We start from the raw sequence: 72,089 nt of genomic DNA on the forward strand, positions 1-72,089 counted from the left end.
GGAGAAGCGAGCCTTCGCCGCATCTCCCTGGAAGTGTGTGTTCATCGAAGCTGCCTGCAGTCGCATCACCGGAGATGCGTGACGCCATCGTGAGAGTCACCATCGCATCACCAGAGAAGCGCGTCACAGAGCCTGTCGCGGCTCCAAAGTATGGAGTCATCGCAAGGCTGCCAGGGTGTCATCACATTGTCAATGCATCGCCGCATCAAGGGCCCCATATTCTCGCATCGCAACCTGATCATCAAATCGCATTATGGCACCATCATGCTCACCGCAATTGGCCCGCAGGCCGAGAATCTACGCATCACCTCCGCACCGGTAAGAAGCACGACGCATCCCCTACTCTGCGCAAGCATTGAGGCCCGACACATCATCTCCCCCGGATCATGGAACCAACGCATCTCCCATTTTGCAAGCCTTTTGTTTACTTTATGTTACGCATCCATGTAGTTTGTTGAGAACTTTGTCGCATTTGCCAGCAACTTGAACTAAGCAACTTTAATCATCTTTTAACACCATCGCCGCGGGGCTAATTCCCCGCGACTCGGCGGGGAGGTGGGCCGCGCGCGTCGCCACTGTGCTGATGACAAGCTCGGCTCGTCATGCAGCATGGTGGCACTGTGCTGATGACAAGATGAGCTCGTCATGGCCACGCCCGCTCAATGGAACGCCCAGCACAGTGGGGTAATTATCACCGCGTGGGCGTTCCGCGGAGATCATGACGAGCTCGGCTCGTCATCAGCACAGCGCCACCGTGCTGCATGACGAGCTGAGATTGTCATCAGCATGCAAGAGGCTAGGTAATCTTAAGTGTAGCTGATGGAGCAAGGATTCGCACGTAAAGCGACTTGCTCCCATTCAAGAACCTCGCCTAATCTATAATGTTATTAATTAACCTGTTTTGTCATTAATATTGCACTTTCACACTACACGCGGGTGTTCCAGAGATGCTTGCCTATGTGTCTATTAATCCTAATGAGGCTTGCATACTACAGAATCGCTGCTTTGCAGAAATCTAGTCTGCGCATGCGTTGGTCATACCCATGTGATGTGACGCACTCGTAGTTCTGGAGGGATTTTTCGCTCATGCGCAGTATTGCTAATATGGCCGCTTTGTCTTTAACATGCTCTCCGCTTGCTACTGCCGCTTTTGCTCAACTGTCTATTTCTGCCTAAAACCCTAATGCTATAGATATTATAAAGTAAGGGGTGTAGTGTAGCTAATCATGGTGTACAGTGTATTCATTTTTTCTGTGTTTCTAATTTGTTTTCAATTACTTTTCATGTACCGCGTATCTGTGGGCCTGCGAGTGGGGAGCCTCTCCATCTTAGAAGTCTGACAGGGACTCACCACGTGACATGAGAAACGAAGTCTTGCAACAGTGGAACTCAGCCAGCTGGCTGCCGAAGCTGAGATGCTCCTGGGAACCTGCTCTTTGGCCTTGGAGAAGACTTCGACTTGTACCTGAAATGTATCTATTTGTGCGATAATGTTTGTGTGCTCCATTGACTTTTCTACACGTATGCCATGGAAGCTGGAATGTAAGGGGTGGGTAACAAAAATGAATATTAATTATGGGAACACAGAATTTTAGGTGGTGCCAATGACCTAACCATCTCTCCTGACCAATCCTAAGTTGGGGATCCTGTCACTTGCAACATTTGTGGGTGGTCTAGGGACCCGAAAATAGTATAACTAGCCTAGTTTTAGCTAGAGAAATTGTCCGACTTGTCCGAGTAGCTGACCTGTCACCTACCCTACGAACTCTATAGGTGATTGATACAGAGAGCTGCGGGGGCACTCTGTCCGTAATTTCCACAAACTCCAAGGGGTGGAATAGTCTTAAGTGCTGGTGAAGCACTTTGCTGGGAGATTCGAAAACCCAATCGGGGTTACTGGCGGATTCCGTGCAGAGAGGGAGTAGCGCAGGCGTTGCATCCGAAGCTGCAGGTGTTGGTCGTGCCCTTTGGTGAGCCCAGTCCTGATCCAAATCCTGATGGGTATCCTGTCCTGACTGTCCATGAGCTGTACCTGCTCGCCTACTGGCATCCTAAGTCCTTGAGGGTCCTTGTCCTCGCCTTTTCCCAAACTGACCCGTGGCCAGGGTTAGTCCTCATTCCTGTCCTAGGTAAATATAAATTTGTGGGTGTCTGTCTATCTATTCTCTTATCTTTTCATTTCTAATAAAGCATCCTTGCCCATGGTATTTTCTCTGTCATCTCCATTAGACTTACATGCAAAACTGTTTATTAGCTATGTTCCATTTCCCCCCCCCCTACCTATAGGACATTATTGAAACTGTTTACTTAATTAGAGTGATCTAATTTTACTTGTGTTTAGAATCTATGCTTAAATTAGCAGTTAGACTAAGATCAGTTTGAATCACTTGTAGGACTTTAGCAATTCACTGACTAATATGTTTTAAACTCACCTACCTTAGTATAAGTCTGAAAACTGAATAGCATGTTCCCTGTTACCCTTACCCTGTAGTTTTTCAATTGCACTCAATGGTGCTTGCTCTCATTCATAGCTATATTATAGTCATAATCTTGATTATCGATATTCTAATCTGTATCAATCATATTCTCATGGCATTCGGAATTTGAAACTTACTATATAAAAATCTTTAAAACCCTTCAGGTGTCTGTGGTCATTATAAAAGGTATATGGTACGATTAAATGTATAAAGTATACTTGCTAGTCTTATCTTCTATCCACTGCTAGCTCTTGATCTGTCGGAAACATAGGTACCTGTGACAAGGTGGTAAGTCAGGTACTCTGGTAAAAGTGGTAAGAAAAACATATAGAATTACTGATGGTGGTGTGTAAACTCGCCCGATTCACAAAAATTCTGTCATAAACACGTCATGGGCCCAAGTGCGTGAAATCTGGTAAAATAAAGAGTCGGCGACCTGCGCTCTCTATCAGTAATTTTCTGGTAGCAGAGGATGGTTAGGACTAGTTAAGATAGGTAGATAAGATAGTTTTTAGGAACTGTGAAAAATAAAATGTGCTGCTAAAAAAGTTTTTGCTGCTAAAATAAGTTTCTTTGCATTTAAATGTTATAAAGGTTTTTGAAATAAGATTTTATGAATTGCTGCTATATTATTGCATGTAATTAACACAATTGTCCGTGATTGTTTTATGTTGTTGGAATCCCCGGGGAAATAGATTAGCAAGTGGTGAGTAGAATCCACTTGGCTGTGAGGTCACTGGCTGGGAGGGAGAGTAGTGCATGGTTAGGCAGACTGGAAACACTAATTAGGATTTTCATGAATGAATTATTGAATAAATGATAGCTACGAGTCCACTGTTGAAACTCCCGTTGTGATATCACCTAGTAAGGGTCACATGCGGAAGGAGTAATAGGTTCTTCGGAGCTTGAGTGACAGCAGAGGAGTCCGCTGGTGAAAGTTTGACTTAGTATATATCCCGGAAAGAAGTGGATGAGTCAAAGGAGTAGCGGGTTCTCTTATGCTTGTGTGATAGGATAGGCAGAAGAGATCTATCCGTAGTGAATGAAAAGTAGACAGAAGTGGTTTACTTGCAGTAAGAGAAAAACCCTTTTCCTGTTTAAAACCCTCGAGCACAGTGGCAAAAGTTATACGTTAATAACTAAACTGAGCACTTTCACTTTAAGAAAAATTCAAAATTTCCGTTACCTTGTGAAGGAGGGAGTCGGTCGCAAGGCTGCACTGACATCACTCCGTGCCGCGGTGGTATTGGTTGAAAAAGGGGTGTGTAGCGAAGCTAGAATTGTAAGGGAGGGGTGAGTGCCGAAGCGTGAGACCGTGTCTCGCGAAGGGGCTGCGCACCCATTGGTCAAGAGTATTTGCAACCTCTGTGCTGATTGGTTGCTGTGAATTGAAAGACGCGCTAGCATTGGAAGCACCTTAGTAAACAAAATTAATCAATCCGAGCTTGAAGACAGTTTGCAGAGGTGTATGTGGTATCCCGAATTCTTACCTGATCCAAAAAATCTAGGTTTTCATAAGGAGCAGATGCTAAGAGGTAGACCTTACAACATGTACGGAAGCAAGAGAAAAATGTCATTTGCCGAAAAGATTAAGAACTATTTTAAGAAAGACAAGCCCATCAGAACTAGGGAGGGTGTGATCATTCCCCCACCTAATACTCCTGCATCATTTATGATGTTTGACAAAGGGTATCATACCTGTGTGTGGTTGGAAAATTGGGTAAAGTATACTGAAGATGACGGAGTCCTAGCATTTCCCCTCGCTGGTACCTTTAATGGTAGAATCCTGTTTAACTTGAGGACCCGAATGAATGAACTACACCCCCGACCCAGATTAACGCAATATGAAGCTTTAGAGGAATGAGGGATTGAGGCTCTAGAGCGAGACAGACCCCGAATGGATAAGGGAGTAAGTAAGTGGTATCCAAAATTGCAGTGGGAAACAAAAGAGAAAAAGATGAAACAGCGGAGACAGAATATGATGGTTGAGGGACTATTTCCAATGTTTGGGGTAACTGAACAAGAGGGAGGAAAGAGGACAGAGAAATCCCGACATTTAATGGCTATGGGGGACTCAGAGGATGAATACCTGGAAGATTTACTAATGAAAATTCACCTCCCTATGCTGAAGAATCTGGGCCCCTAAGCTCGAAAAATCCATTTTTTCGACATCCGAGAAGTAGAAGGGCCAGTGAGACAGATGTAGCTGGTACTGGTAGCAAACCCAGTGATAATGATGGATTTTGCAGACCTGGCACAGTGGTCCCAAATTACCGACCCTTTGGTGATGACAGACCAAGTTTGGCAATCCAAACTGCCCCGAGTATATACCCTCCATTAGTACCTCAGGTAATGCATGACAACTCTATGGAAAGGGTTTTGCACGAACGAGAAAAAGAAGCATTGATTAAACAGCGAAATGAACATATTCAGACTATAGCGCAGATATATCCCAGTCCTGAAGCTTTGACAATTCCTGTTACTATTGGTCCGGTTGTTCCCCTTTATGGGGATAGGCAGGCTAGTCCAAGAACTCCCGTTATTACGCCTATTGTAGCACCTTCTAGAAAAGAGCCGCTCATAGTTGATGATCAAGCAAGCGAATGTGAGTCTGTGATCTCCCTGATGGATCTGCCCATAAGGGAGCCTGGAACCAGTGAACCACGATTGGGAAACCAGACTAAGGCAAAGGAAGTCCTGATAGAAACAGCTTCAGGTACCCGGAGCGCCACAGTAGTGACTCCGGAAGAAATAGAACGATGGTCCCGAGAGATGGAAAAGGAGACCCCTCAGCCGAAACCATTAGATATATACAAGCTAAGAGTAGAGCTGGAGGAACTGATGGCTGGGAATGTGGGATTAGACAGGTTAAATACCTTCAACGAGGAAGAATTGCTGTTCCTATGCAAAAGCCTTACCCGGAACACTAGAGTGTTCCATGAAAAATTAATGGACACAGCCACGAATATGGGAATAGATGTTAGTCGATCCAAAGTATTACAGAAACCCTACAGAGCAGAATTTTCCGACAAAGATTTTAAAACATGAATGTGTCAGGGAAGAAGATACAGATAAAAGAATTGCTGAACATATTGCAGAAATGGGGAGATCTAGACAAATGGAAAGCCAGGTGGGCAAAGAAAAAGGAAGACAGTAAGGCCAAACCAAAGACTTCTGAATATGTTCTAAAAGAAGTGGGCAAGGCAGAAAATCTGTATCCCATGAGAGAAGTACTGGGTGGGAAATATGTACATGTCCCATGGTCCCGACAGGATATTGTGTCCTTTACCAATGACTTCCCAAAATTAAGAGAGAAACCGGTAGAGTGGTATAGGCAGGTTGAGTTATTCGTGAAGGTTCAAAAATGTCTCCTGAAGGACCTGGATGGGTTCTTTGACATTGTAGTTCCTGTAGACTTATGGACAAAATGCAAAATTGCAGTAGATTGGCCCAGTGAAGAGTATGAGAGAGACTCCAGAACCTGAGCTCCCTCACAAGACGTAATGAGGAAGTATGATAAAGTCATACAATACCTAAAAAAGAAAGTGCCAGCAAAGGAAACTGATTGGACCCGAATAGATAGAACTACCCAAAATCGTGATGAAACAGTGCATTCCTACTATGAACGACTACTACAGGTATTCAAGACCTACAGTGGAATCGATAATATTGAAATGAAGGATATGACCCATTTTATTTATCGATTCGTGTTGGGTTTGAGGCCTGAAATATCCCAGTGGATCAGAGACAATAAAATATGTTGGCAGGGCAAACCCATAGATGAGGTCCTCAAGTACGCTAAGTACTGTGATGATGAGTTGGAGAACAAGAGAAAAGCCCTGAAGGAGAAGGTGATGTGGGCACAGGTAAAATTGGCTGAACAATAAGAGAAACAGTTAAGTAAAATGAATAATAGTGCTCAAAACACCACCTCTGGGGGAGGAGGGAAGCCTCGGGTAAAGATGAGTGAAGAAGAGGCTAAGAAAAAATTTCCCTGCCACGGGTGCGGTCAGATCGGGCACTGGAGAGACGAGTGTCCACATTTGCAGGCTGGTAATGCCCCCATAAATGGTTTAAATCCACAGGTGCAGAAAGAGGGGCAACGATAGAACCAGCAACAGGTAAAACAGCATCCATTGCCCCGAGCTCCTAGACCTAACTATAAGAATCAGGCTCAGCAAAATGAGGGGGTCGAGGTATGGGAAGGAGGGGATGAGAGAAATGCAGCAACTTCGCAATTCCTGTTAAATGATACATTCCTCTGTGATGAACCATACTGACGGGCCTGAGGGGGGAGGACGAGGAGTGTGTGCTTGGCGCCTCCTTATCGGTATACCAGACAGGGCCATACATTGAAGGAAAGGTTGAAGGAAATGACGTCACCTTTCTGTTGGACACTGGTGCTACCCGTTCTACTGTGAGAACAGTGGACGTTCCAAACCTACCCCTCTCGGGATAAGCCATCCAAGTAGTGGGCGTGCCAAATCAGATAATAAGTACTACAGTAACCGAACCAATGGAGATTTCTATAGGGAACTTCAAAGAAATGCACAGATTTGTTGTCTGTGACTCTAGTCCAGTGAATTTACTAGGACGTGATTTGTTGTGCAAAATGAACTGTACCATCTTTTGTACACCAAAGGGCATCGAAATTCAGACCCCAGATAAGGATGGCCTGTACAAATTGATGTTACTGAGGCCCGACACAGAAATTATGACACTAACAATACAGGACTTAGCGGAAGAGCTCCAACAAAAAGTGATACCAGATGTGTGGGATTTCACTGGGAGAGATGTGGGATTAATGGCAAATGTGGACCCAGTTAAAATAGCCATTAAAACAAATGCTATTTACCCGAAAACCAGACAGTATAAAATGAGTGCAGAAGTGAAAGCTGGAGTTGCAATTGAAGTAAATACGTTGCTAGAGGCAAACATAATACAGGAAGTAATGAGCAGTTCTTGTAATTCACCCATAATTGGAATTAAAAAGCCTAGCGGAAAGTACAGGGTAGTACAGGACCTGCGAAAGGTAAACCAGATTGTTGTACCATGCTGTCCTATTGTGCCGAACCCTGCAGTGATTTTGTACAAGATCCCATGGAATGCGGAATGGTTTACTGTTATTGACTTATGTCATGCATTCTTTTCCATCCCATTGCATCCAGACAGCAAATTTCTTTTCTCATTTGAATTCAACAGTCATGTCTATGTCTGGAATCGTGTCCCTCAAGGGTACACAGAAAGCCCTTCAATTTTCAATCAGATTTTAAAAAGATGTCTTGAATCACTAATCCTGCCTAAAGAATCTGTTTTGGTCCAGTACATAGACGACCTTCTGGTGGCGTCTAAAAGTCTGAACGACTGTGTTACTGATACCATTGCCTTATTGAATCATCTAGGCAAAGGAGGACATAAAGTATCACCTGACAAATTGCAGTTCTGTAAAAACTCAGTGAAATATCTGGGGCACTAGATAGAAAAAGGCATCCGAAGGGTCACTTCAGAAAGAATTAGAATAATTCGAGATATGGAGTTACCTAGAACCCAGAAAGAAGTCAGAATGTTCCCAGGAGTGGCAGGATACTGTAGACAGTGGATTGTGGGATTTGCTGTTTTAGCAAAACCATTAATAAAAATTACCAAGAAAGGAGTACAAGATCCAGTTACATGGGATGACGAAAGCATGAGAGCCTGGATAAAATTAAGAAATTGTCTGTGTTCGGCTCCTGGATTGGGAATGCCTGACTATTCCAAAAACTTTGAATTGTTTTGTGATACACAAGACAATTGTGCACTCTCAGTCCTGACACAAGAACATGGTCTGACTAGACGTCCAGTGGACTACTTTTCGGCTACTCTAGATCCGGTGGCTGCTGGGTTACCTGGATGCCTAAAAGCAGTAGCTGTAACTTGTACTAGTTTAGAACAAAGTGAAAACATTGTTATAGGGCATCCTGTAACAGTATATGTTCCACACTCAGTTGTGATTCTGCTGACTCGAACTAAGACTCAGTATCTCACACCCAGTCGGCTGACTAAGTATGAGAGAATTCTTATAGGTGCAGAGAATGTGATAATTTCCCGATGTAATATTCTGAACCCAGCAACCTTGTTACCAAACACCCAAGGTGCAGAAATTGGGGGTGATATGGAACATAACTGCATTGATTTAACTGAATTTAGCACCAAACCACGTCCTGATATAAAAGAAACAGCCTTACCTGTAGAAGACCTTGTGATGTTTGTGGATGGCTCCTGTTTAAGACATGAGGATGGAGGTCTGAGTGCTGCCTATGCAGTAGTCACTCTAGAAACGACCCTAGAAGCATCTTACTTAAGTGAAATAAAATCTGCCCAAGTAGCTGAATTAATTGCATTGGCAAGAGCTTGTAAACAAGGGAAAAATAAGAGAGTAACCATATACACTGACAGTCAATATGGTTATGGGGTTGTGCATGACTTCGGCCAGTTGTGGTTGCAAAGAGAATTCATGACTTCCTCAGGTACCCCTATCAGAAATGGAAAAGTGGTACAGAACCTACTGGAAGCCATCCAGTTGGCCAAAGAATTGGCGGTGGTCAAGTGTGCTGCTCACAAATCTGGCAATGACGATGTGACAGCCGGAAATCGATATGCTGACCAAATTGCCCAATATTGTGCCCGATACAAAATGTCCCTAAAAGTCAAATTATGGGGAGGCGGAAACAGCTGCCAACTTATGGTGTTTGAGAATGTATCTACTTGGAGGGAACTGAAAGAGTTGCAGCAAGCTGCAGAAGAAGAAGAAAAGGAAAGATGGGAGACAGATGGATGCCAACCTAGGGCTAGGGATGGCGTTATTGTCTGTGGGAAGGGTATGCCTGTATTGCCAGACAGTATGGTTGCTCCAATGGCCCGATTAATACACGGAGACACTCACATAGGGAGGGATGCAATGTGTCGTGTTTTCCAAGAAGTGTGGTACAATTCGAAGTTCAGAAACATTGCGGAGACACTTTGCCAGAGGTGCTTGGTTTGTCAGCAATTTAACCCAGGAAAAAGAACAGTAGTGGACCAGAGTACGATTGAAAAGGCAGAAGGTCCCTTTATCAGACTGCAGGCTGACTTTATTCAGTTGCCCATGTGCAAAGGATATAGGTATGTCCTAGTTATAGTCTGCCTGTTCTCAAGATGGGTGGAGGCCTACCCAGCAAAGAAAAATGATGCCATTACTGTAGCCAAATTGTTACTAAGGGAACTAATACCTAGGTACGGTTTTCCAGAAACAATTGAAACAGACAGAGGTGGGCATTTTTCCAATGAAATCTTAGCAGAACTCTATAAAGCATTCAAGATTACCCTAAAAGTGCACTGTGCATATCATCCAGAGGCTTCTGGAGTAGTCGAACAGGTGAATGGCACTATAAAATCAAGATTGGCAAAAATGTGTAACTCTACAAGATTGAACTGGATAGAAGCTTTGCCCCTTGTCCTGATGGGATTGAGAAGCATTCCAGACCGAAAGACAGGCCTGAGTCCCCATGAGATACTAATGGGAAGAGTGATGCAGCAGGCATGGGTACCTGGACACAAACTGCTAAGTATTTCTGATGATTTGATACTAGAATACTGCAAGCAGCTGGGTGACCAAGTGCGTTCTATCTCTCACCAGATTGGGGAGGACGCCGTCGCCTGGCCAACAACTCCAGCTCATAAACTGAAACCTGGTGATTGGGTTGTGTTGAAGAAACACACCCGGAAGAGTTGCCTCGGACCAAAGTGGGGAAAACCGAGACAGGTGATCCTTGTCACTACAACTGCAGTGAAGTGTGCAGGCGTGCCAAAGTGGATCCATGCCAGCCATACTAAGCGGGTAACCGGAGAAGAAGCGACTGAAGCTGAAGGTGGTGCAGCTGAGGAGTCTCCAGATGAGGGTCCGGATCTAGCTGATGTCATACTACCGAGCACCAGTCAAGACGAATGGTTCCCAGCAGACGATCTGCTTCTTGATCCAATAAGAACAAGAAAGTATTCCTACTTAGATAGAGAGTGGGATAGTGAGGATGAGACAGGAATAGAAGGAGAAGATCAGGTTAACGAGAATCACATCAGACCTGATCAGGAAGTAGGTCAAGTAGGGATAGACCAAGTTATCGACACTCCTCCAAAGACTCCAGAAACTGAAAAGGACCAGATAGTGATTAGGGCTGAAGTTCATGCGGAAGAAAATCAAGGGTTCGAAGTGCATGAACAGGAACATATAGAAATAGACGAACGTGTTCAGGAGGTAGAGCCTGAAATAGCTGAAAATCAAAGACAAATCCAAAATATACCTGAACAAGGCCAGCTTAGAAACCAGGCAGAAGAAACTGAAGAAAGACCTGGGACTAGTCAGACAGGAAGGGAAAAAGATACCGTCAAAGTAACAGTGCCACAACTGAACGAAAATAAAAGGGCTCGTGAGGAGGGCCAAACTACAGTGACAGCTAAAAGGCTCAAGAAGAAAAGTGAACCCAGATACATAAAAAGACTGAAAGTAAGATTAAAAACAGTAGAAGAGAAATTAGAAGACCGAAAAAGGGCTGCCAGTGAAAGACAGAAAACAGGAACCCAGCCAAACAGACGAAGTACCAGAATAAAAAGACAAAACAAAAATTATCGGAGTCCTGAATGGACCTACTTGGTGTTGGAAGAAATTGATTATGTCGAAATAAGCGACAAAAGCGACAAAGAATCAATTACTGATCAGGGTTTCCGAAGAAGAAGACCCAACCTGAAAGTGAAACTGCGTAAGCCTCTTGTGTAAAGTTACAAAGAGGGGTTGGAAAACTTCTTGTGAGCAAAAAAATGTCTGATTCAAATGTGAATGGAAGACCTAGAGGAAACTGTTGTAAAACATGCTGTAAAATATGCTTATTTAGCGTAGCAATAGTACTGATAGTATGGATAGGACTAACAGTCTTTATACCTTTTATGACAAGTAAAGATACTAACCTGTACCCTACTAAACAAGTGACGCCAGACACAGAAGTTGTACAAACCAAAGAAACACCACGAACTATAGAAAGACGTGAGAATACAGTTAGCCTGAAACAAACTAGACCTGACTTAGATGCATCAGATGAGGAAGGACTACATTATCACCGAATCAAAAACAGAACACATTTAAATGTCTTTGCAAATCTTTTAGTGCACTATGTAGAAGCCATGGAAATAGAAGATTGCTATGTCTGCATGAAGTTACCTACTTCTGTAGCTGAAGGTGTGACTTATCACCATTTACCCCTGACCTATGGAATTTCCTGTAGTATATTAGCAAGCTTATTTTATAGAAGCACCTTACAGTACTACTATTCAAACTCTGACGTAATCTTTTCTGAACTTCCTATTCGGGGAAACCTGAACATTGTACATATTAGGAGTGATGTGACTCGTTATATGGGAGAATATTTTCTGACTATAGGTGACATAGATTTAAATGAAGCAAGCAGAAGCAATTTGACTTGTTCATTACATGAGCAGGAGAAAATGTTTTTAAAGATGGCAGAAAAGAGAAGGGAGAATTTCCAGAGAAAGGCAAATGAAAAGAGGCAGAAAACCCCTAAATGGGCTGAAAACATGGAAAGCACCTCAACTGGTGAAGCTAATCCTGCACTGTTGCTGGACTTCGAACGAAAAGGGAAACTCTGTCTTCATAGAGAAAAGACTAGTTATTATAACAATGTATTCATCGGTTCCAGTGAATGCGAACACAATTACAAGGTAATTGGAGGTTGGGGTTTCAAAAATGGGTCAGAACCTGTGTTTCCCGGAATTTATTATATATGTGGAAACAAGGCTTATTTCAAATTGCCAGATCACTGGTATGGAAGCTGCTATTTTGGCATTGTCTTCCCGAAAATATACCATGTGAACAACGCCGCTGGAAGCAATGAAAATACTAATGGTTTAGTACGTAATAGACGAGAAAGTGTAGGAGAAATAATAGGTGATATATTTAGTGCACTGATACCTGGAGTGGGAGTGGTTCTGAATACTCACCGAATTTGCAAATTATCTACAGTAGTGGATCGGTTATCTACTGACACTGCTGCTGGATTCCTGCTGGTCAATACTGAAATGGTTGCGATCAGATCAATGGTTTTACAGAATCGACTTGCTCTTGATACCTTATTGGCAAAAGAGGGCAGAGTCTGCAGGATGCTGAAGGCGCAACATTGTTGCACTTACATTCCTGATAAGAGCGTAGAAATTAAGAAATATGTGCGAAACATAACTAATTTGGAAAAAGAACTCAAACCACTGGAGGTTGATAGTGCCTGGAAGAGACTAACTGATGGTCTCTCTTCTGTAGGTAGTTGGTTTTCTAACATAGGTAGGAGTCTCGTTGGGAAAATACTGATGCCAATAGCTGGAATAAGTTTGGTTGTGCTGATCATTATAAATTGCTGCAAATGTCAAAAATGCAGAAAGAAATATACGGTAAATAAGACAGGAGTGAAACGGAATATAGATGAACTGGAATTAGAAGAGCTGAGAAACCAAATATACAAAAAGGCCAAGAATTTTCATCCTAATAAGGATGCAGGGAAAAGAATTAACAACAAATTTGTGGAGATTGAGATGTATGAGATTTGAAAGTTGGCATCTGTTTCCATTAATAGTGATGATAGAAAATATCATCAAAGAGGGGATTGATGGAGCAAGGATTCGCACGTAAAGCGACTTGCTCCCATTCAAGAACCTCGCCTAATCTATAATGTTATTAATCAACCTGTTTTGTCATTAATATTGCACTTTCACACTACACGCGGGTGTCCCAGAGATGCTTGCCTATGTGTCTATTATTCCTAATGAGGCTTGCATACTACAGAATCGCTGCTTTGCAGAAATCTAGTCTGCGCATGCGTCGGTCATACCCATGTGATGTGACGCACTCGTAGTTCTGGAGGGATTTTTCGCTCATGCGTAGTATTGCTAATATGGCCGCTTTGTCTTTAACATGCTCTCCACTTGCTACTGCCGCTTTTGCTCAACTGTCTATTTCTGCCTAAAACCCTAATGCTATAGATATTATAAAGTAAGGGGTGTAGTGTAGCTAATCATGGTGTACAGTGTATTCATTTTTTCTGTGTTTCTAATTTGTTTTCGCTTACTTTTCATGTACCGCGTATCTGTGGGCCTGGGAGTGGGGAGCCTCTCCATCTTAGAAGTCTGACAGGGACTCACCACGTGAAATGAGAAACGAAGTCTTGCAACAGTGGAACTCAGCCAGCTGGCTGCCGAAGCTGAGATGCTCCTGGGAACCTGCTCTTTGGCCTGGGAGAAGACTTCGACTTGTACCTGAAATGTATCTATTTGTGCGATAATGTTTATGTACTCCATTGTCTTTTCTACACGTATGCCATGGGAGCTGGAATGTAAGGGGTGGGTACGAAAAATGAATATTAATTATGGGAACACAGAATTTTAGGTGGGGACAATGACCTAACCACCTCTACTGAACAATCCTAAGTTGGGGATCCTGTCACTTGCAACATTTGTGGGTGGTCTAGGGACCCGAAAATAGTATAACTAGCCTAGTTTTAGCTAGAGAAATTGTCCGACTTGTCCGAGTAGCTGACCTGTCACCGACCCTACGAACTCTATAGGTGATTGATACAGAGAGGTGGGGAGCACTCTGTCCGTAATTTCCACAAACTCCAAGGGGTGGAATAGTCTTAAGTGCTGGCGAAGCACTTTGCTGGGAGATTCGAGAACCCAATTGGGGTTACTGGCGTATTCCGTGCAGAGAGGGAGTAGCGCAGGCGTTGCATCCGAAGCTGCAGGTGTTGGTCGTGCCCTTTGGTGAGCCCAGTCCTGATCCAAATCCTGAGGGGTATCCGGTCCTGACAGTCCATGAGCTGTACCTGCTCGCCTACTGGCTTCCTAAGTCCTTGAGGGTCCTTGTCCTGGCCTTTTCCCAAACTGACCCATGGCCAGGGTTAGTCCTCATTCCTGTCCTAGGTAAATATAAATTTGTGGGTGTCTGTCTATCTATTCTCTTATCTTTTCCTTTTTAATAAAGCATCCTTGCCCATGGTATTTTCTCTGTCATCTCCATTAGACTTACATGCAAAACTGTTTATTAGCTATGTTCCATTTTCCCCCCTACCTGTAAGACAAAATTGAAACTGTTTACTTAATTAGAGTGATCTAATTTTACTTGTGTTTAGAATCTATGCTTAAATTAGCAGTTAGACTAAGATCAGTTTGAATCACTTGTAAGACTTTAGCAATTCACTGACTAAATGTTTTAAACTCACCTACCTTAGTATAAGTCTGAAAACCGAATAGCATGTTCCCTGTTACCCTTACCCTGTAGTTTTTCACTTGCACTCAATGGTGCTTGCTCTCATTCATAGCTATATTATAGTCTTAATCTTGATTATCGATATTCTAATCTGTATCAATCATGCTCTCATGGCATTCGGAATTTGAAACTTACTATATAAAAATCTTTAAAACCCTTCAGGTGTCTGTGGTCATTATAAAAGGTATATAGTACGATTAAATGTATAAAGTATACTTGCTAGTCTTATCTTCTATCCACTGCTAGCTCTTGATCTGTCGGAAACATAGGTACCTGTGACAAGGTGGTAAGTCAGGTACTCTGGTAAAAGTGGTAAGAAAAACATATAGAATTACTGATGGTGGTGGGTAAACTCGCCCGATTCACAAAAATTCTGTCATAAACACGTCATGGGCCCAAGTGCGTGAAATCTGGTAAAATAAAGAGTCGGGCGACCTGCACGCTCTATCATAGCAATGTGGATTTTTGTTGTTTGTGGTCTTGTGTTTAAGTCTATATAAAGCATACTTATTTTTATAAAACCTGTGTTGTGTCCATTTGCAGTGTTTCCACTGTATTACTGTGTATATTCACAAATGCTTAACACACTGCCTCTGAGATAAGCCTGTCTGCTCATGTCAAGCTACCAAGGGGGTGAGCAGGGGTTATTAAGGAGTGTAATCCCCTTATCCTTACTTAGAAGTAAGGGTCCCCATTTGGACAAAGGTGAATACCATTGCCAACTAGAGACCCTCAGATCTAACACCCTATGTATAAGAGAGGTGCAAGGGTTAAATACTTGGCTGTAACTTGGTCACCGTTGGTTATTCACTGGAGTCTGGCACAAGTGTCTTCACACAACTACGACTCCAATAGAGAGACCTGTTGGGGGCTGGCCAATAAATCAAGCTATGTTCGTCATTGGTAGCAGTGCTTTCACATGCTACTAGATTGACTGCCCTGCAAGGGACTGAGGCAAGGCCAGGCAGGCAGTTCAGCAGATACATACACATGTTTCTAGAAGTGTAGGACTGTGCACTGGCCGGCCCGGGTTCACCATAACAACGGTAGAGAGGATAAGTTCTGCACAGACTTGGGCCGGTGGGCCCAGCCAATTTGCAGGCAACCTGCGATCATGATGCAGTCACTCAGAGGTTTCTTCAGCAGTGTAATCAAGCGCTGCTCACACTAGTTGAGTGATTTCCAGCCAGGGGTCTCAAGTAAAGTTTCTGGGGTTGCAACAGATGGCTTAGGGGTCGCAGTTGCAACCCCTGGCGACCCCAAATTGACGTCCATGATTACACAACACTTATCACTGTGCGTTAATCTCAGTTTGTTTGTGATAGCTATGTCCTACCTTTAGGGGAGGCCATTTTTAGATCTCGCCTACGCAGGTCACATGCATTGCATAGGAGGGGACCTTTTGGAATCGATCAGCTTTTTGGGCGAAAACGTGTACGTTTTGCATTGCTTTGTATTGCAACGCGTGTACGTTTGGCGTTTCCCTTGCGGGAACGAGCTTTGACGACATCTGTTTGTAATTATCTTGCAAACAGATGGTGCCCCTGCTCTCTCCAGCAAGGGAAACACTGTGTGTGTGTGTTTTTCCCTGCTTTTGCTTTCTCCACAACCCTTCTTTTAACCTATCGGTAGACGCTCGTTGTTTCCCTTCTCTAACTCTTGCTTTATTATTAACGGTCTGCTCTCGTCTAGCCCTCTTTCCTACATCTGAGTCTCGTCGCGTGGTCTTTCTCTTGACTTATCTTTGCTGTGTTTCTTGTTGGCTACCAGTTGTTGGCTTCATTAACACATCTGCTGGGATCTGGGTGCAAAAAGCAGGCGCCATGTAAAAATCCCTGCGTCATCCACTCGGCTTGCGGCCGTTCACTAAAACCCAATATATGGCAACGGCTGCTATTTACCCAGCAGCTGCAAAGCTGGCAACGAGCATGGTATGAAACAAGCGCTGTATTCTTGTGACTCTATCTGTTCTGCTAACTTGCATTTGTCTTCTTCCAAGTGACCCCTCCCTTTTTAGGGCCTTCAACATGTATGATCATCTTCAGAATTCATTTCATGCGAAAGTACGGCCCTCGCAATACTATTTATTCGCTAGCATAAAACATCGAAAACACAAATATGTTTTCCTGTTTTTCCCCGACATATATGAAATCGAGTCCATGGCATCCTTAAGGCCGCAGTTGTTGGCAGTTCCCCCGGTACTATTAATGTATTTCCACTAAAAGAGATCTGGACCATAAAAGCTTTCATTTTGTCAGATACTACTTACTTATAAAAGCTTTCATTCTACAGATACCACTAACTGATGGGTTCGTTTCTCATTCTCTATTTACCTTTTTTTCCACAGTTTATTTTTTTTTATTCCGAGATCAAATTATTTTCAGACTGCAAACTTCTTGAATGTTCGATTACAAGGTCCCGAAGGCGAGACCTATTGGTTATGCCAATGCTTGTTATTGGTGTAACGAACCAAAGAATGTGAAACATTTGCTTTGTGTAAATAAATATAAAGTGACTCCTACTAACTGAGTGCCAAATATGTATAACGTCCTTTCTTCTTTGCATCGTCAGTTATTTGCACGTATGGGTTCTTCCTTCACTCGCTTTCAAGTATTACCCAAAGTTCCTCCAGCTTGCCGAATGGATTGTTAGTACGGCTTACTTACAGAAACAGTCCCTGAAAGTGGCATCAGCATATTCCTGTCTTCAAGATCAGTTCAGGCATCCCACTAAGTTCTTTAGCAGGAATGTAATGTGACGACCAGAGCCAGGTGATCCAGACTCATGATTAAATGTTTTTTAACTATGCTATCCATGCATGTTGCTGTGGTCCTGTGGCACTAGTGGGCATTGGCTTCACTGGGGATTCGGGCCTCATAGATGTGGCCTCTGGCCGAAGATCTGATTAGTGCTTATTGCGGACAGTTGCAGTCTCTGCGCCTGGATCACTTGGGTGCTCATCAGACCGATGCAGCCTCCTATCTAGGATAAGGTTTCTATTTTGATGGTGTGGAGCTATGCTGCAGGAGCAACAGTTCTTCTGGGGTAAGAGGAGTGCCAGACAGCACATGGTTTCATCTAGGGCTTGATGTCTGCATGCTGTCCACTGCGGGCACCTCTATGGGAAACTCCTGACAACATGTCTGCTCCGGCTTAATTTTGAAGGGCAATCAGAAACTTGTGGTTGTTCCTCAAGTTGGGACCACTGCTGTGTTCTCCTCCTGGAGGCAGACTCTCAGAGCAGGCAGGGAGTCTTCTGGGCACTAGACAGACAATCAACTTCTCCACCAAGTTGTACAGACTTCAGGTGATGTCTCTTCTCCTCTGGGAGACTGCTGTCATACATACACCTTGCAACAGTTGATGGACAGAACGCAGAACAATGTCATACATTCACCCCAGTAGAGAGATCTGGGCCTAAATCCATTGTTTTTTTGCACTACACACCAGCCCAGTTCAGACATGGCCATATGCAAATCAGTCTGACCCTGTGCCTCATGGGAACAGTCCAGCCCAAACTGCTAAGCCATGTCTTCCCTGGACCGGAATCAAGGATCCTAGGACCGGTTTCTGGCTATCAGCCGTCTTCAGCCAGGATAGCTTGACTCCAGTGGTGTGGAGTGCACGGGACTCATGTCTGAGAATACCCTTTCCACTCGGGTGACAAATGCAAAACCAACAGTTGATGGACAGAATACAGAACAATGTCATACATTCACCCCAGTACAGAGATCTGGGCCTAAATCCATCATTTTTTGCACTCCACACCACCGCAGTTCATACATGGCCTTATGCAAATCAGCCTAGATCCTATGCCTCATGGGAACAGTCCAGCCCGAACTGCCAAGCCATGTCTTCCCTGGACCGGAATCAAGCATCCTAGGACCGATTTCTGGCTATCAGCCGTCTTCAGCCAGGATAGCTTGACTCCAGTGGTGTGGAGAGCACGGGACTCACGTCTGAGCATACCCTTCCCACTTGGGGTGACAAATGCAAAACCAACAGTTGATGGGCAGAATGCAGTGGGATGGGTATGCTCAGATGTGAGTCCCATGCACTCCACACCACTGGATTCAAGCAAGCTGGGCTGAAGACGGCTGGAATGCCAGAAACCGGTCCTCGAAAGCTTGTTTCCGGTCCAGGGAATGCATGGCTTGGCAGTTCGGGCTGGACTGTTCCCATGAGGCACAGGGTCAGACTGATTTGCATATGCCCATGTCTGAACTGGGGTGGTGTGGAGTGCAAAAAAACGATAGATTTAGGCCCAGATCTCTGTACTGGGGTGAATGTATGACATTGTTCTGCATTCTGTCCATCAACTGTGGTTTTTGCATTTGTCACCCTGAGTGGGATGGGTATGCTCAGACGTGAGTCCCATGCACTCCACGCCACTGGATTCAAGCAAGCCGGGCTGAAGACGGCTGGAATGCCAGAAACCGGTCCTCGGAAGCTTGTTTCCGGTCCAACGAAGGCATCGCTTGGCATTTCGAGCTGGACTGTTCCCATGAGGCACAGAGTCAGACTGATTTGCTTATGGCCATGTCTGAACTGGGGGAGTGTGGAGTGCAAAAAAACGATGGATTTAGGCCCAGATCTCTGTATTGGAGTGAATGTATGACATTGTTCTGAATTCTGTCCATCAACTGTGGGTTTTGCATTTGTCACCCCGAGTGGGATGGGTATGCTCTGACGTGAGTCCCATGCACTCCACACCACTGGATTCAAGCAAGCCGGGCTGAAGACGGCTGGAATACCAGAAACTGGTCCTCGGAAGCTTGTTTCCGTTCCAGGGAAGACATGGCTTGGCAGTTCGGGCTGGACTGTTCCCATGAGGCACAGGGTCAGACTGATTTGCATATGGCCATGTATGAACTGGGGTGGTGTGGAGTGCAAAAAAACGATGGATTTAGGCCCAGATCTCTGTACTGGGGTGAATGTATGACATTGTTCTGCATTCTGTCCATCAACTGTGGTTTTTGCATTTGTCATACATACACCAGCATAGATCGCACATCAGATTTTCAAGTGCTCTTCAGAAGGCTCTCTTCCTTGGTAAAAAAGTACAAAGAGGGGTGCCTTGGATCCGACTTTTATATATCATTTTCAGACAGAGAATGTGGATCCTTTGTCAAAGGTTACAAAATCAGTTTGTGCTGGCTCTCATTTAAATGTCATTTTGAGTCTGCTCCTCAGACAGCAGATAGGAATGGGGCTGACTCCAACCTAGTGCATCCAAAACAAGGTTCTAAAGAACTGTGAGATCTCTGCGACCATCTGCCATCAGTATTTTTGAAATAGTAATCAGAAACAGATTCAGTAATCAGAATCCCTGCCTAGAAACATCATCACCATAAACAGAAATAGCAGCCTCCAGCCCTCCCATTGACCAAAAGGCAGTTTTCAGGAAGAATTTATCCGCATCCATTTGCTAACATGGTCCTCATTGAATTTGTAAAGGCAGCACTGTCTCAATCCTCTCTTTCTGCCACAAGAATGCAGTGAGTACTCTTCCTTAATAGGAGGTAACTGTCTCACCCTCCATCATGTCCCACGCTCAGCTAGCAGCGATCAAAAATGGATCCCACTAGATGATCCGATTCATACCACACACAGAGCTACTATCATAAAAGTACTACCACTCACTGCAAGTACATGCCCTCGTCATGTGCGCAAAATGTCAGCATCAAGTTCTGGGGTTCACTTAACAAAAGAACTTTAAATGAAAGCAGTCAGCAGATTCTATTCTTTCTGACAGAGAAAAGGAACTGGTCATATTTCAGATTTAAAACAAAGCAGGATTTAGCCACCACTATTTTATAAGATTCACCAGGGCATGGGCAGTAGTCCTCCACCCCTTTTGAGGTCATGCTTTGTGTGTCCCCTCCAGCTCCTGGAGCTGGATCTGGACCTTGCATTACCAGGGACATCTCTAGGCTTCCGAGCACAAGATAGAATAGTCCAATGCCAGAGCCAAACTATAAAGTTGAGATCCAGTTTTACAAACAGTCAGGCACTCAATGCAGGGCTAGATGTCTATTTACCATGGAGAAGATATTCCAGTCCCAACACATGGACATGTACGGCCACATGCATCAAAGTCCGGTTTTGCGATTCCTTATTTGCGAAAATTAGGGCATCGCAAATAAGGAATCGCAAAACGGGATGCATCAATTTATTCGCATAATTTTTGCGATTCGGTAAAAATCGCAATTTTTACCGAATCGCAAGTATTATGCAAATTCTAATTTGCGATTTCACAATTCCCATTGATTCCTACGGGCCAAAAGGCCCATAGGAATCAATGGGAAGGCATTGACATTTTGCGAATTGCAATTTCCGTTTCGCAAAATGTTAATGCATTCCATGGGTGCAGGGGGGGTCCAAAGGGCCCCCCTGCACCCCTGAAATGTATTTTAAAGTGCATGTTTCACACACACATGTCCTAAGGACATGTGTGTCTGTAACATGACAGTGTTTAAAATGCTAATTGGAGCATTTTAATCATTTTTCGAAAATTACCACGAGGTTCACCCTCGTGGTAATTTGCACCCCCTAATTGCGAATTCGCAATTTTAAAAGCAATCATGCATTGCTTTTAAGGAATCGCAAATTTGCGATTCCTTAAAAGCAATCACATTTTAGGAATTCGCTAAAAATAGCGATTTTCCCAAAACTGTTTCATGCATCCCAAAAACCTATTTAGGAATCGCAAACGGCCGAATTTACAGATTCGCACCGTTTGCACTTCCTAAATAGGTTGATGCATGTGGGCGGTAGTTCCTAGCTTCCCTTCTGGTCTGGATATGTATTAATGTCTATTCTTTCAGCCCTGTTTGTCCCTCCCTCTCACTTAACTCACTGATTTGTTTGATGTATTTTAATAGCTATATCAGGTACTAATTTACCTTTTCTAAAAATAACTCATGTAAATGTTTTTTCACTAAACAAACACATATGAAAATGTGATTTATTCCCAACATCCTTTATATTTATAGCACAATAAATAAGACACCTCAGTGTATGGTTGATGCTTTTACTCATAGTTGTAGTGGTAAGAATCGTCTTCCAAATAAAAAGCTCTTTCTGGTTTACAAGGACCTGGGCCCTGTTCTTGCTCGCTTCTTGCACAACATCCTCTATAGGATCTCGATATGATGGAACCCAGAATCTCCAGAAGCTCTAGAATCAACAGCTATTTTTTCTCTCTACTCAATTAAATTCAAACCATCACTCCAATTTGAAAGCTTCCACTGGCTCTCAAAGGAGCAAACTGTCAACTTCAATCTTCAGTTTTCAATTCTCATAGTCTTTAAGGGTAACATGTCTAAATTACCTGGAATATGAACCCAAACTATAATCCTAGCTACCACTGTTGACCCGTGAGTGAAAATATAAAGCCAAAGGAGAAAGAGTAATCAACTCCGAACACCCCAAGAGTACTTGAGGGGAACTAGCTGTTCATGCTGGTATCTTCAAGGAGGCTTCCATCACTGATAAATAAAAAAAAAGGTTAAATGCAAAGCCAGGACCTGTCCCCCACCAAATGGGCTTCAGAAAATAAATTGAATCACCAACCTTAACTGGCCTGCTCTTCTCATCGAGGATTAAAAAGAGAAAACAAAACTGTGTTCCGAGGTCCTACTTTCCCACGTGATCCTAAAAACAGTCAGTTTCTCTGATGTGAAGAAAGGTATACAACGTTTACAACGAAGTTTTTACAACGCACTACCATTACAACGCAGGCATTACCACGCATACCATTACAACGCATTGCGCTGGGGGGCGCTCTAGGATAGGGAATAAGTTTAATTTTCTATCCAACACCTTCCCTAGTGTCCACGGGGACTGGAGTTGGAATAGAAAATTATACTTACCACTATCCAGGACCTCTAAGCGCTATGCATTGTAACGGTATTCGTTGTAAATACCGCGTTGTAAAGGTATGCGTGGTAAAAGTATGCGTTGTAACGTCATACATCCGTGAAGAAAGGTTCATTCCATAACTACTATGGCTCTTTCTTAAAGCAATCCCTTGTGAGTGCTCAACAAATATTCCCACTGCATTTCTCCCAGCAAGGCTGATACATTATATACATTTTTAATTTGGGTCCAAATAAGCCTAGGCGAAATTTAAATGGCATTCCCATAATTAGGGTATTTTCAGGAATTTAATATTACGCTTGATACGCGAAATTCCTGAATTTATCCTATTACACCCCTTCATATAACTATGCCCCATTTGTGATAAAAATGTACAGTGAATAGGTCATTTATTTGACAAAATGTACAGCAAAATCAAAGGAACAACAAAAAGTGTTTTTCCATCTTGCAAACAATCCTGGCAGTAATAATGAAAGTGTTCTTCTACATGTCAAACTTGAAATGAACATGATCACTGGTAATTGTTTTAAGGTCTACCATAATCCAATTTTAAATTAGTTTCTGCCCTTATAGGTTTTTCAGAAACAAAGCTACCATCTAGTGAATTTGCACACAACCTAAACAAGGGGGCAAACCCATCATTCTTAGGAACCATGGTAATTATGAATAACAAAATATGATGTATCCCTTCGATTCATTTGGATATAATGTCTGTTGGAGCCTACCGGAGTGGTATAAAAAATCCTCACGTCAATAAACGACCAATGCATCCTGTAGTTAATAAGACAAATAGTATGGACAAAAACAAAATACTGTAAATTAACATCCAAGTTTGGCAATAGGTGGGAATCGGCAAACGCTATGGACCATGCCTGTAGCTGGAGAGCGGATGCTGTTTACCTTCCACTACCTTTTGGATAGTTTTACATTGCGCTTTGCTGATCTGATAGCAGAGGCGCGTTTTAACCTTTGGGAATATTTTTTTCACTAACTTTACTGTACCTCAAAGTTGACAGGACACTAACCTGCATTCCTTTTCAGAGAGCCCCGGCGGCCGGCTTGGTGCTGATCGTCTCAGCGGGCTCACAGCGGTCGTGGGCGCCATCTTGGGTTGGGTTGGTCAGGCGAGTGACATCATCGCCACACCCCCCGAGATACTCCCCTACTTAGGAGTGTCCCTCCCCGTTTTCCTGTGATAGCATGCGGGTGACCCGGTGGCAGTGGGTCCATGCCTGTAGCTGGAGAGCGGATGCTATTTACCTTCAACTAGCTTTTGGATAGTTTTACATTGCGCTTTGCTGATCTGATAGCAGAGGCGCATTTTTAACCTTTGGGAATATTTTTTTCACTAACTTTACTGTACCTCAAAGTTGACAGGACACTAACCTGCATTCCTTTTCAGAGAGCCCCGGCGGCCGGCTGGGTGCTGATCGTCTCGGCGGGCTCACAGCGGTCGTGGGCGCCATCTTGGGTTGGGTTGGTCAGGCGAGTGACATCATCGCCACACCCCCCGAGATACTCCCCTACTTAGGAGTGTCCCTCCCGGTTTTCCTGTGATAGCAGGCGGGTGACCCGGTGGCAGTGGGTCCATGCCTGTAGCTGTGTCAGGATCTGCCAAGGCGCCTACCTAAAAATAGAAACTACAACTCCCAGAATTCCTACACAGGGGGGCGGGTCCTATAAAAGCTGGGTGGACCCAATTCCTCCTGTTCGTGATTTTGTTACCTGCAGTGCTTTTGGTTCCATAGTTGAGCGCTGTTGCTTGTCTTCTCCCTGGTTTATACATAGAGAAGTTTTGTCCCTTTCATACATGTTCCTGCGCGAGTGAAAGAGGAAACGCGCTAGTAATTTGGATTAACTCGGATCATTCCGAGTAGAGCGGGGATTGTGCATCCTGTTCGTTTGTTTCCCCTGGCGTTCCTGTTGTCGGCCAAACATCGTGGCGGAAAGGAGAGGATTACGTAAAGGAGGAAGAGCGGACTGTGAAGGATCGGCACAAGTACTGTGAGTTATCAAGCAACGCGTGGCGTTTAACGCGTTGCTGGGATTGTAATAATTAGTTCTTCTTAGAGTGCGGGTGAAGGACAGCCGTGTCCTGCAGCGGATTCCTTGTGGTGATAACATAGGAGAGCGGAGTGTAGTGGGGCAAGCCTTCTGCTCACTGCCGCTACGATGAAAGGCACTAGTGTCTACAGGGCCAATTGCCAAAGCGGAAGGTAGTGGGGGAATCCTACACCTTGCCGTGTTTGGAGCATTCTTTATTGAGGACACGGTGATTGTTGGTTTAGGAGCGGAAGACTGTAGTAGGAAGCTACGTCTTGCCGTATTCCTTAAGGATTATACTTACACACTCTGGAAGAAAGAACTTGACTTTTAAGAGGTTGACTTTTGATTTGGAATTACGTTGGTTGGTGGAAATATACACGTTTAATTTTGAGCACTGAACTATCAAGGCGGGGTATGTACAAATACACTAAAGAGAATTGCATATCTGTTCTAGGGATTATCAGAGAGTAACTGTTGTTTATGTTCCATAGGGACTAGCGGTGCAGTTATACATATTCGATATACAGGGAGGAGGTGGAGTGCACTTCTTCAGGAAAGGTGAATCCCTCAATCTACTTAGAGAGAGTGAAACGAGTGTAGGTTTTCCCAGTGATCATTTGTAACCAGTATACTTGTTTTCTTGTCTTTCAGCCATCCCTTCCCTGCTGTCCCCTTCCTTCCCTTCCTTGTTCTGTTTTTTCCCTCGCCATATCCCTCGAACCCACTGTGTTTTTAGTACCAGTGTGTTAGTGAGGTCGGGAGGTGGAGTTTTATGTACATCAGCCGGATCCTGCAGCGTGGAGTCTGACAAGCTGGAGAGCGGATGCTATTTACCTTCAACTAGCTTTTGGATAGTTTTACATTGCGCTTTGCTGATCTAATAGCAGAGGCGCGTTTCAACCTTTGGGAATATTTTTTTCACTAACTTTACTGTACCTCAAAGTTGACAGGACACTAACCTGCATTCCTTTTCAGAGAGCCCCGGCGGCAGGCTGGGTGCTGATCGTCTCGGCGGGTTCACAGCGGTCGTGGGCGCCATCTTGGGTTGGGTTGGTCAGGCGAGTGACATCATCGCCACACCCCCCGAGATACTTCCCTACTTAAACGGACCACATGTGTCAGCGCCGCGGACGAGCGCAGCGGGCGCGACGTAGGTGCACCGGAGTTGCACCAGAGTTTTGCCCGTCTGCGCCCGTCCGCGACAGTACGCGGCTAGGGGCTATACCCCCGGCTATTAAGACTTTGGCCCCTTTCAAAACTTATTCTAAGGATACACTTATGGCTCTTAATTGTTCTCAATGTCCGTGCGCCATTCCCATGGATGCTCACCTATCCCCCAGTTCTTGCTCTGGATGCTCTTTTAGTCTCTCAGCATGTCCCTCTTTGCTGGATATTTCGTCTTTTACTTTCTCACGAAAAATTAACCAGATTCCAACTTTTAATACGATGAGCTTTATCACCACAAACTGCCGATCCCTTCCCAAACACTCTAGAAATATTTTTGATCTTTTGGTTTCATCTCAGCCAGATGCTCTGTTTTTGACGGAGACGTGGCTGAGTGACCATTCGGGCCCTGACATTGCCGCAGCTCTTCCAGACAATTACACTTATGTTGCCAGGAATAGAGCAAATAGGGAGGGTGGTGGGATTACGATTATTTTTAAAGAATGCTATTCTTATAATTGGGAGGACCTGAACATTCCCAACTGTGAAGCTGGGTTGTTTAAGATATCCCTTTCTGCCAACTTCACGCTGTCTGGTGCTCTCATTTATCGTCCCCCGGGCCCTGCTGGCTCATGGGCATCACTACTTGCTGAGCATATCGCTCCTTTACTTCTTAATTCTGCAAATTTTATACTTGTCGGAGATCTTAACATTCATTTGAACGACACTACCTGTCCCAGCAGTACTACCCTGCTGGCTGATTTAGCCGCCCTGAACGTTAGCCTGCATAACTCCGGCCCTACACACAAAGCAGGCAATTTACTTGATCCTGTTCTATCGAATCTGGTGGCTATTGAGTGTAAGCCAGCCCTCCCTGTTCCCTGGTCTGACCATTTTCTTGTTGAGTTTTCCATTACTATTGAATCAGGTCGTACTCCTCCAGTTGATATAACTGTACCTAAACTGACCAGAAACTGGAAGAACTTAGATACGAATAAACTGAATGCGGCCCTTAGGATCTCAACACCATTTCCTGAGATTAGCTGTCTTGAACAATCAGAAACCATTAATAACTGGCTTATTTCTGCTGTCAACTCTTGCATCCCTCTTCGCAAGCTGAAATTTAACTTACACCACCCCCCGGCACCTTGGTTTAATGACCAATTAAAAAAGGCCAAATCGGGTTGTAAACATCTTGAGCGGAAGTGGCGTCTGAATTATGACCCTCATATTAAACTAGAATATAAAGCTGCACTATCCAGCTGTCATGCCTTATGCAAAAATGCTAGAAAAGATCATGCCAATCTCTCTATTCTTAACGTTCAAAACCGCCCTAAAGCTTTGTTTAAGGTGGTTCAAGAACTCTCGGGCGCCAAGAAGCAACCCAAAGCTCTCTGCTTGGATGAGGCTAAATGTGATGCCTTGGCCGATTTCTTTACTTCAAAAGTTGAAAACATCTATCTGGATTTTGGCCCCACTCCCCTTGCTATTTCAACTACCTCTCTTTTACCATCTTACGTCCAGTCTCCTGAATCTGACTCCTGTACACTAGATTCCGGAATTACTGTCTGGACCCCTCTGACCTCACTTACTTTACGTAATATTATTAGTACCATCAAATCTGGTTCCCCTCTTGATCCTATTCTCCCTCAAGTCTTGCTCACTCTTAATCCCTCCTCACTTAATCTTATTTTGGAGTTATTAAACATCTCACTTAAAGAGGCTAGGGTCCCCCAGTCATGGGAACATGCCATGGTTGTGCCACTGCTTAAGAAAGTCAATGCTGATCCGAACAACTTGGCTAATTTTCGCCCTATCTCCCTCCTTTCTGTGTTTTCCAAAGTCTTGGAGAAGCATATTAACCAACAACTTACCAGCTACATCGAAACCCACTCTATTTTACATCCTTCTCAATCGGGATTTCGTTCTGGTTTCTCCACGGAATCCACACTTCTGGGAGTCTCGGAAACTATTAGGCATCTGGTGGATAGAGGGGAAACCGTGGCACTTATCCTGTTGGATTTAAGTGCCGCATTTGATACGGTTTCCCACTCTATCCTCAATAACACCCTCAGATCTATCGGCATTACCCATCTTGCCTTAGATTGGCTTATTAGTTTCCTGAGCAACAGGACGTTTCAAGTCTTTTCATCTTCATCAACATCTAAGATCCATACATCAGCATACAGGGTTCCACAGGGTTCCATCTTGAGCCCCCTGCCCTTCAATCTGTACGTGAGACCTTTGGCTGCAATTGCGGAGCAAGCGGGGCTCTCCATTTACTCGTATGCTGATGATACCCAGCTGATTTTCTCACTATCCACCAGTCACTCTTCCTGCCCCTCCTCTCTGCGTCTCGGGCTTAGTAACATATCTGCCTGGATGTATGACAATAAATTAAAACTGAATGGAGGGAAGACTGAGCTTCTTCTGTTCGGAAACAATCATGATCTTTGGGGACCCTCGCACTGGCCCAATCAAATGGGAATACTTCCCTTGCCCTCTAGAATGGCCCGAAACTTGGGCATCATTTTTGATGACCAACTATCGATGAGGGACCATGTAGTGAAGGTCTGTGCCACTTGTACTACCATTCTCAAGTGGCTGATAAAAATCATCTGGATGCTTCCCCATGACACTCAGAGAACTATAGTCCAGGCGCTAATTACATCTCGCCTGGACTATGGTAATGTTCTTTTCCTGGGTGCTGGTAGGGAGATTGTCCAGAAACTCCAGACAGTTCAAAACATGGCTGCTCGCCTGCTTGGTAAACTCCCTTATAGGTTTTCCATTTCCCCTTTCTTACGCAGCCTTCATTGGCTTCATATCGAGAGTCGGGTTAAATTTAAGGCCCTGTGTTTTATACACAGAATTATTGCTGGCAAAGCCCCACAATATCTTAAATCCTTCATTAGTTCTTATGTCCCCTCCCGGACTCTCAGATCATCCACCCAGTTCAAGCTCCTGATCCCTAGGATTAAGCGAGCAAGAATGGGTGGGCGTTCTTTTTCTTTTCTGGGTTCTTCCCTCTGGAACTCCCTTCCTTTTGCTCTTCGAACTGAGCCCAACTATCTTAGGTTCCGCAGGGAACTGAAGTCGTGGTTATTTAACCAGTAAACTAGTTGTTAATGGTCATACCCCTGTTCTCTGATCAGCGCCGGGAAGCCCTCTGGGTAGCTGTGCGCTCAATAAAATTAATATTAATAATAATAATAATAATAATAATATGGGAAAGATTGGATATATTTGCCGCACCAGGCCCATACACACTTCCCTCTATTGCTAAGCACCTTTGGCTCACACATACTGCCCAGATTAGCTACATGAGAAATCAAGCAAATGTGAGTCCTGCTCCTGAAGGGCGTGTGTCTGCCTGCTTTGAACGTGTCTGACTCTTTTGAGTCCACAACTCTAGATTTCTTCCTGTGTGTGCAGATATGTGCCCAATGTAAAAAACATTACCTCATCCACCCGCAAGAGCCCCCTGAATGTCAGGCATTGATAGTCCTACTTTTACAAAATGCTAATTACAAAATGCTATCTTGAGCTGCAAATCATCATATGTACAAAAGTCATGTAAATTGCACTATGTCACTTTCCAACCTTTGTATCGGGTGCTGGAACGGTGACAGATACTCATCCACCTAGAGTATCACACTTTTGGATCTACCAAGTAGTCCAAATCCAAATACACTTCATAAGCACTGTAGCACACCAGAGTGAAGTCACTGTAGAAATTGCTTGAACAGTTCTTTCATTATCAATGCAACAAGTTCACAATTGTAATATCCATTCAAAATGTGTCCTGAATGACACAGCGAACGCCACAAAGTGATCCAGATCCACGTCATGATTTCAGTAATCAATCTTTATTCCAAATGCACACAGCAGCTGATACGTGTTTCGCCCAGCAGGGCTTCCTCAAGGCGGCAAAAATCACATATAAAAAACATCATATTATACCTATCTATTTAATTTTCTTCTATATAAAATCCCCTACGCAACATAGCAATGTTCAATACTCTAACAGCTCTAAAACTATCCTTGTAAGAATCCACCACCAAATTGACAATACAAACCAGAAAAGTATATTTTGGATTAGTCCCTAAGGGTTTAATCTCTAAGACACCGAAAGAGTGATGGAGACTAGTGTCACAGCCACCAAAGATCTTGTTAGTATAAACCTATTCGGCCCAATGTATGGGGTGAGGAGATCTGAGCATTAAAAATACCCAATACAGCAAAAGCCAGTCACATGTACCCAATCATAACACCAATGTGTTGACTGGATTAAATATAGCTCCTGGTTTGTTAAAAAATTGAGGTAATCAGTTCTCACCTTTTGGAATGAGTAATTTTTACTTTCATATAAAATTCAATTTTTTACGGCACATCTGTCTTTGTAACCGTCACTTCATTAGGATTCTGCAAGTCAATCCACATATAAGGAAATGTTCAAAATTCATACTAGATCGATAAAAAGGAAGAATAACCGCAAGGCTACAAAAACGAGAATCCTCACACAACACATAGTGTAAAAATACCAAGTCTTACCTAATATATAGAGTGAAATATATGGTAATAGTTCCCATCATCATCATTCCTAATTTGTACGTTCCGATCAGTTTTGAAGTAAGCATGTAAAACCTACTGGGAGCATGTTAAGTCCAAGGGAAAATAAGATACACTAGGCCATTTGTGTGTCTCAGCCTTGTATCTATTAAATCCATCAGCGTATAAGTAGACAGACAAATATTATAAATATATGATGTCCCCTCCTGGAGCGTATTCAAACTCCATTTATTTTTCTAATGCCCAGTATGTAAGAGGCAAGAGGTACAACTATAACATACGTCTCCCAGTCTTATAATACATTTTGTTTGGACCATACTCAAAAAACATTGTTTGAAAAATTATCATTGGTCCTATCTGGTAATCCGACAGAAGAGTCTAATTTGCATATTGAATTGATTACGACAGAGTCGAGTCAATAATTCCCCTAATTTTACGAGGTCAGATCTCATTGTAATGATATTAGCCACCCCATGAGACATATCTGTTGCACATAATAGAACACTGTTATGTGTCTCAGAATTACATCATGAAATGCTTATGAACACAGCATTGAGGCAAGACTTTATGTCACAGGTAAAGTAATCCTATATTGTTTGCAGCCGTATCTACGCGGCACATCTTTATCAAATTAGCGGTACTGGATTCTAAATTAATTATTCTCGTACTTGTATCGCAGATACTTATCAAAACCAGTACCTGTGGCGCACTATTGGGGATGAGCGATAAAAAAGTAATTAGCTGTATATTTCTTACCTGCTATCCCCCGACTCAACAGCTTCCGAGTTCACCTTTCGTTCGCGTCTTCCCGGCGCGTTATTTTATTTGAAATGCCACGCGATGTGGATTAGTCACAGAAATAGGACTGATGATTACCGAGTCCTTGTTTTCTAGCAAAAGTGTGGCAGCCATATTGGTAATGGTGCAACTAGAACACAGTGTCCTGAAAGGTGAAAGTCAATCGACAATTATAGATAACATGCACATAGCATTACTTGGGTGGACAAGAAGGAGATTACTTGTTTTTTAGTCAAAAGGTAATTACTCATCTTTATGTGGTAACATTAGTTTCAAGATCGGACATATACAGTTAAGAACAGCACTGCATAGATTGTAATGACAACCCCATGGAACTTGGTGCAACAAACGTGAATAAAAAGTGCAAGTGGCGACACAAGTGAAAGGAAAACAGCGTTGTTGGCGCACTGTGCATAAGGTGCAAACTATTTACAGTGAGTGGCTTAACGGCGCATGTGACATTGTGATATCACAGTGGGCACAGTTGATTTAGTTTTAGTTTGAATCTAGAGCCACGAGGAAGAAGTGCGCCTATTGGTCAGGCTGTTAGGTCGACGGCGTTTCGATCAGGAGCATTTCGGATCATCATCAGGACTGGTTGTCTGAATGAGGGAGTGCTGTGAAAGAAGGGAGGAGATATTAAGGAGGGGGGCCTGTGTGCCCAGATAAGGAGCAGGAAAAAGGGGATTTTTTGGGTTACCTTGGAGGATCCTCGATGAGGGGAAATCTTGTAACCAACAATTGGAGGATAACTTAAGGCAGCTTGGGGAGTCTCAGTATGAGTAGAGTCTGGACTGCTGGGAGGAGCTGGGGAGAGAGAAGGAAAGGGCATGGCTAGGTGAGCAGATTAGGAGCGTGGAGCGTAACTCGGTGTGGCATGGGAGAGTAGCGCCACGGTGGGTAGAGACTAAAAGTCACGTACCTGGCTGGAAACCTCAGCGCTCTCACCGGCCGTGGGGATCAGCCGTGCTTGGTTCGCATTGACCACTGAGACGCGCTGATTAAATCAGGTAACCATTGGCACCAAACTCATTACTCTCCCTTTGACCTATTCACATATGGGTGCTAATACTTATCTTGCACTTACTCTCCTGTGCACACGCAGCACGGCTGATCCCTACGGCCGGCGAAAACGCTGAGTCCCCCAACAAATTCGAACCAAGCACGGCTGATCCCCACGGCCAGTGAGAGCGCTGAGGTTTCACGCCAGGTACGTGACGTTCTTGTACACCCAAGTAATGCTATGTGCATGCTATCTATAATTGTCTATTGACATTCACCTTTCAGGACACTGTGTTCTAGTTGCATCTTACCTACCCAGTCCTGTCTTGGTCTATGGGTTATACTCCTGTCTTGTTTATCATATTGGTAATGGGCCACTATCAGGGAAGTCATACACAATATACATGAGAGTTCGTCTTTGTTTGCCATTATATAAGACAAGCAAATATTATAAAAAAATATGTTTTTTCTTCAAAATTATCATGGGGATTATAGTATCCCAAAACATATATAGATAAAATGTATAAGATAGGAGACAATCAATCGTATGATGATTGAGAAAATCATCCGAATCTATCCTGTAGACGCATTATCTTTTCTGGTTATACGTTAGACGATATGTACATCTCTAGTGTAAACGATGGATCAGGAAAAGATATGGATTAAACGTTTTGTACCAATCGAATTAGAACAGATTGCCACTATCTAATGTCACCATTTCTAGGCAAAATATTTCCCTATATAGAGTTACCAATATTTGTAATGTATATAAGTGGCAGCCGCCACCTATTATTTCCCAACCAGTCTCAGTTAGGTTGCATTTCAGCTACATAGTTAACGATGTACGACAACACGTTTGAATACAGAAAATAGAGGTCCCAGACTTCTCCCCATTTCTCTAATCTTTGAGGCAAAATAATCCACATATAAAGTAACAATATTTTCAATATATATACGTGGAAACCGCCACCTATTATTTCCGCTCAATCTCAATACCATTCAGATACACAGTCAGTGATGTACGTCAGCACGTTTTAATATAGATAATAGAAGTTCCAGGCTTCTCATCATTGCCATAGGTTAGGTTAGAAACCCAGAGTGTGAAAGTGATGGTGTTAAGTAGCACATCAGATTACATCCCATCACCATGTATTGTAAACAGGAAAAGAGTCATTACCAGTGGATGGATTACATTATAGATATTCAAACAGCTCTTTATCACTGTTACTTCCTTGTTCCACTGCCCTCAGAGCAATGATCCATTTGCTTTCCATTTGACGCAATTTGGAAGTTCTGTTACCCCCTCTCATGCTCGGGCAAACTTTATCTATTCCACGGAAGCCTACATTGACCATTTCTGTCATCTTATGTACTGTATTAAAATGAGACGCTAAGGGATACTGGGCATTATTACTACGTTTGGCCCTTATATGCTCCTGAATCCTCTCTTTTAATGGTCTTATAGTACTTCCTATGTATATGTTACCGCAGATACATTTGATACAGTAGATCCCAAATTAAGTATTACAGTTAATAAACTGATTAACTGTATATGTTCTTTCTGTATTATATTTGAAAGTCCTGGTTCTGTTCATTGCAAAACAGCACAGTGAAGTAACTGAACGAAACCTAGCTATTCTAAAGGAAGAGATAGGAAAATTCAACTATATTAGAAAGAGAAAAAGTCCCTGAAGATCAGAAGAGAAAAGAGTGATTATCAGAATGGAAGGGTATAAAAAAGTTTGATAACATCAAAACTGGTAATAACACAGAAGCATTAGAACGTACCTCACAGACAACTGAAACTGCTAGTATCTCGGATACTTCTAGCATGAGTAGCCTAACTAGCGGTGAATCATCAAGTGTGCAGGGACAACCATCGAGTGCAGCCTCGAAACCAATTTTTTTTAGAGTTGCAAAGGTCCAGAAAAGGGAACAAACAGACATTCGAAAGATATAAGACAAGGAGGGGCAAATCAAGATCTGAGAAAAAAAGAAAAAGTGGGGGTCACCACCAGATCAGTGGCACCCAACCAGAAGAGTTAAATTGTGTAAATGATACTGAACATTCAGATGGTATAAATATTGTTAATCTGTTCAGTCATGTTCTTAATGATCAAGAAATAAATGTATTGAGCAAGGGACTGGGTTTTTGTCCAAGAACTATGCCAAATTTTACATCATTACATATACGTTGTTTTCAATTTGTAAGAAAAGTAAGGCTTTTTAATTTTTTCCGAGTTAGACCTAAGACAAAGAACTCTCGGCCTGATTCATCAAGCCGAAATGGGCTCGCAAAGGGCCAGATTCTGAGAATCTGGCCCTTTGCGAGCTCTATTTTTGCATTTGGGATTCATCATCCCAAATGCAAAAATCGGTAATAGCGATTTCGCTATTTTGCGATGAATTACATTTAAGGAATCTCAATTTGAGATTCCTTAAATGCAATTCATCATTCATTTTAAAATTGCGAATTCGCAATTTCGGCCCGCTATTTACCGCGAGGTCAAACCTCGTGGTAAATAGCGAAAACTTAGAAAAATGCTTTTAAAAGCATTTTTCCAAGTTGCATGTTGCACACTGACACATGTCCTTTGGACATGTGTGTGCGCAACACCTGTTCGTATTTACTTTTAAGGGGTGCTACAGGGTGTCCTTTGGACACCCCTGGCACCCTTTAAATCGCAATCTTATTTGCGATTAGCAATTTGCTAATCGCAAATAAGGAATATGTAGGAATCGCTTTTGTTTTTGCGATTCCTACATGAATGCCGTTTTGCGAGTCTGGAATAGCGATTCCTTATGATTCGCTATTTCAAACTCGCAAAAGGGCACTATGATGAATCAGGCTGTCTGTCTCTATGGGTATTAGTACTGAATCCATTCCATCAATCAATGATAAAAAAATGTCCATTTATTACTATCAATTGATGATCAGGGGGACATTCCGTCATTACAAACTGTGGCAGCTGATCTCAACTTAGACACATTTTCTAGTATTGGCAGCGGCCCGAGGCAAAAGTCAAGATTTTGCAGTTACCAGGACATAGTCTGATTGACAAGTTCTAGCATGTCTTCTGTCTCTTATATAAATTAGAGGACAAAATACATGCTAAAATACTCCATCGGGAACAGAACATCACTGCAGAAGAAAGAAAGGTACTAGCAAATCTCAGAAAGGACGACTCCCTTGTCATCTGAGAGACTGACAAGGGAGAAAATGCGGTCCTAATGAATAAATCAGACTACATGGCTGCGTTAGACAGACAATTGGCAGATACAACTACATACATCCACTTAGATAACAATCCATTACATACAACAATGGAAGTAATATACAACAAGTTAATGCACTGGAAGATAGGTGTCTCATCTCAGACGCGAACTATTTGTACAATGATAGTCCAACCATCCCCTGTATTTATTGCTTACCAAAGATACATAATGGGTCGGAGAACATGGTGGCTAGCAGTTATCTGGTCGCGAGAGGCTCCAGCGGCAACCGGACGGTCTTGCAGGTAAACAGCTTCATTTCCAGGAGCTGGTAGCGTGTTAAAAGCATCGGAATGTCAGCGTTTGCTTTAGCGATTCCAAAATAAGTACAACGTTTCTGTGGTTTACCTGCTTCTCTCAGCCATGTACACAGAGCCGTCACCGTGTGCTAGCATCAGCGGAGCTTGGGGTGTGGTCTGGCAGTCGGGGGTTCAGGCACAGAGGTCGAGAAAGCCGAGCTGCGGAGCATAGTGGGACGCTCAGAAGGCACAGAAAATGGGTTTTGATTTGCGTGCCTGCCGCCGGCTTTGTAAGTGTATCGCTTGGGCTACTGGGGGCATGTGATCTTTCTGTAGGCAGACGTCCTGGGAAAAGGAGCTGGCGGTGGCGAGGTCGACTGTGATTGACGCGGCAGAAGCCGTGAGTGAAGTCATTGCAGGGCAAAAGGGGGCACAAGATAATGTGACAGAGGGGTGGTCGCACAGTGGCTCGGGCTCCCTGGGAAGTCAAAAGGGGGCGCAGAGCAACCGCCAGGCTCTCCCACACTGGCAGAGTCTGGGGTAATCAGAGCAGTCTAGGACTCAGTCTCCCAGAATCCTCTAGTAACGGCCCAGAAAAGACCCGCAAGGGAGTCCCTACATCAGACTCACCTCATAGCTCAGAAAGGCAAAGCCCAAGTCGTTCTGAGCAAGGCGAGGAAGATTTTGTTGGGGGTATTTCATGGCGGTACAGGAGGAAGAGTTCAGGAGGAGGGAGTGAAGGGACCCTAGCACTTAGATACGCCCTCAGGAGTACAATTAGGAACCAAGATTTAAAAAAGGACGTTCTATTTAATGCCCCTAATAAATCACTCAGGAGCATAAGCAAAGCAGTCCCTGCAAAGTCATCAAAAAAGTCATCAAAAATTGCGACAAAAACTGCCACCATAACCAAGTCTAAGAGAAAGGGGGGTATCAAAAAGATAAAGCTGACTCCACCAAATCCTATTACACAATCAACTCAGCATAAGGCCAAGCCTGTCTCCTCATTAAAAGAGTATTTTAGGTCAGTACCTAGCACCCTTTTACTAAAACCATTGAAGGGTGTTTTGGAAACTCTAGGGGACCATGCAGGGGGGCCCTATAGCTTTCCAGAAGGGATCAAAAATCCTAATAGGTTTCAAGTACTGGAGGGGCATCCTGAGTCAGTGGAAGCAGAAAGACTTGTCATGGCAGATGCAGAAGCAAGAGTAGAACCAGAATATAGTGGCTCCATTTCTGACTTCAATGTAGACACTGTCTTGAAAGGCGGGAAGGAACAAAAGACATACCGGTAGTTAGATAAAGGGTTGGGGAGTACATCCTCTATCAACAACAGCAATGGCAACAACAGCAACGGCAATGGCAACGAAGGCTCACCTACTCATCAGTCTGTTTTGTTAATTCTTCAGGCTCTAAGTCAGGAGATGAAAAATGGGTTTTGGGTCTCAGAAAAGAACCAAGGTGAGATCAAGACGCTTTGTGAAAAGCTAGAGGAAAAGCTTGATTCCCTAGCTGTAAGGACGACAGCCTTAGAGTCAACAGTTACAGAACTGAAAATTCAAACCACGGAAAATGCAAAGGAAATTGATAAATTAAAAGAACATGAACGGGTACTCCAGGAGAATATAGAATTTATCAAGAACTCCCAGAGGAGAAATAACTTGCATTTGCTTAAAGTTCCGGAAGGGGCGGAAGGGGGCAACATCAAAGAATTTGTGGTTAAACTAATTAAACAAGCGACTTTAATAGAGGCTACGGAACAAGATCTTATCAAGGACATCCAGAGAGTCCACAGAGACCCATTTAGATGAAATCCAAGTAAAACCAGACCAAGGAAGATATTGATACATTTTCTAACTTACAGTCTCAAGGATGAAATACTCAACAGGGCATTAAAAAGCAGTACTTTAGCCGCAGAGGAAATCGCGTTTCAGCTACGGTCGAATGTTTCTTCGATAACTGCACCCAGACAGTGGGAGCTAGGAAAACTCCTTGACCCCTTTAGACAGCTAGGTGCAACAGCGCAGCTGAAATTTCCTGCAACTTTAAAAATAATGTACAATAACAAAATGAGGGTGTTTAAGATAGTGGAGGAAGCAGAAGCCTTTTTACAGTTGATTGCTGGAAATCTTTCGAATGTCTCAAGGCCAGAGTAGGGCCAGAAGAAGAAGAATGGGGGTTCCCCAGGGGAGCACTAGGGAGAGACAAAGGAGGGGAGGGGGCAGTCACTGGGTGGGGAGCATGTGGAAAAAAATAAAAAAAATTAAAAGTCAGACTCGCCAAAATAGGTCATTTAAGAAAGATACCATTTATTTAGAGAAAAATGTCACAAGCTAGGTCTGTTCAGGACATATTTTTGAAGGCTATAACGTGGAACTTAAATGGGCTGAGGGTAAAATGTAGAAGGGAGAGAATTCTACAATACCTTAAAGATACGCATGAGCAAATCCTTATTCTTCAAGAGACCCATCTCACAGAAAAAGAGATGAGAGACTTATGTAAAACAAAAAAATAGGTTCAGGAAGTAATATGTACCACACAGCAATTGACCACAAGGGAAGTTGCTATCCTTATTAAAACTAACGCAGCTCTTGTAGTGGAAGGGACTAAGGTGGATAAGAAGGGCAGGTGGGTCATAGGCATAAATTTACTGTTGCAGGTTACTACGGACCTAACCTGGATGACCCTGCTCCGCTGCGGAGATGTTGGAAGAATTACTAGTTTATCAGGATCCATTCATTCTGGCGGTAGATTGTAATTTGGTTCTTGACCCCCTAATGGACAGAACCTATAAGAACAGATCCCCACACAATTTTAAGATGAGATCACTCCTAATAAATGCGATCCATCAAATGGTTTGGGTAGATGTATGGAGAAAAAGGATGGGGACTAAAAAAGGATATACATTCCACAATAACAAATACGGCCACAAATCCAGGTTAGATTTCTTCCTGATCAGTGTGGAGCTGCTAGGATGTGTGACAGATTCTAAACATCTAGGAAGGCACTTATCAGATCATTCGGCAGTCTCGCTAGAATTAAAATTGCCCACTATACAGGGCACTAAAAGATGGACACTGGACCGAACTATTCTGTCGGAGGTCGTAGTTGTACAAAAGTTAATAGAAGAGTCAGAGAGGTATTTCGAGAATAATTTAGAAACTTCTTCAATTGAAATGGTCTGGGATACATACAAGGAATACTTGAGGGGCTTGATCACATCCATACAAATTGCTCGTCAAAGAAAGTTCAGGGCTTAAGACAGCTGGTATAGAGGCAGAAATTCTCAATTTAGAACATGATCTCCTAGCCAGAAGCCTATGTTTCAGAGTCATATCCAGGAGGAGCTGTCAGCTTGTAAATTAGAACTAGCCGGGGTGCTGGACGGCAGAGTTAGGAAACGGTGGGAGGCCAGCAATCTCGCACATTTTGAATATGGAGAATCGAGTGGGAAGCTCCTAGCCTGGAAAACTAAAAAGGATCAAAGTAGAAATAGGATTAAAGGAGTTTTTTGTGAGACCTTGGGGGAAATATAGGAGAATCCCAAAGATATTGAAGAAGCCTTCTATAAGCATTTTGAACAGGTTTACAATGAAGATCTAATCCCACAAGATAACCTGATTCAATCATGGCTTGATCAATATGCTATAGCAAAAATTGATGACGATGAGTCTAATAATCTCAATAAAAACATTAGCCTAAATGAGGTAGCCAATGCAATTGAGATGGGTAAGAGAGGCAAAGCGCCGGGCCCAGACAGGGTGCCAGCCAAATTATTTGAAGTTCTAGCTCCAGTCCTTGTTCCTGTCCTGCAAAGGCTTTTCGCACACATTTTTGAGGATAGAAGGAAGGCTACCCTGTCATGGAATGAGCCAACCGTGGTTCTGATCCTAAAACCATCAAAACCACCAGTCCAATGTGATTCCTATAGGCCAATCTCTCTGCTGAATCTTGACTACAAGATTTTTGCCAAGATTTTAGCAGAGAGATTAAATGGCGTAGTAGGAAAATTGCTTCATAGTGATCAGAAGGGGGTTGTTAAAGGGCGGAACATTCAGGGTTTGATGCACAGCTTGGTGGGTGAAATAGATTTACCAACTTAGCGCAAATTGTCATAACACTAGACGCCACTAAGGCGTTTGATCGAATGAATTGGGCTTATCTAGCACAAGTTCTGAAAAGGTGCAACTTGGGTGATAACTTTGGCAGAACTATCCTATCTTTCTATCAAAATCCCATAGCTAGAATATTGGTAAATGGCAATCTTTCGGCACCAGTAACAATTAAAAGAGGGACGAGGCAGGGGTGTCCATTGTCACCCTACTCTTCAATCTCTATATCGAGCCATTGGCGGAGAAACTTAGGCAGCAGGCCAGCATAGCTCCCTATAAATTCCGAAACTTGGAAAAAAAAGTATCTTTATATGCAGACGATATGATGATCTATACTTCTGACCCAACAGAGGCGATTCCATTAATATACAACAAAGCTTCGCAGTTTGGGCAGATTTCTGGTTACGAGATCAACCAGTCAAAATCAGAATGTATGGTCTGGAATATAAATGTTCAATTTCCCATATTGAAAAGTGAGATAAGGTACCTGGGTATCAGAATCACACAGGATTTTTATCAGATCACTGACAGAAATTTAGCAAGGCTAGATAAAGAAAGTGCAGATTCTTTAAAAAGTTGGGCGTTTCTTCCTTTGACACTAATAGGAAGAGTTAACATATTGAAAATGATGCTCTTACCCAAATTTATATTCCTATTTCAGAATATCCCTTAGCATTTAAGGAAGAGAAGCTAAGGAAAATACAATTCTTTTGTATGGGCCTCCAAGGGCATAAGGATTTCGTGGAGAAATTTCAGAGAAAAAAAAATAAAGAGGTGCTGTGTGCACCGGATTTAAAGCTGTATGCCTGGGTATTTCTACTAAGGGCAGGAATGATGCTCTTAAATCAGCCTGATGACTCAGACTCAGGGTCAATGTTTAAGGAAATGCTAAGGGACATTAAAGGAGGAAACCAAGGCTTTATGTATAAGTTTGGAGATCCGCGTTTCTTTAAAAAGTCCGCTTAAAGCAGCCAAAAGATATAGGGCCAGATGTAGGTAAATCCATTTTACTGATTCTAAAATACAGAATTTTACCGAATCGGTATTTCAGAATGGGTAAATGGAATGTAGCAAAAAAATCAGTAATTTTTACCTAATCGGTAAAATTCGGTATCGTACCCTCGGTATTTACCGAATCGGTATTCCATTTACCGAATCGGTATTCCCCATTCATTCCTATGGGCCTTTTTGGCCATAGGATTGAATCGGAAATACCGAATCGGTAAATACCGAATCGGGAAAAAAAAAGTGAAACCTATGAAGGCAGCCAATCAGGTACAAACACACTCCCCCTCCCTACCAGGAAGTGGCTACCCAGGCAGCTGCAACTAATTAGAAGGTTCTGGAGAGGCAGTCAGAGCTGAGCAGAGTCACAGAGCAGCAGGGAGAGTTTTTTGCAACTTTACAAACTGAAAAATGGCAAGCGGCAGTGAAAGCCAAAAGGCAGACAGGAAGAAGAAAATCAAGTTCTGCAGCATGGAGCTGTAGGTACTTGTGGAGGAGGTAGTGAGGGTGCACAAGAAACTTTTTGGCAGGTAATCCCTCACTGTTGCCGAGTCTGCCAAAAGACAAATCTTGCTGGCAATTGGAGAGAAAGAGAATGCTGTGGGAGTCACAAGCAGGAAAACTGAGGACCTTAAAAAAAGATTCTATGACCTCAGGAGCCTCACCAAGAGGAAAATGGCTGAAATCCACAAGCAGGCAGGCCTAACCGGTGGAGGCAAGAACACCGCCCCCCCGACTGACCTGGAAGAGTTGGTGGCCTCAACCATTGAGGCAGACAGCGTCTGCGGACTGGGAGATGTGGACAGCTCAGACAAAGCTGCAACAAAAAAGGTAAGACGCATGCTCAGCATGACACCTCTTACCAACCTGCTTCCCTTTACCCTTTGTGGACAAGCAAACCCCAGTCCAGTACTGCTAGCACCATACAGGAGCAATGCATTATGGGAAATGTAGTCAGCAAATGTAAGACCATGTGTAACAGCGCAGACATCAGCAAGTTAGTGAAATGATTGCAGATAAATTTATTTATTTATTTATTTATTTTAGGTTTTTATAGAGCGCGTAGTCACCCTCGAGTATCCCAGCGCTGAAACCTCGGACTCCTAAAGGAAGGGGCAGGGAGAAGCTACAGATGCATCAGGGGAAAAGGATGGTTTTGAGGGATTTCCTGAATCGTAGGAGGTTTGGTTCAGCTCTGAGACTCGGGGGGAGCGCATTCCATTTTTTGGCTGTGTTGACTGAGAAGCGGCGGCCGCCTATGCGGGCCTTCTTCACCCTAGGGACAATGATAAGGTTTCCCTGTTCTGATCGGAGCGCTCTCGTCGGTTTGTATGGAGTGATCCAATTTTTCAGAATAAATGAAAGTGAAATGTGTAAATCATTTATTGTAGTGACCGTGACAGAGTAGCACTCAGTTAATATACGCTCATTTATACCTTGGGGCCAAATCACGCAGTCGACCCACTGACACAGAAGGGACTGCACCAGAGAGGGAGGAGAGTGAGGAAGCAGGTCCAAGCCAAGTGCAAGTCTCGCAGGACGAAGGTGACACAACTGGCATGTCCCTGGAAGATGACACTGTACTGACCTCTGAGTTGCAGCACACCCCACAGCTTTCCCAATCCCCTCACTTGCAATTCTCACCAGAAATTTCACCATCTCTGCTCCAGTCCACTCCTGTAACCCCACCAGCCAGGAGGTGTGTCATGGCCCCACTATCATCAATGGAGGCAGCAGAGGGTGAGGGGGAGGCTGAAGACACTGTGGATGAAAGTTCAGCAGCACTGCAGTCCACAAATGAGAGGGACTCTTCTCGCAGAACACACACGCAGAGTCAGCAGTGCAGGTGGAAGTGGTGAGGGCACTGTGTTCCGTGGGCTGGAGGGGAGCATGGTGCGCATTGAAATGATGCAGGCCACATCAATGCAAGCCTGCCAACGCCAAATCAGAGCCCTGAATGTGCACATAGGAGACATAGGGAAGGGCATGATAGATATAGTGGAGGTAATTAAAGCAGTTGCACAAACAACTAGGGACATTGCAGCAGGGATGCAGCAGATGAGCCACTCAGTAACGCAGCTATGCTCTAAACTTGACAGTGTGTCACGCACATGGCGCAGGGATGCCCGTGCCCAGAATACGGTCATCAATCGCTTGGCCACTGCCACATCCCTGTTATGCAGGAGAGGCATAAATATGCAGGAGGCATTGACGCAGAATACAACTGAGGTCACCAGGAGCATGGCCAGAATGACCAGTGCTCTAGAGGCAATGTTATCCCACACAGCACAGAATCCTGCCCTGGATGTGGCAGAGGGTGAAGACACCAGTAGCCGGAGCAGCATAGCAAGCTCTAATGTGGAGACACGGAGGAGTACCAGGCGCCAAGCTGAGGCTGCAGGGCACGCTGAACAAAGCGAACAACATCCAAGTGGCTCAGGGAAGTGCAAGTGGCATTACCGTTCATGGGTGAAGTAACCCGGGACATACAGTCCCCACGTGTATATTATTTTTTGTTGCACTTACGTGCTTAAACCTTGTGGCAACGTTAAAATACGTTGGTCCCATACACAACCTGTCTGTGTCTCATTACATACTCAGAAATAGTTGTGTGTAATCTCCTCACGTCTGTATCTGCCATCACTTGGTGTCGACACTCCAGCAGGTTGTGGTTCAGGCACAGCAACCTCGTCGTCATGGTCCTCAAAGTCTGACAACTCCGCTTCTGTGGCCTTCTTCATGGCAAGGTTGTGCAACATGGCACAGGCAGCAATGATTTTACAGCAGGTGATGGGGGTATACTGCCGGGCACCTCCACTCTTATGCAAGCACCTGAACCTGCTCTTCCATATACCAAAGGTACTCTCCACAAAATTTCTTGTGCTCTTGTAGGCCCTGTTATATCTCCTTTGGCTGGGTGTTGAGGGGTTGAGGTAGGGGGTGAGGATGAAGGAGCGGAGGGCATATGCATTGTCCCCTAAAAGGAAATGGGAGTACATTACTCACATGCATACATGTACTTCTTTCTGCAATAGGTGTTAATGGGATTGCACACTGTGTCTTACCTAGCAGGTATCCCTCACCAAATTCCCCTGCTTCCAGCCGTGCATAGATACTGCTGTTTTGAAATATGAAGGAGTCGTGGGTACTCCCAGGAAATTTTGCCACAAGGTCAGTGATGACGCACTTGGCATTGCAGATCACCTGCACATTGATGGTGTGCGTGGACTTTCTATTCCTATATATGTATTCGGTGGCAGCAGGGGGACAAATGGGAATGTGGGTCCCATCAATGCAGCCAACGATATTGGGGAAATGCGCCATCAGATAAAAGTCAGTTTTTGTTTGGAGCAGTTCAGCATGGGTTTCAGGGAAAGTTATATACTGGTCCATCCTCTGTAGCATGGCGTCAAGGAATTTGTGGAAAAAGCATGACAGGCTGCTCTGGGTCACCCCATCTACCGCAGCAACCACACTCTGGAAACTCCCTGACGCAAGCAGGTGTAGGCTGCACAGCACCTGCACGTGGGGTGGAATGGCGTGCGCCCTTGGGGTAGTGTGCTCCAACAGTGGGTGGAGGTTCCTGATGAGGTCCAAGATGGTGTCTGAGTCCAACCGGTACCTCTGGAGAATCTCTGGCTCTGTGAGCATGAACAAGGTGGTCCTCTGTCTGTAGACCTGCTCCTGTCTCAGCCATTCCCTCTCTCCTTCCTCCTGTAGCCTTAGCCGCCTCGCAATGACATAGAATGACACCATTGTGTAAAAAGTATTGCATTTTGGTTCCTTTTCTATAGGCTGCACCTGGTTACCACCTGATTTCAATCCATGGTAAATACAGACTCTTAAATACTGAATTTCAAGCAAATTCGTTATTTAAGAGCGTACCTACATCTCAATATTCAATTTTACCACTTCTTATTTACCGATTCAATATATTTACAGATTCGGTAAATTCACTGATTCAGTAAAATTACCGATTCGGTAAATTTACTGATTCGCAAACTGTTGCGATTCGGTAAAATTACCGATTCAGTAAATTTACAGATTCGCAATGTTTACCGAATCGGTAACTTTACCGATTCAGTGAATTTACAGATTCCGACGATTTTCAGTCCCCTACATCCCAAATACCCAATACCGGTCGGTAACGGCCGAAATTCGGTTATTTCGGCCGTTACCGACCGGTATTGGGCAACCTACATCTGGCCCATCGTGTCTATTTGGGCAAAAATAAGGAACGCTTTGAAAATTGGTTATTATAGTGCCCCAGCTCCTATATGGGATTCGCCAGGAACTCCAGAATGGTCTAAGGATGCACTCACAAAGCCATTGAAAGATGCACGGATAGACCATTGGTTTCAGCTAATGCCAGAGGGCTCGTTGATATCATGGGACGAGATAAACAACATAACTGAAAAAAAAACGATCAAAATTTAAATATCTTCAAATCAGAAGCTGGAACCAGGCAGCGGGTTTAGCGGCAGGCGTTACAAACGAACTGGAGAAAGCACTACAGATAAAGCAGAATAAGAAAGAGACAGCGACTCTTTATTGGACGATGCTGGAAATTGCTGATGGAGATTTCACCTTACCGAATGAGCTCTCGGGAGATTACTTGCCAGACGAGAATACAGAAGAATTATGGCAAGTATCTTATGATATACTACATTCTACAGTAGCTGCTGCCAATTTAAAAAGAAATCATCTTTTTTCTCTCCACAGAGTCCATTGGTCCCCAGCTAGGCTGTCAAAATTTTTGAAGGGCTCTATCCCCTGCTGTCCGAAGTGCCAGCAGGAAAAAGCGGATGATATTCATATGTTTTTAAGGTGCCCTGTTTTACATACTTTTTGGGGTGCGGTGTGTGAAGGTATGGAAGCCATGTTCAATTTCGAAATTCAGGGGATCATTATCCTGTTTTTTTGGGGGTATTTTCCTGAATTATGATTTATTGTCCCGGGATGTTAATAAGTTGTCGTTATATTTAATCTTACTTGCTCGCAGAGAAATGTGTAAATGCTGGCTTAAGGGCACCTCACCGACCTACCTAGACTGGGTAAATGCGATAAAATTTACACTAAATCTAGATAGGGCGAATTGGAAAAAGAAAAAACATTTTTGGTTGCCTTGCACAGCCTGGCTAGATAGGTTGTGACAACAGAGGCCTATTTTGTCCAGTCATTATGCCTTTTTGCAGATATACATATCCCTCGGATCAGTTTCATGGCCCGGCAAGTTAGAAGAACTGAACTGACTAACTGTGATGGTATCTGTGGAAAGTGCATCCATTAAGATCATCAGAGTCTACGTACTGCTGGTGCTAAACACTCGATGGGGAGGCCGCAGAACGAACACAGTAGACTCTGGGCACATCTTTTGGCGCATGAGGACTAAACAAAAAATGTTTTTTTAAACAAAGATACAATAGGGGGAAGATTTTCCCCCTGGGAGACCCATTATCTCCGGTATTGGGTCTCCCAAAGAGAATTCATTGATACTTTTTTACAGCCCCTGGTAGTCAACCTACTTTAATTTATCAAAGATACATCAGATGTGCTGAACAAAATTGTAGCTGTAGAGTGGGTGGAAGGTCATTACCTGGTGACCCTTCATGTGTGTACTTTATACTAAGCATGGGCGAATTTTGCGAATCTCGCGTTCGCGAATTTTGCGGATTTGCGAACTCGCAATCCGCAAAATCCGCGAATTTGCAGATTTTTTTTTTGTGTGTTCGCGCGGGTTTCTGCCAGTTCGCGAGGGTTTTGTACAATTTCGCAAACGCGAACTTACCTGTCGGGTCGCAAGTTTTGCGAACTTGTTGTTTCTACGTGTCCAGCCTGTTTGGGACACTCTTCTTCATCACTGCCACTCTCTGTCACCACTGCCACTCTCTGACTACTCATGCCACCCTCTGGCCCACCCATGCCACCCTCTGTTTCATCACAGCACCCTCTGGTTGTCCAGTGTACATTATTGTGGCAAAGCAAAGCACACCTTCCCTGCCTCAAGTGACCTGAATTAATTTGGGGCTGATTAATGTGTCACAGAATATTTTTTTAGCTGGCACCTGCTTCCTTAGTGTTTCCTGATTAGTGATCTTTTGCACTTGCTAAGTGCTTTCATTGTTGCAAAATTAGTTACAACACCTGCCCTGCCCCAACTGACAATAATGAATTAGGGGCTGATTAATGTGTCACTGGATTTGAACTTCCAGCCTGGCTCCTGCTTGTCTGCCTTAGCTGTAATTCAGGACCTTTGTGTAACTATTCTGAGGGTCAGAGCAGGGTCACATAATAGTTGCAAGTAGGCAGCTGAACTCTGGAGGGGCCTTTCAGGAAGCACTACAGGAAATGGCTACTAATGATGAGCTTGAACTTTTGAACCTGGTAAGTAGTTTCAGTTTTGCTAAGATCGTATTTCTGCAATTTAGTGCTTATTCGCGGGGCACGAAATTGAACTGGGAAGCCGCGAACTCACGCGAACAGTGCGAGCAAGCCATAAAATCCGCTGCTCGCGGATTTGCGGATTTTGCGGGGAATTCGCGAATCTCGCGGATTGCGAATTTACCAAACATCTGCAAAATCCACGAGCGTAACGGATTTTCCGCCCATGCTTACTTTATACACAAATATACCAGGAAATCTTGGACTGAATGCAATACAACATTTTCTAGACACTAGACCAGTACATCTATATGAACATACTATGATGTTGTTAGAACTTATTGATATGGTCTTAAACAACACCATCTTTATACACAATGGGAACTGGTATCGCCAAATTGGAGGAGTGGCAATCGGGGCGAAATTTTCCCCTCATTTGCCAACCTCTATATGGGTTATTTTGAATTGTTTCATCTCTGGAGATAAGGTCCTAGTGCCCTTATGGAGCATGTTTTATATCTAGGACGTTATATGGATGACATTTTAATGTTCTGGACTGGGACAATTGATGCACTGGAGGAATTTTTCCTATATATCGGTGACCATCCTTTCAATTTAACTTTCACTAAAGTACCACTCAAATCAGTTTTCTATACATCACCATTATGGTAGACAAGGACAAATTACAGTTAGTGCCAAATAGAAAAGTCACGACATGCAACACAAAATTGCATGCAAACAGCGCCAACCTTCCATCACAAATAAGATATGTTCCATATGGGGAGATGATAAGGACAAAAATCAATTATAGTGATATCAACAAATTAAATGAAGAATTGGAGTAGAGATTTGTTGCTAGGGGTTATGACCAAGTTGACATCAGGAGAGCACGCTATAAGATCAATAAAATAGATAGAGCACATCTATTGGCAGGAAGTACCATAAAAAAAGGAGAAAAATACAAACAGGAAAGTTAGGTTCATCACACCATACTCCTTGGTGAGTTTAGATTTATTTAAAATATTAGGCAAACATTGGCAATTGCTAACAAATGATACAAGTCTATTAGAAGTAGTGGGATTTAAACCTAACATTACATTTGAAAGGGGCAGAGCTTTAAGACAAACTTTGTGTCCTAGCTTTATTCCAGCAGCCACATCAAATACGTGGTTACCCACAAAACCTAAGGGTTTTTATAAATGTGCTATTTGCAATATGTGCTGTTTCGCAATGAACAGAACCAGGACTTTCAAATATAATACAGAAAGAACCTACACAGTTAATCAGTTTATTAACTGTAATACTCAATTTGTGGTCTGCTGTTTCAAATGTATCTCCTGTAAAATATACATAGGAAGTACTATAAGACCATTAAAAGAGAGGATACAGGAGCATATAAGGGCCATACATAATAGTAATGCCCAGTGTCACTTAGCGTCTCATTTTATTACAGTACATAAGAGGACAGAAATGATCAATATAGGCTTCCATGGAATAGATACAGTTTGCCCGAGCATGAGAGGGGGGTAACAGAACTTCCAAATTGTGTCAAATGTAAAGCAAATGGATCATTGCTCTTAGGGCAGTGGAACAAGGAATTAACATTGATAAAGAGCTGTTTGAATATCTATAATGTCCATCCACTGTTGATGACTCTTTTCCTGTTTACAATACATGGTGATGGGATGTAATCTGATGTGCTACTTAACACCATCACTTTCACACTCTGGGTTTCTAACCTAACCTATGGCAATGATGAGAAGCCTGGAACTTCCATCATCTATATTAAAACGTGCTGACGTACATCACTGACTGTGCATCTGAAACGTAACCGTATTGAGATTGAGTGGGAATATTAGGTGGCGGTTTCCACATATATATTGGGAATATTGGTACTTTATATGTAAATGATTTTGGCCCAACGATTAGAGCAATAAGGAGAAGTCTGGGACCTCTATTTTCTGTATTCAAACGTGTTGTCATACATCGTTAACTATAGAGCTGAAATGCAACCTAACTGAGACTGATTTGGAAATAATAGGTGGGGACTGCCATCTATTATTATAAATATTGGTAACCCAATATAGGGAATTATTTTGCCACTAAGAAATGGTGACATTAGATAGTGGCGATCTGTTCTAATTCAATTGGTACAAAAATTTGATCCTTATCTTTTCCTGATCCATTGTTTACACAAGAGATGTACATATCGTCTAATGTATAACCAGAAAAAATAATGCATCTAAAGGATAGATTCGGACGATTTTCTCAATCATCATACTATTGATTGTCTCCTTTCTTATACATTTTATCTATATATGTTTTGGGGTACCATAACCCTCATGATAATTTTGAAGGAAAAAATAAATATTTTTTATAATATTTGCTGGTCTTATATAATGACAAACAAAGAAGAACTCCCATGTATATTATGTATTATAACATTACTTCTATGATAGCAGCCTATTACCAATATGGCGGCCTCGCTTTTGCTAGAAAACAAGAACTCAGTAATCATCAGTCCTATTTCTGTGCCTAATCTGCATGGCGTGGCATTTCAAATAAAACAACGCGCCGGGAAGACGAGAGGGAAGGTGAACTCGGAAGCTGTTGAGACGCGGGACAGCAGGTAAGAAATATATAGCTGACTACTGTTTTATCGCTCATCCCCAATAGTGCGCCACAGATACTGGTTTTGATAAGTATCTGCGATACATGTACGAGAATAATTAATTTTGAATTCAGTACCGCTAATTTTATAAAGATGTGCTGTGTAGATACGACTGCAAATGATATAGGATTACTTTGCCTGTGACATAAAGTCTAGCCTAGATACTGTGTTCATAAGCATTTTATGATGTAATTCTGGGACACATAACAGTGTTCTATTATGTGCAACAGATATGTCTCATGGGGTGGCTAATATCATTACAATGAGATCTGACCTCGTTAAATTATGGAATTATTGACTCGACTCTGTCATAATTAATTCTATATGCAAACTAGACTCTTCTGTCCGATTAACATATAGGACCGACGATAATCTTTAAAACAATGTTTTTTGAGTATGGTCCAAACAAAATGTATTATAAGACTGGGAGATGTGTGTTTTAGTTGTACCTCTTGCCCCTTACGTATTGGGCAATAGAAAAATAAATTAAATTTGAATAAGCCGTAGGGGGGGACATTATAGATTTATAATATTTGTCTACTCATACACTGATGGATTTATTAGATACAAGGCTGAGACACGCAAATGACCAAGTGTATCTTATTTTCCCTTTTCTTAACAGTGAGGACTTAACATGGTATCAGGAGGTTTTACCTTCTTTTTTCAAAACTGATCGGAACGTACACACTAGGAATGATGATGATGGGAACTATTACCATATATTTCACTCTATATATTAGGTAATACTTGGTATTTTTAAACTATGTGTTGTGTGAGGTTTCTCATTTTTCTAGACTTGCGTTTTTTCTTCCTTTTTATCGATCTAGTATGAATTTTGAACATTTCCTTATATGTGGATTGACTTGCAGAATCCTAATGAAGTGACTTTTACAAAGACAGATATTCCATAAAAAATCGACTGGTTATATGAAAGTAACAATTACTTATTCCAAAAGGTGAGAACTGATTACCTCAATTTTTGAACAAACACAGGAGCTATATTTAATTCAGTCAACACATTGGCGTTATGGTTGGGTACAAGCGACTGGCTTTTGCTCTATGGAGTATATTCAATACTCAGATCCCCTCACCCCATACATTGGGGCAAATAGGTTTATACTAACAAGATCTTTGGTGGCTGTGACACTAGTCTCCATCACTATTTCAATGTCTTTGGGATTAAACCCTTAGGGGCTAATCCAAAATGTACTTTTCTGGTTTGTATTGTCAGTTTGGTGGTGGATTCTTAAATGGATACTTCTAGAACATTGAAAATTGCTATGTTTTATGGGTGATTTTATATAGAAGAAATGTAAATAGATAGGTATAATATGATGCTTTTTGCAGCTTTGAGGAAGCCCTGCTGGGCGAAACGCGTGTTGGCTGCTGTGTGCATTCAGAATAAAGATTGATTACTGAAATCGAGACGTGGATCTGGATCACTTTTGTGGATTTCTCTGTGTCATATAGGACACATTTTGAATGGAAATTACAATTGTGAACTTGTTGCATTGATAATGACAGAACTGTTCAAGCAATTTCTACAGTGATTTCACTCTGGTGTGCTACAGTGTTTATGAGGAGTAATTGATAGTCCTACTGACTGGGTATTCTTGCAGGCACCTGGTTACTCGACTATATGTGACTAAACAAGCTACAGCCCCCTTAATGTTACTGGGAGGGATGGCCACATGGGAGGGGGTTCTGGGAGACAGGATAACCTCTAAAGAATGGGCTTTCTGTTGCACACAGATTGGAACCTTGGCCCCTAACAGTTGGCCCTGACAAATTCACTTTAAGTTTCAACATCCGGTGTATTATACCCTGCTCAAGCTCTGTGTCTAGACACTGCGGCCGGACTCCAAATGTGCCCCATATGCTACCACCAAGGCACACTTTATACACTGTGCCTAGGGCAACATACTGGGCCAAGATTTTCCAGGCTCTTTCTGAAATTATTGGCATATGGATTAATTCCATCACCCAAACTAGCCTCGCTGGACTGCACCCACCCATACCACAAGAAGACCGTCTATATGCATCTATAGAACATATGCTGGTGAAGTTCCATTAGGGCAGAGTAACCCCACTTGCAGTGAAAACATGGATTCAAGATCTGTAGTACTGACAGAAACAACTGGACACTTACTACCTACTGAATAAACCCCAAGACCATACCCATAGACATATGGGACCCCCTGCAGAACTATCTAAGTACACAGAGAGATCCTGACCCCGGTGGACACTCAGTATAATGGTTAGGGAAGAATTGTCCTGTTCCATACTAGCTGTACCCCTTCGTCTGCGGTGATGGCTAGACCTTCTGAGTTAGACTTGCTCATAGATAGCCCTTGATGCAAGTTGTATGTTCGCTATGGCTGGCGCTGTGATGGGGGGGTGACTGGTCTTCTGTAAATGTAGCTCCGGCAGAGTGTAACTGCCACGCGTAACAGTCTAATGCTCTCTCATCGACCTACCTGGCATATAGTTTGTACCATGATGCAATGCAATGTCCTGGGGATTGTTTAAGAGAAGATGTTTCCTTTGTTTTGTTTTGGTTGCTGTAAACAACATTCAATACAACTTAATTAAAAAAGAAAAAGTTTGGCAATAGGTGCTCTGAGTGAAGGTGTAGTGCAAGTGAGGAGTGACAAAAGTGTTAAGTGCTTGTATCACTGAAGCCAAACACGATTGGGAGACAGAAAAGTCGGAGTCCTTAAAGCAGGCCCTTTCTGACTTCGATATGAAGGCTTTCTGGTGTATTGTGAATAATGGCTGCAGGGAAGGGCTGTTGGCTATTGAACCAAATATTGCTGTGGATAAATGGAGCGAATATTTTGAGGCACTGTATCAAGGACCAAGATATGTAGCCACCAGCATAACCTTTGAGACCACTCCTTTGTAAACTATGGACTTGGAGGCCCCACCGATAACTCTAATAAAGATAATGAGTGCATTAAAGATACTTGCCCCCTCCAAAGCTCCCGATCTCTATAACATCTCTGGCAACCTCTTTCACTCGGAGCCAACTATTTGGGCCCCCTACCTTGGTCTCTGTTCAATGCCATACTCCAGGGAATGGTTATTCCACCAACATGGGCAGGTGCAGAAATCCTTCTAGTTCACAAAAAGGGTTCACCCCTTCTTCCCTCTAACTATAGGCCCATAAGCTTAATTAATGTAAGTCAGAAGATTTTTGCCAGGTTGCTGCTGGTCCGGCTTCAAGCCTGGATGGACGAACATAACATCTTAGGCCCACTACAAGCTGGTTTTAGGGAAAATATGTATACCATGGACCAAATCTTCAGGCTTCAGCGCTTGTACTGGAAAACGGTGACAATTGAGGGTGGCAGTCTCTATTTGATTTTTGTAGATTTGAAATCTGCATTTCTCTGGTATCAAGAGAAAATCTGTGGGCTGTTTTAAGTGCTTTGCGGATGCCTCTGTATCTCTTGCATGAAGGCAATTACGCCCAAATTAGATTTGGAAAGCGTGGAGAATTAACCTTACCCATCCCAATTGACAGAGGGGTAAGGCAAGGGTGCGTTCTAGCACCCACCCTTTTTTGTTTGTTTATCAATGCACTTGTGGACATGTTAAATGCAGAAAAGGATAATGATGCACCCAAGATAGATTTCAGGAAAATACCGGCAATGATGTTTGCCGATGATACTCTGTTGCTCTCAAAAACACCAATGGGCATACAGAGGATCCTCGACAACTTCAAGGCCTTTTGCGACAGTAGGGGACTTGAGATCAATTGCTTGAAAACCAAATATATGGTTTTCAACCCGATCATTACCACCCATTCTAATCCTAGCCTGCATGGTACTTTTCTCTGGAAAGGGTTTCTGTTTTTGACTACCTTGGGATCACCCTGACTGAAAAAATGGTCTGGGGCGCAGATCAATAAAACCAGTCTGAAGCTGGCCCAGCACACAGGTGGGCTACTGAAGATATTTTGGAACTCTTCAACCAAGTCTATCGGCCCAATAGCAGAGATTTATAAAACGCAAACTAAGGGCTCTGGTATGTACGGGGCCGAACTTTCGGGGCATCATCCCCTAAGAAATATCATCAAGATTGAGAATGTATTTATTAGACAGATCATTAGTCTTCCATCTAGCACCCCGCTTATACCACTCCGTTTAGATCTTGGGATAACACCTATTGATACTAGGGCTGAGTATCGATTGGGAAGAAGCAGAATATCGATTACACTTTTACCCATGCTACCATCAAAGTAACAGGGTACATCAACTGTATTGTTACCAAATTTGTTACTGAATCCCAAATCGTATTTCAAATTAAGCTTGTTGAGTTTCTCGCCATACTCTGAGTGTAGAAAATGTGTAAGATTATTATTTGTCTGTGACGATATTACTGGATGGCAATTTACAAGGTTGAATGTTAAAATCCCCCCACACATCAAAATGTTGTCTCCATTTCCCTTCATAATTGAAAGTTCTCTAAATCAGTATCAAGTTGATTCAGTATGTCTGAGTCACAAGCATTATTATAAAAAATGTACTAAAATCAGCTGGGAAGAACCTGGGAGATCAATTGAAACAATTTGATAAAAGGTGTTAGGGAACTTTACAGTAGAGGAACTTAATGTATTTGTCACATAAATACAAATGCCACCCTTCGGTCTACCATGCCTTGATGGAATAGCTGGAGGGTTTAATGTTTTGTACCACTTCAGATGGATTGGTTCCATGACCCAACTCCTGCATTAGCTGAATACCCAATGTATCCTTATCTGTCTGGGGGTTATTAACAGGAGTTGTGGTAATGGGAACCTGCAGTCAATCTACCCAATAAGACTAGAGAGGCAATCAAATCTATTGGATGTTGCAACAGTATACATCAAAGGATATACATTGGTTGAATTCAAAGTTGGTAGTTGTATGGCTGGTTTTAGTTGAAAAAAATTCTGTGGCTCAGCAGTCAACTGTCTTGGCAATTGAAGGGAGGGCCTATAAAAGAAACCCAGTGGTAAAACTGACATTTGATTTGAGCTCAGAAGTACTGAGTTTGCCCTGCCCATTATTGTACTAACTAGTGCTGGGGGTTTAAAAGAAAATACCACACAGTCCCCCTGAAATTCATAATTGCCTGATGTGACTAGCGTGATTTTGTTGGGGACTTTGCTAATGCAGAGCTCGGGTGCTTCCTTTTCCCCATTTCCGTACGGTGCATCACTACTTGGGCCCAGAGTAGCGAGTGAAGGGTCAAAAATAATATTAAATAATAACAAAAAGGCTGCAAAGCTGAGTAGATCAGACTTACAGTTCCAGCATTGTGCACATCCTTAGAGAACAGGAAGACCAATATAACTTCTGTGTGCTCAACCAAGAGAGGGGGCCCAGCCCTGCCTCTTCCTGTCACCGACGGGTGCATATGGGTCCCCCCTTGGCCCAGGCTTTGCCCGGGCACAGCCGGGGCACACCTGCTTGCATCCAACACTGCAGGAGCCCACACTGGGGTTTTGAAGTGCCTCCTGAAGCTGTGAATGACGTTGCTGACTTCACAACACAGGGAAGCCTGGATCGCATGGTCCCGGTGCCAGCAAAACCGCCGAAAGGCACAAAAACTATTACGGGCATCCCGCACTGCGGAAGCCTGCACTAGGTTTTGAAGTGCCTCCTGATGCTGTGAATGACGTTGGCGGCTTCACACCACAGGGAAGCCTGGCTCTTGTGGTACCGGTGGCAGCAAAACAGCAGAAAGGCAGAAAAACAATTACGGGGGTCCCGCACTGCGGGAGCCAGCCCTGGGTTTTGAAGCGCATCATAGCACAGTGAATGTCGTTGGCGGCTTCACACCACGGGGAAGCCTGGCTCGTGTGGTCACGGTGACAGCAAAACAGCCAAAAGACAGACAAACAATTACTTGCACTACAATGGATAATCAGGGTAAAGCCCTGAGAACCTGGGAGACACGTCAAGTTTTCTAGTTGAGCATGTTGGAGCTTGGGCCCAGTCAAACGTTTATCTCCAAAGGGGAGACCTTTCCAGCAGCACGAGAGGTGAGGGAAAAAACTTTCACTTGTTAACATCTCATTCCAGTGCAACCAATGTAGCCACACAATAATCCATGCTTGATTTGATTTGAAGGGGGATTTGTAAGCGCATGGCTGCTCAAAGGCTTCCCCACGCTAATTGATGAGTACGGGTCTCGGTAATGGGCGAGATTAGAGGTCCAACTTAATCTGAGTTTAGTAGAGTTTAATTATAAATTTGAAAACAATCAATGTAGACCAGTCTCAACATAATTATATAAAAGTACGGAAAGACCAAATCTCCTGAAGAGATTTACCCTAAATAATACAAGGAAGACGACTAGCTGTATGACGATGATGCAGACAATCAGGAAAAATAATTGAGTATTAAATTCCATCGGATGATTCTCCGTTATAAGCATGAGCTAGCTATCATTCCCTAAATTTTCTTAAAAGGGCAACCCTAAACTAAGAAGCATTTGGTAAGCATGAAACCAGAAACGTGTCAGCTGCCGGTATTTTCAGTCGAAGGCACTCAAACCATGGGTCAAGTAGCATAAGCAGAAGCAGAAGCATAGGTCTACTCCCTCTGAAAAGCTAAGATGACTTTTTTTGCTTTTCCAGCATAAAATATCAATTGCAGTCGGAGTAGACAATCCCACGTGATCTGTGACAGTGAATTTACATACGTCTGGTACAACTGGATACTTTCACCATCTTTCCCACATCATTACGTTGCAACTTGGCTCATCCTTGGTGATTCCTCTTCTCTCCCATGAGAACTCGCCTCTTTGCTTTTTACCGCGCTTCTCCTAGCCAACTTCGTCTTCTCATACCTTTCTATCTAAAGAAAACAATCCCCTCTTATTATAACTAATGAGGTTTTCTCTCACTATACCTGCAGTGGAAACAAAATACAAGTATACACATTCTACATTGAAGGTTAAATATAAATTACATGTTAAGCTCTAAATGTGAGCATGGACAAACTGTTTCTCGAGGCCCACTCTAGACAATTTTAGTAGTGCACAGGGTTACAGAATATCTGCACATTTCTACACACACAATAAATGCAGCTTCTTAATACATGTATAAATTGTAAAGAATAACGAAGATTTTAAATGCACCTGCATTAAATAAATTCTTGTTACACCTCTAAATGTTTAAACATTAGTTTACACAAATTCAAATTTAATATCCTCCCAATGGGACACATTTATGTTAACATATCCTGTCATATTAATATGTAAGTGCCACATACTCCTTTATTAATCACATTCTATTGAACCTTATGCATTTGAGATGCAAGATTATGTTTTTCTTCGCATGGGCTTTTAAATGTTCAGCATGTCTGCACCATGTAATAACACTAGCATGTTACATCCGTTTAGGGGCGTGTTTGTTCCTTTTTAAACATTTTGTAGAATCACAAAGACACCACTTAACGGAATTTCAGAGGTCTCAACCATCTCAGAGCACTCGCAACCAGCCCAATTATGGTAGACACTTGTATAAAACCATTCCAAATCCATTCCCAGTCTCCTCATAGTATTATACGTCTATTACAGTATTATTCCCTGATTAAGGGTTAATCCCCGAAATGCATTAGATGCACATAATGATTCAGTCATCATAATATAAGTTCTTCAATTTAATTGAGAATGTGAAGAATAAAGAAGAGTTCACAAATACTTCAATTCAAGCAAGAGCTGAACTTTTTTTCATTGTATTCTTTGCGTCATTGAACTTTATTTATCCATAACCTGTAGAGCCTGTTACCAGGACACCTCTAGTGCCCAGGGGGACACATCTCTAGACTAGGTATGCGGACACCATTTTCTTTTGAATAACGTTTTGAATGGAAGACGTTACCCCAGGTGCACACGTAGGCTCCACAAGCGATCAATAGGTACTTTCAACCAAAGGTTGTAGCGCGTACATAGTGAATACTCTAAATATGCAATACTCCACTCCCCTTAGTAACATTATTTACAAAGAATATGTTTGAGTGCTGACTATGCATTGATATGATGCATTCCTACGATTTCTCAGATGGGATAAAGATTACACTTCTCCAAGAACAGCAGTCTACCTGTGGAGTGTAAAACAGAGTAGGGTGACCTGCTGCTTGCGGCATTCCTGCTACGGTGGTATAGATGTTAATCTGGAGATCAGCAAAACATGAGCAGACATTTGAAGGTAGACGAGCAAAAGCAGAGGTTTCAGTTTTGTTTGCGAGAGTGTGGAGATGCAAGTTTTGAGTTATTACTGCATGCAAGTGTTGTCTATGTAAGGAAATGTGACAGGAATCTAGCGTGAAGCTTAAGGATTCACTTTAGGAGAAAGGGAAGGAATGTCATCTTTGATTTTGAGCTTGTCGAGGTCAATACATCACATTTATTTTTATTCAGTAAGGGTAAAAGGAAGGCACATGTGTTTCTGGGAATGAGGATCAAAGTTTTCAGCCTTCAGGATTTTAAGCAGGGTTGATTATCTTCGGCATGTTGGTGGATGGAGATGCCTAATCCCTGGAATATGGTGCCCAGTGGCTCTAGATACAAGTTGGGTTGAAGGGCCCATGAGATGCAATCCTGGAGTACTTGGCAAGGCATTGTAGCATTAGATGTAAAATAACTAAAGAGAATGGCTCTAAAATGCCCCAAGGTTCTCTGCATTACTTGTAATGCAGAATGGTTCAAAAAATTCCCTGGCGATTGTCTTTGTACATCAAGGTGAGCGATCAGTGGGGCATATTATCAACAAAGGGCGTTACATTATCGCCGCTTTTATCGGCAGGAAACTGCCGATAAAGCGGCGATAATGGGCTTGATAATAGGCTCTATTGAATTCCAATCGAAGCCCATGTTAAATGTCTTAACATCTAACATGGGCTTCGATTGGAATTCATAGAGCATATTATCAAGCCCATTATCGCCGCTTTATCGTCAGTTTCCTGCAGATAAAAGCAGCGATAATGTAATGCCCTTTGTTGATAATATGCCCCAGTGTTCTTTCTACATGTCTGAAACAGAAATGTACAGAATGTAATGTGGTTGTGTTAGAGTTGTTGTACTACCATTCTTTCCACAATATTTTGGACTGCTGGAAAATAGACAATTAGTAACTGTTAATCAAACATGGTCTGAAGGTGAGTTCATATTTAGAAGATAAAACATGTTTTCTTTAAGCACCTTGAACCAGCCCCTGAGCGAACAAGCCCATAGGAATATTCAGAATGATTGGAGCTATTGCATCCCCACAGTCCTTGAAGAACTGAAGGTTAATTGGTTACAGTTGTGAAGAGGCAGATTTAATTGTGGAAATAAGATTTGCCAAGTAATCAGGTTGTGCTGTAAGGTTGTATTTTGAAGGTTGATACATTAATGGGTGAAGGTAATTAGAATAAATTGATTGGTTTCGTCCACTGTAATATACTTGTATCCTTTCTTAAGTTATCCACCTTATCAATAAAGACATTAGAATGGTTATTATAAAATGCCTGAGTGGGCTGAATTGAATTACGTGTACACGAGGGATTGAAGGAGCTTCATGAGGTTAAGTACCTGCTGTAAAGTGTCTAAAGCGCAATTAATGCTATTGTAATCAGATCCTCAGTGTTAGTCTCCACTATCAGCACATAAGTCTGCAACCCAAAGGAAATTTGAGAATCTGCTTTGCCTTTCTTTAAATCTAAGGAGGCTATTGGCTGGGTCAATGAAGGAACAAGGTCCAGCAGAATGTGACCTTGGCTAGCAAATTTTGTGAAGTCAATGCACTTAGGCCCTAATAACGACTTTTTGGTGCAGCGGTGGCGCAGCTGTGCAACCCTCCGTGCCACTGCTCCACCAAAGGTCCTTCTGCCGCCCGCCGAACTATGACTTTCAAGTAGTCTGGATGGTGGGGCGTGGTGATCCCATGGCTACGCCTCTTTTAAAGGTGACAATGCCATTGACAAAGGCACTGCAATGGGACTTCACTACAAGGTTCTAGAATGGCACGGACTCCTAAGTCCATTCCCTGCAGGAACCAATGTGCATACACACAGGCAGCACATGTTATGCATCCAGATACGGTTGAGGCACAGGGGGGCCCTGTAGATCCCCTTTGTTTTCTCTCCTCTAAGGTTTATATGGAGAAAGAATCTTCATGTAAACCCTGCAGGAGAAGAAAGTCTTAATATTCTTGGCAGGACCGCAGCGGTCCCGCCAAGCATATTGTAGCCTCGGACATCTGCTTCAGTCGGTGGTTCCCTGGTGGAGCCGGCAGTTCGATCGGCCAACTCGTTATGGGGCGGTTGGACCGCTGGTGGGGCGGTGGCTGGATCTGGAGGTTCTCGGACCGCCAGACTCGTAATCGGGCCCTTAGAGTATTTTTTTATGAAATGAGTGTCTACATGGCCTCTTTCCTGACCATGCCCAACAGAAAAACAGCTTAATATTTGGAGATGACACAGAGGTAGCCTCAATAAAGCTGTTGATGACTACAGGATGAGGTTCACACGGTTGTCAAATTGACGTCTGATGAGGCACACATGCTAGAGCTCACAACTCTAAAAAAAATATAATGTTGCTTACAGTTGTGCCGGAATTTGCATACTGGTGGGTGTATTTCTCACCATAACTGTAGAGAGCAAGTAAGTGAAACTAACAATCGAGGAGAGTTTACAGGTACTCTACTCTCTGAGAACTTGTTTTATAATGCAACCAAATAGTATAGTTTATAGCATTTATATCATGACTTCTATAAGTAGTTGTTTTGGAAGGTGTATATTTTTAAACCTTTCCCAAGGTTCATACTCCAGTAGTTCATGGTCTGTGAAGCAACCATGATCCTCCCTAGGGATATTTAGGAGTTGTTGGAACCATTTAAAAAACAACTATATATATTTTTTGTAAATCAGGTTTTATTCTTTGAAAATGCTTTTATTTTGTACGAAGGCACATTATCATCAATTTTGTTGAATATGTTCATTTTCCCAAAACCAAACCATGTAATTGTCTAAAAACAGACACATTGTGCATTCACTGCAAAAATCAGGAGATGAAACTTTATCTCATTTTTTCTTGATAAATACACTGCTATTTTCTCAAAGTAGACTGAAACTGTACTTTAACTGAAATAACAGCTTTTTAGTTTAAATAAATTAACACATTGTCCCTGATTCACAATGCCTTTAACCACCATTAACCTATGCTAAAGGCCATCTAGCTACTCTAGAAAAGGTTAGATATTTACTCCAGCAAAAGGCTACTCCGCCATACTTTATGGAGGTGGGGGAAAAGGGGTTTATCTAGGGTTTGACATTTTTTCCACGTGGAAAAATCAAAACAAAGGAAAGAAATGTGCATTCCCAGGCTGGGCTGCTATTCAACAGTGTGTAACTTTATTCTATGCACAATTAGGCCTTAAGGAAATAGTAGACTATAGAAGTAAATCACATAACTCAATCAGTAGTAAGTGTGGAAATCTGTCACTGGCAGACACTCTACTGCAGAGTTTTTGTGAGTTAGGGAACATTCTAGACGTGCACCCCTAACAACAGTAAATATGCGACTGCAGGTTATTCCCTTTGTGAAGTTGCCCACGGTTGTAATTTTCTGTAAATAAACTATACTTGCTCTCAAACTCATTATTTTAAATTCGGGGAAATACCTTTAAATTTAGCAAACAGGGGCGTGGCCAAGATGGCGGAGTGAGCAGACGTGCTCTACGATCTCTCCGCTCTGGCCCAGACACAAGCCTGGATTTTTCGGTGCCACTTAGAAAAGTGGGGGCTCTCTCCACACACTGGGGGCCAGGAATCTAAAGCCCTACTAGCGAAGCCCACCAGTGACTCCAGAGATCGGGCCCGGAGGTTGATCCAGCGGTCCGGGGCACAGAGCGGATCCCCTGCCCGGCTGAGTCCCAGCCGCAGCACCTGTGAGCGGCAAACTAGAACCGGCTGGCAGCATCGCAGAGAGGCTTGCCGAGAGACCCACAGCCCCCACGCATAGCCTACCTGCGGGGTACTGCACCGAATGGTAGCCTACCTCCATCCGGCCACGTGAATTCCTGGCCGCAGCCTGCAGATGCAGAGGATCAGAGCCCGGCTGTAGAAACCACAAGGTCGGCCCCTCCTCCAAACAAGAAGGCAAGAGCGTAGTGATCCTTGGCGACCTATCCAAGGGCTGCCTGGTCCGGGAGGACCAGCGGAGCGACTTGGATGACCTGGATAGCTCCACTAGTGATCCCCCCCTGGCCAGAGGGCAGCTCAGGCGTGACCTGCAGGGCCCGGCGATATCTTGATCACTGCGCCTGTAGGAGGCAGGCAAAATGGACGCCAGTGAAGCGGGGGCGGCCGGCTGAGTTGTTCCCAGCCCCCCGGTGCTTAATCTACCAGCTCACCATTGCACCTGCTGTGGGTCCGCCGCACCTGGATGTCCCGTTCCCCGGCTACGACACGCTGCCACAGAGGCATAGACAGAAGCAGCACTTGACTCCCCTCGGCCCCTGAATAGGTAGGAAGACCCATCTCACTTTCTGAATGAGGGAGCGCGATAAACTGTGTTTGGGGGACAGTAGGAGCGCCGGGGCCCCGCTGGCGTTGGCCCTTCCACGCGGCACAGAGTACTTGGGCAAGGCCTGATCCAGGGACAGGAGCTCCTCCAAGAGGAGCACTGACTGGTAGAAAGAAGCAGGCCCCATTCTGCAGGGTCACATAGCAGACAGGCACGAGGGCCCCGGAGGAGGAGAAGTGCAGTGGCGTGCGTTTGGGGAGTTGCACAACTTGGCTCCCCCCAAGGTGCGCATTGGCTGAGCTCAGAGGCTAGTGGGGTGGCCCCCTCCGGACACACAATGTCTGCCCCCCCCTTTTGTGTGGCCACAGCGCAGGGAGCCTTACCCGGGTCTCCACTCACGATAGGATACATACCTGTGGACAGCGACCCCCTGGCCTCGGGGACAGAACTATGTGCTGGATTGGGCGTTACAGCAGAGAAGAGTGATTATTCCCCTCCTTTCCTGCGCTATATCAGTATCCTTATCCGGCGGAAGAAGATGTCGATGGCCGAATCAAAAAAGACGGCACGCTGAAGGATATGTTAGTCAAAGCCACGACCCAGGACCACTTGGACCTCCCGGCAGCTTTCATATTCCAGACCGAGTGGACAATGGAGAGGGCCCCCTCCGTCGCTCCTACTTGGAGTCCCTATTCTCATCGCTCAAGGAGGATCTGCAACTGATCAAAGGAGACTTGGCCTGAGACCTGCAGGGAGTCAGGAAAGAGATCTCAGATATAGGCAACAAGGTGGACACGCTGAAATCGACCAGAACAACCAGGGAAGAGGAACTGGAGCAACTTCGACAAGAAGTAATCCGTCAATCGGACAAACAAATCGATCTCCAGACTCATGCCAAGGACCAGGAGAACAGCTCATGGCAAAATAATATCAGGATGCAGAACGCCCCCTCATCCTCGGAAGCAGGGAATCTGGAGGAATATGCACAAGCCCTCTTTGCCCAGATCCTAGGTGATACACCTGGGTCCACTGAGTTGGCCCTCCCAGAGCTCCAAATATGCCACCCCCAGATATCCTTACATGTGTGCACAGTTTCCCCTTGAAGGAGCGTATTCTGCGGGCCTTATGGGGCTCCGACTCAATGCCTTTTAGAAGTCACTTGCTTCAACTGTATCAGAATCTGTCGGCAATCATGCTCCAGAAGAGATGAGAATTTCTCCCAGTGACTTCCTTTCTCAGGAACCATAATATTTTGTATTCCTGGGGTCACCATTTCGCCTGATCTTCGTTTGGGAAGGGAAGACTCGCCAGTTGCGCTCCTTCAGTGCCGCATGTGCACTTGTTCACATCGAGCAGCAGAAGGCTCCTTCGGGGGCCAGCTGGAGCAGGGACTGGAGCAGGCAGCTGAGAGCGACAATGACGGAGGCAGAGCCATAAGATGCCTCTAAAACCGCATCCTGAGGCTATGGCACAGGAGAGAAAAGCTGTACTAGAAAGCCTAGCAGGGGACAGAGCTTCCGAGGGATGGACTGATTCTGCACAGCTAGCTCGCCCTGCCTGCCTTTGGGGCACACACTGGACGCTTTCTGGGCCGTGAGAGGAGTGATCCTCACAAAGATTCCAGGTCACGAAGTACCCTACCTGGTTGCTCTCTTGTCGGAGGGTGGAGACCACCTATAGGGACTCCTACATTCCAGAAACTTTGTTTAATATCGCTAGGATTTCTTCCTTTTGGTTTTTTGTTCTTAAATGCTTGTTTGTAACATACCACCATGCCACACAAGCAGGGGGTGCTTAGGTATCGCTTTCAGTGTTTCAGGTCTCCACTTGGTGCTGTACCTCTGATGGGGGGGCCATAAGGCAGGTCAGTTCTCCACAGCAAGACATCTCACACTTGCAATGACTATTGGTGACACCTAAAAAGTGGTCTCCCTGAACATCAAAGGTCTGAACAACCCAGTGAAAGGCAAAGCTATTTGTAAAGACTGCACAAAGACAATGATTGGTCTTAGTACTTAGCTTATTGTACACAAAGTAAGCTAGTCCAGAAGGCCCAGGGAATAGCCAGCAACTGCCCAGCAGGACAAACATAAACAATCCAAGAACAGGATGACATAGGTAGGAGAACCATGACATTATAAGATTCCAACCACCTTTATAAAATATGAAGTACAATCAGAAACTCAAGGAAAACATGAAATACGAAGTGCAGTAAGAATAACAAGAAATACACAACACCACATATATCCCTTTCTTACAGAAAATGAAAAAAAATAGACTAATTAGTAACAAAATTTCAATAAATCTTTTAGGTAAAACTTTGAGTCTGGAACTTTTCCGAGGCATTTTATGAGCTACATCATGTACAACTTCAGTGTTAACAGAATTGTATCTTTTGGATTTGGCCAAGTGAGACATGTTTCACCACTGACCATTGCTTAATTTGACAGCATGACCTTTGATCCCCTCAATACAAGCCGGATCCCTGAATTTGGAGAACCCTTTTTGTAACAAGGGTTCTTTGACACACACCCATTCACCAACAGGAAAGTTCACAACTCTTTTTTTTATAATGATCAGTCAATATTTCACATCTCTTGCGATTGAAAATATCGCTAGTAGATTTCACCTTGCTAGCTTCCTCAAACTCATTGCAGCCACCACCCAACGCCTTGATTTTCCAAAAAGGATTGAATGTTGAACTTACCTTCCTACCGCTCATCAATTCAAATGGTACAGATCCAGAAAATGAATGAGGCCTGATCCTATATGCCCATTCCACATCTCTAACAGCAGTCTCACAATCAACACTAGATTTGACAGCACTCTGAATGCATCCAACTAGTACACTGTTGAATCTCTCAACCTTTCCATTAGCTTGAGGATGATAAAGATGAGTGCGTAAATGTTTCACACCCGTTTTGATTAGAAATTCTTGCATACTAGCTGAAGTTAACTGTACACCATTATCAGACAGTAGTTCTTCAGGAGTACCCTCCCTACTGAAAACATCTTGCAAGAACCAAATGACAGATTTGGTGTTGGGCTCAGAAACACCCCTCACTTCCACCCATCTGGATAGGTGATCCAACAAAACAATAAAATATTTAATGTTGTTGGGTAACACACGAAACGGTCCCATAAAATCGACAGCTACTCTCTCCCACACTCTGTCTGGACAGGAAAAAGGCCTCGTACAGGAGAAGTAGTATTGAGGTGTTTATCACTGTATGAGCATTGTACACATTCTTTCAACAACGCCTCGACCTCTCGATCAATACTGAGCCACCAAAAATCATTGAGGATTTTGTGTTTGCTGGCAGTCATTCCCAAGTGGCCTCAATGAGCAGTTTGAAGAATTTTTAGTCTGAGACACTTTGGTGGAATTAATCAATTTCAACGGATCCTTCATTAGGCCAACCTGTAACAACTAGTTCTTAAATTGTTTCAGAACAGGATCAGATTTTAACGCATCTAGCCATTCACTCATATTGGGACAGATTACTGTGTCTTCGACACTTGCAATAATGCACTCTTTAACATCCTCAAACACCTTAAAGTGCTCATTGTACTCCTCTACAGGGAGCCTGGATAAGAAATCTGCCTTAATGTTCTTGCCACCTGCAATATGAAGTACAGAGAAATTGAACTCAAGCAATTTAGTGGACATACGTGACAGTATGGCTGTGAAAATCTTGATTTTGTTACCTGATAACATGTCCACTAAAGGCTTATGATCAATTCTCAGATTAAACTTTCTTCCCCATACATAGGGCTTGAATTTCCCAATCCCCCACACAAAAGCAAGTATTTCTTTCTCACTAACAGAGTATCTGAGGTCAACATCCTTCATCATTCTTGAGGCAAAACTGACTGTCTTGTCTTTGCTTCCTACCATTTGAGACAAAACCGCTCTCATACCATAAGAACTGGCATCAACAATGACATAGGTGTCACGACCATCGACATATACTTGAAGAGCCGGAGAAGTCAGAATGCTTTCCTTAATAAATTGAAAATGCTCTTGACATGTAGATGTCCAAATAAAATCAGCACTTTTCTTTAGAAGTCCTCTGAAACATTCTGTCAGACCAGCGTAGTTTCTTATGAACTTCCCGTAGAACTCACACAAGGCCATAAATTATTTGAGTTGTTCCTTATTGGCAGGATGAGGAGCATTGACAATGCCTTTGACAATGCTGGGCTTTGGTTTGACACCCTCATGTCAAAAATGTGACCCAAATACTCAATTTCATTAACTGCAAAAATACACTTGCCATAAAGTTACCCCATTCATTTGTAAAGTAGTGAGAACCTGTTCAATAATTTCATTGTGTATTACGAGTGAAACCGTATGCACCAAAATGTAATCTTGAAAAATACCAACATCGGGCACGTCCTTAAACATGTTCGTCATCACCTTCTGGAAAACAGAGGCCGCCAAGGCCAATCCAAATGGCATGCAGCAGAATTGAAAGGTACCATCAGGTGTGACAAAACTTGTCAGATGGCGAGACCGGTCATCTAAGACCACTTGATGATGAGCCGCCCTCAAATCAAATTTATAAAACCATTTGAATTGACCAACAACCAGAATGCAGCATGTAATCTCAAGGGTGGCTCTTGCCACCCTTGAGATTACCATACACAGTATCCAGCACGATTTCCATGCTGGTCTGTCTGACATGGAAACCATGGTTGCTATGGGTGTATTCATTAAGGATGGTTTATGGCAGTAATGCATGCTCCCATAGTGAAATATAGGAATGCGACCGAACAGTGTTCAGTCCATCCGAATGGGGCAGTGGGGAAGTTATTCCGCCCTACATCGTAATGTAGAAAACCAGCTGTCAACATTTGCTCGCAGAAGGAGTGGCGTCAATGGGCATGCTTCCTGCAGAAATTGGGAAGCCAGGAGACAGTTGGTTGAATAGGATAAAGGAGGGATAGAGGAGTGAAGGGTCTATATAGTGTTATTAGGGAGATCATATTAGTTAGATGAGGTTTGGGATGTGTCAAAGGAGGGATTCAGGAGTGAAGAGTCTAGGAAGTGTTATTTTAGAGATCATAGTAGTAAAATGAGGTTTGGGTGAGTCAAGGAGGGCGAGAGGAGAGAATAGTCAAGAAAAAATCTTAGGGAGATCATGGTAGTAGAATGAGGTTTGGGATGAGTCAGAGAGTGGAGGTAGAGGATATATTGAGAGACAGGTATAGGATTAGACGTAGAGTAGTGCATTGGAGAGAGTTGAAGGATTTCTTTCTTTCCTTTTTTTCCTTTTATTCGTAAGAGTAAAGAAATACATTATATACATACCTAATTACATTCAACACTCGGAAATACATTACACAGAAACTGGAATTATCTGGTGGCAGTACAGCATCTAGAGGCACTAGTTCCCTCCTGCTGAAACTACTGGAATTCTATCGTAAGCAAACACAAATCCGAGCCTTCTCAGGTATTGCGCAGAGAATATGGAATACCCTACCTCCAGAAATCATTTTGTACAGAGAGCGCTAAATGCAAGAAATATCTAAATGCATACATATAATAAAATGATGTATAATTATTTACATGAACAGGCATATGCTGTTCATTTATGTTTAAGTGTGGTGGTCATGTAGGAAAGAGCCAGTTCTCACGTAGTCTTCTCAAGAAAAGATAGTTATCCGTGGCTCTTATGTTTAGGGGTAATGAATTCCATAGCTTGGCAGCTTGAACATAGAAATACGTACTACCCATGTTTTTTTTCTTATATGCTGGGGTGTTGAGTCGAGGTGCTAATCTTGAGCAGAGACTTCTTTGATGTATGTATTTGGTGATTTTGTTCCTGAGGAAAAAACGGTCCTCTTCCATGTATTGCTCTGTGGGTGATACGAAGCAGCTTGAAGGTGGATCTTCTGGCAACCAATACCTAATGTAGAGCCTTCAAAGGCTGAGGAAATTTGACCTTGTGGCTTTACATGTAGGAATAGATGTAGGGGTAGTCTAGCACTGTTCTGAATTAGTTGTATTTTTTTTATAGTTGATAAAGATGATTTGTAGTAGAGGCTATTGGCATAATCAAGTTTTGACAGTACAAGAAGGATAGTAGCCTGGACCTTGTTGTGGAAATCTGAGGTGTGGGAAGATGTGTTGCAGAGTGACCATGGTAATGAAGCATGGTCTTGATAATGTGTCCACTAGTGCATTCCTTGATAATTTGGAGTCCATGTTAATTCCACATCATCCTTCTTTTTGAGGTGGTCCCAGATCATCAAGCTAGGCGCAGTGTGGGTCATAATTATTTCAAATTGCCACATGTGAGTATTTCTGGTTGGGAAGCATTCAACTTGAGGTGGCGCCATATCAGCCCCTGGTCAACACTCTTGCTTTTGTGAAGTATGGTTTGGATAGGGAAAGGGGAGTATCGATGACATTTGATTAGAGTGTCATGGTCAATTGTGTCAAAGGCAGCTGAAAGGTCTAAAAGAAGTAGTGCAGCGACCCTGTTTCAGTGCTTTTAAAGGTAATTTCAGATGGCGATGAGGGCAGATTCTGGACGGAACCCTGTTTGGAGGTTGGAAAGTATAAAGTTATTTTCAATACATTGTGACATCTGGGTGAATGCTGCTCTTTTTTACAGATTGCCCAAGAAAGGTCCATTTGGAATTGTTTTCTTTAATAATGGATATGTATGCCTTGTTTCAGTCTTCTAGAAAGATTCCTGTCCTTAATGAATTATTGTTGATGTTTCTTACTGGTGTGGCAGCAGAGTAGTTAGAATAATGTTCCTGAAGATTTGTGGTGGACAGGGGTCAGAAAGGTAGCAGGCTGGACTACTTGCTTTGACTAGATCCACAAATTCCCTTTGCGATAGTTGTTTGAAGGAATGCAGAGGATGGGATAGTCTACTCTTGGAGGGGGTTGATGGAAATGGGTTGGTGCTGGTGGTTTTCCTTTGTATTAAATAGGAGTCTGGCATGTCTGCTTTGAATGTGTAATGATTTGCCAGTTTGTTAGTAAAATCTTGAGTTATGGGATGAGTTCCTTCTGGGCATTTAGGTTTAAAAAATTCTGTGAGAATTGTGTAAAACTCTTTAATTGCACATTTAGAATTTTGAAATCTGTCTTAATAGTACCTTCTTGTTAGTTTTTTAGATTGATGACTTGTATATCCTGTGTGGTTTGTGTAGCTGAAGTTTGTCTTGATTACTGCATTGCAACTTTGAAATTTGTTGTTTTATCTTTTTCCATTCTGCATTCCTCCAAGGTGCTTGTTTTCTTTTGTCCTGTTTTGTTGTTTTTCATGGTATTTGGTTAGGGAAAGCTTCCAGGAGCCACTCAACATTTTTAAAGGAATTTATTGTATCTTAAACTGTGTTGGAAGTTAGTTGTGTTTCTAAGTATTCAAAACTGAGGGGCATATTTACAAGTGCTTAACACCACAGGAATGTCGCTTTTTATGACATTCCTCTGGTGTTAAGTCCTTACTTTAATTACAAGGTGGCTTTTTGAAAGTGGAGGGCAATGGGTCCCATTGCTTTTTAATGCTGCCCCCTATTTACAAGGGTGGAGTAAATAGGAGGCAGCACCAAAAATAAGACCAGGTAAAACCTGGTCTTTACCTGGCTGTTTCTGTGTGCTGCATTTTGCAGCACACATAGAACAGCACTAGTGATTGTTCGTGTGCAGGAAGGTGTCCCTTCATGCTCATTAATATTCATTGGAAAATGATGAGTTGCAACTTCTATGTGTGCTGCATAAAGCAGCACAAATAGAAGTTACAATTGCCATTATTGATTGTTTACATGCAGGATGGTCCACCTTCCTGTACATAAACAATCATTGCCCACAGTGCAGGCACCCCTGCACTGTGGTACAAGAGTGCCTGCACTGGAGCTAGGCAGCTAAAGTCACCGCTAGGGGAAACGCAGAGGTGTGCCGCATTCTTGTAAATATGGCGCATCCCTGCATTTGGAAACTGTGGGAGCATGGTGTTAGCCATCTTGGCTCAACACGTGCTCAAACAGTTTCCTTGTACAAATTCCTCTGAGTTTCTTCCACAGTTGATAAGTGGATGCATGTAAGGCAGCCTTAGGCATGTTGATTGGTGGTGTTTTGTGATGGAAAGCTACCAAATGTTGGTCCGACCATACGACTGGAGCAATCCCTTGAAAGGTAACTAGTTTTGCATTTGCAAAAATGGCATCTATGTTGTGTCCAGCGATTTATGTGGGTTTGTGTACAATTTGAAATAAATTCTACGTGTCTAGGCCAGTGATGATAGTTTCTGGATGTGGCATATTGGGTTTGTCAAACTATATGTTTAGGTCACTAAGGATGCATAGGTTGGAGTGTAGTGTCATAAGGTTTGATCTGGGCCTAGAAACATGTCTGGGAATGTTGTATTGCTAGGTGGTGGTCTGTAAAGAAGGAGGAAGTTACAGGTGGAAGATAGTGTAGGGTTGCATCTGGTCATGTTGAGGGACTCACAACCTTGTATGGTCACGTTGTCAGCTTTCCTGAGATTTAGGGGCATATTATCAACAACTAGTGAATGAGCTCAGCTGTATTTTTTTTATTGCCGCGCATCGCCAGATTTTATCGCAGAGATAACGTGCTATTAGCAAAATTTATCTCAAATGCGATAAAATATCCGGCGATATGTTATGTTATGTTAAAAAGTTTTATACCGCGCACGTTCACCGAAACGGTTTCTTGGCGCTCATAACAGATGCGGAGGGCAAGGGCAGAAGCTTACTCAAATGCTAACTTAAAAAGGAACGTCTTCAGTGTCCTATGAAAACACTCATAGGAGGGACAGTGGCGAAAGGAGGAAGGAAGGGAGTTCCAAAATGTAGGGGCTAGAAAAGAGAAGCGGAGGCCGCCATGTTTCTTGTGATGGATTTGAGGGGTGAGCAGGAGGTTATCAGCGGAAGAGCGTAGGTTTCTCGTGGGTATATACCGCTTCAAGCTGGAGGAAATAAAAGCAGGTGCGAGATCGGAGAGGGCTTTGAATATTGTGCAGCCAAGTTTGAAAGTGCAACGTTTGGCCACCGGGAGCCAATGCAGGCTCCGTAATAGCGGCGAGACGTGCTGGTGCTTAGGCTGATGATATACTAAGCGAGCAGCCTGGTTTTGTATCAGCTGTAGCCTATGGAGTTGGTAGGCGGGGATCCCTGCGTATAAGATTTTAGCAAAGTCGATTCTGGACATAACAAGAGCCAAGATGACGAGGATAAATGCATCTCTGGTGAGAAATCTACAGATTTTGCGTATCCTACGTAGGTGGAAGAAGCAGGAAGATGTTACAGCACTAATCTGAGGCTTCATAGATAGATCACCAGAGATGACTACACCGAGGCTTTTCACAGAGTTGACAGGGCGGGGGGGGATCCCAAGTGAGTGGGGCCAGAAGCTGTCATTCCATGGGTTGGCAGATCCACCAACCAGCACAAGCTCAGCCTTTGTAGGATTTAATTTGAGCTGGCTGTGAGCCATCCAGTCTGAGATGTCTAACATAGTGGTTTGAAAACCAGTGCGAGAGGAGGGAGAGGCGTTGATAGGGAAGATCAGCTGCAAATCATCTGCATAGTTGAAAATTGTTGCAGGGGATTTGCGTAGAGAAACCATAAGGGGCTGCATATACAGAT

Source organism: Lissotriton vulgaris, chromosome 5, assembly GCF_964263255.1.
Source record: "Lissotriton vulgaris chromosome 5, aLisVul1.2, whole genome shotgun sequence".
Classification (NCBI taxonomy): Eukaryota; Metazoa; Chordata; class Amphibia; order Caudata; family Salamandridae; genus Lissotriton; species Lissotriton vulgaris.